General features: G+C 40.0%; 1 protein-coding gene and 1 long non-coding RNA gene across 3 annotated transcripts; one reads left to right on the top strand and one right to left on the bottom strand.

Annotated features, from left to right (window-relative positions):
* Positions 1-14,647: 14,647 nt before the first annotated feature.
* On the bottom strand, positions 14,648-24,979 carry C1H3orf85 (chromosome 1 C3orf85 homolog). Of its 2 annotated transcripts, none has more exons than XM_065856988.2 (4): positions 24,858-24,979; positions 17,569-17,705; positions 17,283-17,368; positions 14,648-15,451 (listed from the first exon to the last, which is right to left on the bottom strand). In XM_065856988.2, exons 1-4 carry the CDS (start codon positions 24,904-24,906, stop codon positions 15,394-15,396), a joined length of 330 nt encoding a protein of 109 aa, XP_065713060.1. In that variant the 5' UTR covers positions 24,907-24,979; the 3' UTR covers positions 14,648-15,393. The 2 variants fall into 2 exon arrangements, with proteins under 2 accessions (XP_065713060.1, XP_065713056.1); XM_065856984.2 differs by having other exon boundaries at positions 17,569-17,717; positions 24,858-24,975.
* Positions 24,980-40,298: 15,319 nt separating this feature from the next.
* Positions 40,299-42,420, top strand: LOC139827028 (uncharacterized). Its single transcript, XR_011737208.1, has 3 exons — positions 40,299-40,487; positions 40,900-40,968; positions 41,062-42,420. It is a non-coding gene; the product is annotated as an uncharacterized lncRNA (long non-coding RNA).
* The last annotated feature ends 18,528 nt before the right edge of the window (positions 42,421-60,948 follow it).

The following is a 60,948-nucleotide window of genomic DNA, read 5'->3' as shown; positions in this document are numbered from 1 at the left end:
TGCACCTCCCTTCATGTGAGCACGTTTCTTTACAGTCTCATCCTTTCTTTGAAGACTTTTTCTCTTTGATTTATGCACCCTTTTCCTTCCTGTTAATCAAGTGCCCCCGCAGACCTTCATGGTCATCTTTTAGTCCTTTGATAAGCACTAGAAAATGGAAAAGACTTAAAATACTATCTAAATCATCATTGATAGCAAATGAGGTAGTGCTCCTTGGCATGAGCAGAACTGCCCATGGTTGAGAACTATGGTCTCCCATCAAAACCTCAGAGAAAGCTGAAATCCTTCTTTGCCACTGAAGTAATTGCTGACAGCAAACTGCATCACAGTGGGTTATTGTGTTTTGATTTACCCTGTGTCAGCCGTGCTGAAGTAACTGTCCTTGTACTTAGACACAGCATATGCGAGGTAGTGCCACTTATTTTGAGCTTCTGTCATCTAGAGAATCCTGGGTGAATGTTTGCTAAGTTTCTTCGGTTTGTTTTTTCTTGATGGAGAGTGGTTTCCCAGAAGAAGCTTCACACCAGTCTTTTAACTCAGTGCACCACTCCATATGGACACAAGTTCCTTACTGTTTACAAAAAATTGCCACAAATGAGTTGTTGAACTCATCCATTTCCTCTGAAATGCTGTGGAAAAGAGAAGCCCTCACAGAGGTAAGTCAGCTGTGATGTGCTACTTCTGGGAAAGGGGATGGGGCAGGGGCAAAGGGTGAAAAGTAACCTTGAAAAACCAAACCACAGAATGAAACAAGCTTCTATGAAGAAAATTAACTCCATCCCAGCTAGACCCAGTACACACACCAGGGGTGTTCAGTTCATAAAGAAAACAAATAAATAACCCATTGCTGCTGACCCTGAGCCTATCTGCAGTCTGCCTTACAAACTGCCCTGTTGGCTCACCAAACCAATCTGTCAGTTTTCTCCAGCATATACAGCTGGACTTTTTCTGCATGCCAAATTCTGCCCTAATTGTTGACAGCTGTGTAAACACACTTGGCAGTGGGGTTTGGGTGAAGATTATTTCCTCACAGTGTTTCCTTAGGGTCACGGGTGGGCAAGTAGCAATAGTATCCTTCCATCTACAATGTGGCCTCAGTTAACTGGCAATCCAGAAAAAAATCAGGGAGAAACTTCTAGTCATTGCAGTCTTCTACTATGATGGTTAATGGGGTGTGGATCTGTGCGGTAAAAGTAACCATCTTAAAGCAGCTCTTCAGAGAGGCAACATACTTGGAATCATTTCTTCCCTTTTTTCTCTGTCTCCACAAGATACCATGTGGAAAAGCATAAAAGTACTAAGCACATGTAAATTTGTGAGCTGGAACTCTCTGGTTGCAGTTAGACATATAAGCCAAGCTGAAAATAAACCATTTAAAAAAAATCCTGTAGGGGAGACAAAACAAAGATAGAGCAGCCACTGTCAGAGCAAATAGTTTGCCTCTTATTCATATACTTGAATACCTGATATTTCCTGCCTTCCACATGTGCCTACTCTTCAACAGGCTTCAGTGTAAGGGACAAGAAAGATGAGCTACATAACATAAGTGCAGTTGGCTGTGTGTGGAAGGGTGCTCCATATTTTTTATTCCACAACATTTGAGAGGTAGCATGGACTAGCTAATATTCTAGAGCTTCCTTCAATATGAATTATAATTCAGCTTAAAAAAAAAAAAATGTTCCTGACTAGAGAAAAGGGTCATGAAGACCATGCTTGGGTCCAGCAGCTTACAAAGAGCTTTTTTCTTGTTGTTTGGATTTTTTAAGTTATCAGAGCAGCACCAGTAGCTTCAACACTCCTTGATTTCAAGCTGATCTCTGTTCCACTATTTTCTGTAACTCCAGAGGTGGTATCTGGAATGTTGTGTCCAGTTCTGGGCCCCTCAGTTCAAGAAGGACAGGGAACTGCTGGAGAGGGTCCAGTGCAGGGCAACAAAGATGATGAAGGGAGTGGAGCATCTACCTTATGAGGAAATGCTGAGGGAGCTGGGGCTCTTTAGCCTGGAGGAGACTGAGGGGTGACCTCATTAATGTTTATAAATATGTAAAGAGTGAGTGTCATGAGGATGGAGCCAGGCTCTTCTCGGTGACAACCAATGACAAGACAAGGGGCAATGGGTACAAACTGGAACACCAAGAGGTTCTACTTAAATATGAGAAGAAACTGCTTCACAGTGAGGGTGACAGAACACTGGAACAGGCTGCCCAGGGAGTTGTGGAGTCTCCTTCTCTGGTGACATTCAAAACCCGCCTGGACGCCTTCCTGTGTAACCTCATCTGGGTGTTCCTGGTCCAGCAGGGGGATTGGACTAGATGATCTTTTGAGGTCCCTTCCAATCCCTAACATTCTGTGATTTGCATAGAGCAGGATGAGGAATGCTACTCACAGGATTAATTCTGTTTTCACGTGCTCTAATGAGTCCATTCCAGGGGAATTAGGAAAGGCTGGAGGAATTGCAAACTGAGACCAAGTGATGATTCATCTCCATTGCCTCTTTCCTGCTTTTGTCTCAGGCTTTACAGCTCTTCAGCGGTGTCAAAGCATGTTCCTAACTTATTCAAAGCCAAGTGCAAGCCTGCATTGCTTCACTTTCTTCACCTGTAGCTTTACTACACAGGTGTGTCTAAATACACACTGCTGAAGTCAAACCCCTAAGTCATGGTTCAGAGAAATGCCTCTTCCTGCCTGCAGTGGGCTTGTGTTGTTCCTGCAAAGATCCTCAGAGCTGGGGAGCTGATGTAAGGGCTCAATGGAAGGTTAAAGGTGAAGTGACTTTCAGAAGAAACAAATCACCATGAATTAGAGTCTGGAAAGCAGAAAAATTAAGGTTTGTTTTCTGTACTTTCCTCTGCAGTTGCTCACAACCATCTTTCTGTCAGGTGTTGTGAAGAAGGCTTGCTGTTTCTCTGGAGTGGAAAAGGGGTTTGTTGGAGGAATGGTGCATCAGAAGTTTCTATTGTGGTAGCAGACAGGCAGGGTTTGGGTAAGAAGGTTTTTGTGATTTGTTTTTCTCTTTTCCCTTGGTTCAGTTTATCCCTTCAAATATAGTGTGGGCTGATTTATTTGTCTGAACTGTTATCATTGGTATTCTGTTTATCTACAGAAAAGTGCAGCTGAAGCTGCCACAGGTATAAGAAAATCTTTTCTATTTGAAGCACCTGCCCATCAAATGTCTTACCATAAATCCATTTCAAGTATAGAGATCACTAAGTGACACCTTTTCATCACTATCAAACTGAATTTGGACAAAGGATGTTGGCATAAGACTCCTTGTCTGTGCTGTCACTCCTAAATCACAGACCTTTCCTATCTCTGCACATGATTTAAGAAAATACAGTTGTGTCTTCAAATATAAAATATTTTCTGTGGCTTTTGAGGCTTGGATATCAGCTGCTCTTTCTTCTGCCTGTGAGAAACCTGCTTATGAACAGAAGGAAACAGTTAAAATGTCTTTTTCAGGACAGAGATACTGCTCTATGGTGTCTTTTATAATGATTTTTAGAAAAGGCTTATAAGCCCAACCAGGGTATCAATGAGCAATTAGTGCAGTGCAGACTCCTTTCTTCACCTCAGACAAATTTGCTTTTGACAAAGTGATGATGGAGCTGTACACAAATAATACTTGAACTGCAAAAGAAACACCATCATCTCCTAAGCAGGGCATTGGGAATGAAAATGGCACTCTAGGATAATTAATAAGTGTTAACTAATTAAATGTTACCTGTACCTTGTATATTCTAACTTTTGTTCAAGTTGTAGGTAGCAGACTAGACATGGATAAGCTGCTTAGGATCAGAATTAAAAATAGAACAAATATAGTGTAGCTCTCTTTTTCTCAAAGCAGTCACCATTTTTCAAAAAACTTTTTAAACTAAGTGAATGGCAAGATTACATTTTTGTATGTTCTTACAAGTGTCTCTCTTGGCATGCTAGCAGGTTGCCAGTCATCATAGAAAATGTTTTGGCAGTACCTTTCTGACACTTCTGTGTGGGAGGTGTAAGAAGAAATAGGGATTTTGCTCTTTGCTGTAATCATTCTCTTAAGAAGTGATTTTTGAGGTGGAGTTCTGAGAGCTAAGCAATGGGGGTTGTCAGAGGTGTACAAAGGAAGGAATCACTAGAGTTATCAAATGACCTATTGAAAAATGAAATTATTTATTATTTTTGCTACCTGAGTAACAGCCTGATTCTGGGTCTGACCCTTCTTCCATCAAACTCCAGTCTCATGGGACCCAAGTCCAAATGCCTTAGATGCCTTGGAGGTCTTTTCTGACTTGTGTGTGGGTCTTTGAACCCCTTTGGCTGGGGTACAGCAGGGAAGCTGGGAACCAGAAGGAGGATTGATGTGCCCAGCACAGATTTCTCCTCCATGACAACACCTGAAAGCCCCAGTGAATAAGTTTTCTCTGGAAATAAGACTCTGCACAAGTCCCATGGGTTCCAACAAAGGGTGGACAGTCTCTGCTTCTTCTGAAGCTGCTTGTGGGTTCCGCCAGCCACAGGTCAAGCTGCCTCCCCAGAACCCTGGCTGGCTTCTCCCTCTCCTCTTCCAGCTGGTGGTAACACCAATGGGGAAAAACAGTAAACATGCTGCTGCTTGTTTTGAAAACATACACCCTGATTTGACCCTACCCAAGTCCGCTCTGTCCAAGCTTGCCCAAGGTCTGTTTCCACCCTATTTCAGGCCTGCAAGTAAGCAAAAACCTATAACCCTGCCCCAGATTTATCAGCAGGTAAAGCTGTAGTGCAAGGTGATGCCACTTCATGTTTCTTTTTGCTTCCTTCCACCAGGAAAGTGACTGTTTAGACTTGTGTCTGTGGCCAGGTGTGTAATCCCAGAGCATGGCCTTTTTGGATAAAGGCTGGAGTTTCCTGTGTGATCTCTCTTCAGCAGGCTTGCCTCCTTCCATTAATCCTACTTAAGGTAGAAAGCAACACGGTGACACACTGTTATCATTGTTTGTGTAATGGTAAGCACTCTGCTGGGTGATTAAATTGCTCAGCCTTCCCCATTCAAGTCTTGAGCTAAAATAATAATAAAAAAAAATAATAATACACTAATGCGAGTCACAAGAGGCAGGAGGAAAGAAGGCTTTTGGAGGGGCAATGTGCAAGCTAATTTCCTAGAAAAGAGTGCTCTGTGTGCAAGATCTTTTAACTGTGAAGGTTTTAAAGGGCATGGTCACAGCCCTGTTGTCGAGGAGCTGTTGAACTGTGGCAGACTGCAGTCCAAGGCAACTTTGATTCTTGCTTCAAGCTGGTGTGAAATTAAAAGCCAAAGGCCAGAGCTGTTTCACTAACTAAAAAAAGAACAAACAAAGTGGAATTTGAATGCAAAAAAGCCTCGTATTTATGAAACAGTTAGGATGAGAAAGGGATCAGTTGAAAAACCCAGCCATTTTTTCTAGGCCTTTTATTTGGGTCATTTTCCCTATTTTAATTTCTTCTGTTTGGTCATTGTCAAATGACAATAAAATAATAGATTTTTAAGGTAGTTTGGGGGGGGGGGCACTTGCAGTTTTGTGTGTGTGTTGTTGGTTTTTTTAAATTTTACTTTGGAAGCCATGGAAGCTAAGCATTGGTCTAAGGAGATAGAAGCAGAGTTAACCTGGATCTGTCTTCCATTTACTTGGGAACCAAAGCAGAGAGTTGAAGAATAACATCTGTCCTCAGATTCTTGGACTTCAACTGAATTAACACCATGGGAAGGGTTTATCTTTGGTAGTGCGCTGCTCTCCTACTGCTGCAAAGTGTTATGAGTTTATTTAATTTACACTGTAGTACTATCCCAGACAGACAAACACCAGGGATCTGTTGTTCCCCTGCTTAGTTGAGGCTGTTATTCCTGAACTTGGTACTGCTGGTAGCTCAATAACAAATGCCATTTGTCTGGTTTTATTAGGGTGAAGACAGAGGCGAGTGAAAACAAGTGGACACATGTAGGTGTGTGAGCCCATGTCAGGGAAGGTGAAAAAAAACAGAATAAGTTCATTCTACTCAGCCTTGAACCCAGATGTTAGAGATGTTATCGGGCCTATACTCTCATGGTAGGCAGGACTTCTTTTTTTATCATTTCTTTTCCCTGAACAACAGCTGGTGAGGCCATTCCTCACTTGAGTTATAGTTTTCCAGCTTTTAGTACGTTAGAATCACCCTTGCTCCTTTAACAGCTATTTTATTTTAAGATCCTCCTCACGGCCTCATGAGTTTCCAAATCCCAAAAAACACCATTTTTTTCCTGTGACCCCCATCGTGCTCCACCTGCACATACCACATTTTATCTGTTCTCCTCCCTGCTCTCCTACTTGCCATGCACTTTGCTGTGAGGTGCCTGGACACTCACTTGCTGTCTAGCAATCTCTTTCTACAAGATCCTTGTTTGAGTGAACTCCAAATGAAAGGATTCATCTGCAGCATCCAAAAGGGAGAGCACTGGCACAGGTGCTTATAAAAAGTCAGTTCTGAGCAAATGCAAGGAAATTGCTGCAAATCTGCTGAAACTAAATCTAAAAGGTCACCCTCCACTCTCCTGTTTCCAGTTACCTTGTACAGATGCTTTTCCTCCTCAGTGGTTCTGTGCTCACAAGTACCCTGGTCTCCAGGATGCATCTGCTGGAGATGTGCTCTTCCCAGCCAAACCCACTAGTTCCCATGGCAGATTTGCTCTTCTAGAAACAGACACAGGCTTATTTTTTGATTCAGTTTTACTCACCCAAACCATACTTCTTTGCGATGTGTTCTTGCTCTTCTTTTTGGAGGGGAAGCTGGGAGAGTGTTCCTGTAGCATATTATGTCCCATATCTGGTATTTAACTACCTCATTCAACTATTTCTGGAGTCATCAAGGAGTAGCACCTTCATTTTCCTCCACTGTCTTCCCAGACACATAAGCATTAAGCTTTCAATGTGAAATGTCTCAATCTGCTGAAATTTCCACTAGATACCAGTTCAAAAATTGACCACAACACTTGTACAAACCACTAAATCAGTATAATATGTGCAGTTCATTAGTAACTCCTGAGTCTAGGCATGATGGTAATAAACTGCTTTAGGCTGACTATCAGCAAATACTTACTTTGAGGGGTAATCTTGGGCTTTGTAGAAGGCTTTAGGACTAAGACTTGGGTTTCATCAGATGTTGCATAGAAGAATGACTTTCATGACTGACATTATCTTGTAAGAAGAAACTCTTGAGTCTTCTGATGTAGTTTTCAAAACTTGAGGGTCTTCTGGGAAAGATGTTTCTCACAGCTATAATACTAGGCAGAGGAAGAAAAAGTCAGTTTTATAGTTAATACAAACAAGCTGGAGCTTTATAGGACAGAACAAAACTCTGTCTAGAAGCTGTTGTAACCTAGAGAGCCACTGGCAGCTCCTGGCCTTTTTACAGGGTTAAGTAATTTTGAAAATTGAAGTTAATATTGTTTTACTGCAACCTGCTGTTCTTTAAAGACAATAGTACTTTGTTTAGATGTTTGTAGAGATGTAATGACATGCATGGAGCTGAGCAATGCTGACTGCATGGCTGTTTGAACTGTTTTTTAGTGCAAAAATGCTGCTATGGTCCTGTTCTTGTCTACTTTTTCTGTGCTTTAAATTAAGACAAGAAGTACACAGGTGCTGTAAAGAATGTAAATTTTGCACCACTTCTCTGGACTTTTCAATTATCGTGTTCCACCACTAATAACAGTTCATAGCTTTTCGAATAACCTGATCTCCTTTGAAAATGCTTGGAGAAAGTATTACCATGTAAGAGGTGTCACAAGACTGTGGGCTACTGATAAAAAGTGGTTCTGCTAAAACACAGAAGGGAATTCAGGTAATTCAGATAGGTATTTATGCATATATAAGTAAAAATTCAAGTAGCCTGTCTCATTCTCAACTTTCAGTTCAAGTGGCTTGAGTGTCCATGCATGAATATTTGTGGGCTGAGAATTTTAATTGTTTTTCTGCTGGTCGATGAAGGGAATATCCAGTAGGAGCTTTGCTTGATCCGCTTAGGAACAAAGACAATATTATTGGCAGGAAAAATTGCAGCTAGGCACTCTACAGTAAAATATGTTTCTATAGTTTCAAAAAGCTGTACTATTAAAAAAAACTACAAATAAAAACATCAGACAAAAATCACAACTCTTATTTCCTTGAAATTATTCAAACCTATTTTCACTGACATTGAGCCCTGGAAAGAGGTGAAACTGAAAACCTGATCTTCACACACTAAGAATACACTGCTAGCCTATTAAAGTATCTGTCTATTGTAATGATCTTTCTATTCTACCTGTGTAGTCTTTGCATGGATTCATCACTCTCTAATGTTTCTACTGATGAAGTACCTGTGCCAGTACTATTCTTAATTATTTCTGGAGGCACAGTCTGGCGCTGGCATATCAGATTAGCAGGATGTCCATACATGCTGAAAAAAACCTCAGATCTCATTACTACCTTGTAATTCCATGACATTTTCCAGCCTTTTTCTGGAAAACTATGTTCTCACTGTGGACTGTTATGCCATCTTAACAGACAATGTTTCTGGGTTTGAAAAAAAATCTGTGATATATATCCACTTGTGTTAAAGCAAGTTTGAAGAACAACGAAGCCTGCTGTTTAGCTATCACTGAGCGAATCCTTCCATCTAGGACACTTGCTTGCTATGCAATCTAAGCAATAGAAGGAAAAAGGAAAATGAATCAGGTATATGTATATATGTAGCCTATCCTCACGGAGTCTTTCTACAAAGTTGTTGTATTGTCACAAGTTATTGACAATACCGTCACAAGAAGACGGAAACACTTCTAGTCCATTCTTTTCATTGGATATAATGACGGCTAATGCTGTTACACAATATAGGATCTTGTACTAGAAAGACAGTGAATTTACATCTTTGCTCTTTGGTGCTGTGGGCCATTTCCTGTATAAACATACACACTTCAAGATGTCCAATTTTAGAGGATGGTGAAATCTGCTCTTTAACTTGTTTGAGTCCTGATGGTGCAGGACTTGTAAAAGAAGACATATCACTTGCATCAGGGTCAAATACAAAGGACAGATTTGGTCCTTTGCCAACCAGCTTGTTTGGCACAGATGGGCTACTTTCAGTCTTTACTCAGAACCAAAACTGACAATTTCAAAGCATTTCTCTGAGTTTCCTATCTGGACTGACAGCAGCAGTTTCAAGCTAACAGATTTCAGCGCAGATTGGTTCAACTTGAAAAATAATCAGAGAAAACTTAGACCAGTGAACTTCTGAGATAAACGCAGTTATATGCTATGTTATATTAATTATACATACGTATATTCCTGGCCCTCCAGGGACTCGTTTCTTCTAATCAACTGGCTGCAATGCAGATGATGCAGTATTTTTGTGTGTTAATCTGTGCTTACTCATTAAGTGTTCTTCAAGAAGCTGACTTTAGGAGGGTGTGCCCAGTGTTTAGATTATGTATGCTGGCTGCCCCTTCATTTCCAGGCATGCAATTTTAAGTGTTGGTTTAGACGTAGAAAGGAAGCCTCTTCCCACCTCAAATAATTCCAGTTGCCACTGCTCCCACTAGTAACTTAGCTTCAAAGCTTTTGCTGTGGGAAAGAGGGAGCTGACAGACAAGCAATTCTCTGGAAATTCTTCAGTTTCCATTCCTACCTTCAGACTAGCATATTTTAATGACAAAGTCTGTTATTTCAAGGAAACAGACTCTTTTTGTAATGTTCTTATTTTGTAATTGCTGCTGCATATGCTGTTTCTCACACCATTGACCTGATAGATCAAGGCAGCCTGAACATTTTAGCAAGGCACAGAGTAACATGTGGTAGCTATAAACAGTACCTGTGGATGTACTTTAGCTAGATCTAATCCTCTGGCAATTATTGAGGGAATGAAAGTAGACCTTAGCCTGGGGCAGAGACAATGAGAAAGGAGTAAAGAACTGTGTAACGCTGAGTAACAAAAAGGGAGATTATTTTCTTATTTGTAGGAAAATTATTTCCGTAGTCCACAAAGTACAGTGACTCTGAATTTTTTGTGTACTTATCATTTGGGATAATTTACCTTTTGCTATAGCAGTAAAAGCATGTGGTATTTTTTTTCTCCCTTAGATTCACTGTGGTATATGTTTATAAATAGACTCTTCCTCATTTCTGTAAGCAGTCCTAAATTAAAACCAAAAAGTCAGTACAGGTAACTTTGGTATAATGTAATGGTAGATGCCTTCTCAGGAAAAATCAAGCTGCATTCTGCCTGTGGTGTAATGCAGGGAGGTATAGGTCTCAGTCCATTAGAAAGCTTGCGGTTAGATCTTTTGGTTCTGAGCCTCCTACCTGAACTCCAGAGCAAAGATAACACCATAAATACTTGACCACGGGCCCTGAGAGGAAGCAGCACTTTATAGTTCTCTGTGCAAGGTTCATCCAAACTATGTTTGAAATTGCAGACAATATCCTTTTTCACTCATTCTTCTAAATTACTACCCATTTAATTATTTTGCAGTGTTGAGTGGTCACCACCAAGATCCATGGTTCGTTTTTTTTAGCCACTTTCTTCCTGAGGTTGTTTTCTTGTCCTTAGACAGGTCTACCTGCATTTTGAGGATACCAGACCAACTTCTTTCTCACGGTACCTTGCACAACTGGGCCTTGGATTTATGATAATAATATTGACAGCAACTGTAAGGATGTTTTTTAAGACTTCCCTGAACTAGCTCCCTGCTGCCCAGCAGCTTTCAATCACAACCAAGACATAGTTGAATCATTCAGACAGGATCTCACTTGCCTATTCAGTCCTTCCAAGGAGGCACTGACTGGCATGAAATCACCTTAGCAGCAGTTGTATGACCAGGAGAAAGTAGCTGAATAAGAAGTGTCACTCCAAGCTGACTGTCTTGTGTGACAGTCCTCCGTGTGAGGAAAGAAGTTTTTATGGGTTGCTCCTAGAAGGCAAAAGTGCACCAGTCGGTTCCTTCTTCCTCACCTACCACTGCCTGGACTGGTACTGGCATAGGGAACACACGCTGCCCTAGGGAGGTGATTGTTAAATTCTGTCTGGTGCTTAGTGAGGATTTGTTGCTTCTCTAAGACAGCCTGCCTAGCACTGTGATAGGACATGACTTTGGTCAGGGCTCAAAGGGTACAAAGCATTTGATGTGTCACTGCATGTCAACCACCTTTACAGATATCCAGCTTGGTACCACTCACCTCTCATAAAAGCAGTTGTTACTCTTTTTCCAGCAAGTGGAAAGTAGACTTCATAGGTTTCATGTCCTGTTGCTTGAAATACATAAGTCTTCAATGGTCTTTGGGGCAGAACAGTAATTATTGGTGACTGTGTGGTTAAAGTAATCAGCACAAAGAAAGAATAGTTGTTTCTTTTCCTGTCTAAACTTTTCAATTTTGGATAATTTTCTTATCTTTACATTCTACTTACTGATCTCATTGCTTGCTATGGATGATGCAAAACACTAATAATTTATTTTCTACTCTACATGGAGTGGTTACAGCAATGCACTTGCCTCAGGTGGGTGGTTTGTATATTTAATCAGCCAACATAAAACTGCTTTGAACACAGCTCATTTTTGCTGGCATTGAGGATTACAGCAGCAGGTATAGATTAGATTAATATTTTGTCTCTGCTGTTTCAGTTTAAATTAAGAAAACAGAAGATCAAGAACAAAACAAGTGTATGACAATAGTGTGATGCAAGCTCAAAAGGTTTATGCATTAAAATCTTATGAGACCAGGTTCAATTGTACAAATTACCATAGTGATGAAGTATTGCGAAGATCTTGCATTGAAAACCTGCTGCCACTGTTCTGTTTGTAGAAACCATTTTAGCTCGTAAAATAAATAGTTTCTCGTTACCTCTATATTCTCAGCTGTTCTGCTGAGCTTATGGAAAACAGTGTATCTTAGTACTTATCCCACATTCAGCATTTTTAATGTGGATTATATATATAGGTCACTTGGGTTCTAGAGCTTACCATTTGTTCTGTTTGGAATGACTTGTTTTTCTCATTAAAACAAAGCCCATCGAGTATTAATCTTTTTCTCTAATTACTATTGAAGAGATGGGTTTTCTTCTGCTGTCACATCAGACCACACTTGAATCTTTCATTTGACTCTGTAACAAAGCAAGACTCCTATAATCGTGTTGTCTGGGTAGGCACATGTTTACCCTTTGTGTCTATCTGCAGTCATTTTTTAACCTGTGGGCTCTTTCAATTCAACTTGGTAGAGTAGCAGAGATCGTGAAGGTAATTTGGTTCTTCTAAGCTTTGCAAAATTATGGATCCAAGTATCTGAGGGAATAGGTAAGTGTTCTGACTGAGGAAGGGGTTGCAGCATGATTCAAATCTGACTTGGCACTTGAGAACCCCCATGGGAAGGAGACCAACCCTGTAAATGCCTTGCCTGGGGAAGAGCTTCTGCTGGAGCTAGTAATCAACCATGAGATACTTGGGCATCCCAATTTCTGTCATTCTGCTGATCTTAGTCATCCTGCTCACATCACTCAGAAACAAGTTGGAAACTTGGGACTGCCTGGCAGATGCTCTCCTGCATCCATCCATTTCGTGTCTGTAAGGAAACAAACCTCACTCCAGCTTTCTGTGACTTCTCTTCCTCTCTGTCTATTCCTCTCTCCCCCAGGACCTCTGCTCCTTCTGGTCTCAGAGAGCTTTCATGTTTGTGTGGTTTACTTTTTGTTTCGTTTTGTTTTTTCCTCAGAAAAGTTGCAGTATTCAGAAACTAGAAGAACTGCTCTCCATTTTGCTAGAAGCAAAGATTCTGTGTCCTGAAACCTGTATTTCCACACTCATGACCAGCAGACCTGTACTTGAAATTTTCTTTAGTTTAGCCCTGTTCTTTGGATTTGTCATCAATTAGGTACTGCATGTGTATCTCTGATGTGTAGAAAAAGCAAGAACATAGAGCCTATAGATGGCAACCCAAACATGTGAGGGAAAATGTCACAAAGAAGGGTCCAAAATTACTTGTGTTAAAGCCCTGAAACAGTATGTGAGCCTAAATAAGAGGAGCAAATTTGCAAGGTAAATATTTTTCATGGTTATTAACAAATGAAGAGGAAAGAGTTTAACATTCAAATTCCTGTGAAAGCCATTTGCTCGTTGTCATGAGTGGCATGTATTTTTATAGCACGAAATAAGAACCTCATCCTCCACCGCTACTCATGAGTGCACAATTCTTCCCATTTAATTCAGCAAGACTAATTATCTGAATTAGTGACACTAGCTCGAAGCTATGGCTTTGCAGATTGAGGCTCTGGCTTTCAGAACAACTTCTTTAAAGGAATTAGTCATGTCTAAGTACAATAGAACTGTCAAATTGCATCCCCTAGCTTTGTCTGATGTTTTGGTCACAAAGACAGACTTATGCCAGGCTGTCCTCATGGCAACAGACTTAAGGCAGTGGGTATTCTAATTTTATGGCTCTGACAATCATAAAATATCTCATAAAGGTTGGGCAGTTATCTCACCAGCTGATAGTAGATGAGGTAAGATGCATTTCCTTTTACCTTCCAAGGCACTGGTCGACTTTGTCATCCACACTCCATGGATGACTGTTGGCCGTTTACAAATCAACTCCTGAACTAATACCCGTTTTGGTTTCACTTACCATGCAGGCATGAAAACTGCAGGTAATTCTCAAGCAGATCCAAAATCCCTGCCTTGGCAGCAACAACATAAATTAGAGAGGTGGGGATGAAAACAGCAGCATTTCAGGAATTGATGTGCAAGTGGCTTGGGCATCGCTACCTGCAGAGCAGCAATATCTCTGGGATCAGCACTGTGCACAGTTTGAGGAGGTAGATCTTTTAATTTTTATTTTATATCTGTTTAAAATAAAAGGCAACCCTTATCCTTAGAGTCCTGGCCTGCACTGTTACTGAGGAAAATAGTGGAAAGTTTAGGACCTGGAACACTCACTTATCCAAAGTCAAGCAGCACAGGGAAGGGGGACAGAAAGGGCAGGCCATGACTGTGTTTAACTAGTGAAGTCTTTTAGTCTATACATCACTTGTTAACCCTTATCTCTGAATGACCTGTTCATAATTAAGAAGTGTGACTGAAGATGTGAAATTCTACATGGCAAATACTGAACTTGGGCCTCATTTATCTCTTTCAAGTGTTTAATGAATTTTCAGCTTCAGCTAATGAAGAATAGCAATTTCAGACCCATTGTCCTATGCAGAGAAATTAATAATAGCCTAAGGATAGTTTCATTTCTAGGAGCATGGTAGAGATTGACAAAATGACAGAATATGCTTTTCTTTTTTTTTTTTTTTTTTAGAAGATCCACCATTATCTTTGAATTCATTCATTCCAGTCAGTATATAGTCCATATTCACAAAGTACCCCAAATACACAAAAGCTACTCTTTGGTGATAAAAAGTGAGCAAAAATTGCCTGACTTCACCTACCCTGCACTTAAAGTTAGCATGCATTTTGTTTCCCCCAATAGGTCCTCTTTGTCTGTGCAGAAATTTTGACCAGGCTTGAAAGCTCTTATTACCGGTATTGTATTTATAACATATAAAAGAAATGTGGAAGCCAAATCCTTTCTTCAAAGATGTCCTGAAATAAGGTAGATTAATAGATAAGAATGGGGAAACTTCCAGAACCAAGAACTTGGCATAAAGAGCATTTTATCATCACCACTTTTATTAGAAAAGGAGCCATAAAAGAGTGTTTCCACCAGCTCCTACTTTCATGGAATAAGAAAAAGCAACTCACAGTGGTATCTGTGCCTTCAGTTGGTTTTAGCATTCAAGACTGAGTACAGAAGTTTAAACGCAGAATGCAAAGCATACACAATATGAGTGTACACTATAATACATATTAATATGACGCCAGTACTTGAAAAAATGGAAATGCACTTGAAGTACAGGAATATACTCTTCTTACTAGCCAAATCTGGAGCAAACATGCTCTGCTTCTCTTGCCCACCCAAAGTGATTGGTTTCCGTTTCATAACTGTCTCTCAAAAATGTAGATAAAGTAAAATACTGAGAAATAAAAAATGTGGTTTTCAGTCACAAAAGCAGGAATGTACATTTAAAACCGGTAGTTAAGTAAAAAAAAAAAAAAAAAGAAAAAAAAAAAATCGTTCTACCTGAAAACACAGGGGTTTTTAAACATAATCTGCTAAATAGTTATATTGTCTTCAATTTCTTATTCAATTTACCATGACCTACATGTCACTTCTACTTATGAATATAAAATATGCAGTATTGAGAGAACTGGTGTGTTAATTTTGGCTTTAGACAGCGGGATGAGATAAAGTCATCTTATCAAATACATAATGGCAAATGTATAACATGCCATAACCTAACATGGCCAAATATGAGACACGCAGGATTTAACAGGATTTAATAGCTCATCCTTGTCTTTTACTGGAGGTGAATCCCAGACTGCTGTAGCTTGTCCATATAAGATCTGATGTTGTCACTAGAAAAGATGGAATAAATTGCTTTTAGAAAACTTTTGCAAGATTAATTTAAAGATCCTGTCAGCATCTACCATCTTCAGATTTGCAAGCTTTTACACGCATTTTCTTCTGGAAGTGCAGACCCTGAACCAGATTCCTGCATGTGCTGTACAGGTTTGCTTTTCTTGACTGTCTCAGAAATATTGCTAATCATGAACAATAAGGTTGGAAATCACTGTTTTACTTTATCCTTAATGCTTTTTGTAAATTCTAGCTTGATGTCATCTATACTATATGCCTTCATAAAAGGTCTTGATGTGAATTTCTGTCATATTAGCATTGGGATGTTTATTTCAGTCTGGGAGTTAACCAGCCTCACTCTAAAATCACAAACGTGCTTCAGTGGGAGTGCCTGTAAGTGTGTTTCTGTAAACTGGCCTTAATCCTGTCATATGACAATCATAAGGATTATCATTCTGGAGGCATAACTCATCTTGCAGTACGCCTGGCAGCTGTCAGGACCACAGCCTTCAGATGCATGTGTTGGACAAATAACAGTTAGATGCAGTTAGGGCATATTCTCTCTCGATAATGTTTCTATATGGAAAAGACAGGGTGATTTCCTTCCAGAAAACTGAGTAAAGCGTCTTAATGTAACTTCAGATTCATCATAAGGCAGAATGACTACTGCTAGCCAAGAAAGCTGCTGCCTGTATCAGGATTAGAAACAGTGAGAGAATATCCTGGTGCTTCCCTTCAGTCACCCAAGGGCAGCACCTGAATTCTTGGCATGAAGGCAAGGAAATCATGACTTTTAGCTATTCTCTTCTGCTTAGATTGAGTGAAACTGGGATCACCTTTCAGGTGGAACAGTTCTAGACGTCTTAATCTGAGCTTCTCCAAATCAAATTCTTATTTTATTTTAAAAAGTGCTTTTCAAAAGCTGCATTTCAAAACGAAACTTTGTGCTCACTTTCAAAAAGAAAGCTACTTTTAAGGCAATAAAATTCAAAGCATATTCAATTAAAAATATGTTAGGAGAAGAAGTCTATCCATTTTCCTGTTGGTGGTTACAGTCAGACTGATCATATTGCTATGTCTCAGTAACTATTTAAAGCACTGAAACATGAAGCTGTATGCATTTAGTTTTACCCACTGCTGTTTGTTTCAAAGGACTGCTGTATCTTCATATGAAAAATGTTTTGCAGGAATAATGTGTGTATTCTGCATTGTGCTTGTCACAGAGAATCATTTAGCAATTGTTCCCTAAATTGGACAAAATTATGTCCCAAAAATGTGTCCATTTTAGCACAGTCCTAAACAATTTTTCTATGACAATTTCAGACACTTCATTTCATGTACTTGTGTGCTGATCTATAAATACTGGTTTTACCAACAGCTATGTCTCATCTCCATTTTGTTCTGCTGAGGTTTTATTCTGCACTGAATACAATTTTGTTACTGAAATAGATGAGGGGCTTTATCCTTTATTTTTCTCCTCAGGAATTGCTTTCTGTCTGCATTTTAAACCATGTAGGATACATTGCTGCAGCATAGCTTCTGTGGACTTATAAAAAGATATATATTCTTTAAGCTTTTAATTAATTCTTCCAAAGGATGCTTAAAAAAGAACTTGCCACAGTAAAATTACCTCATTTAAATAACTATAGAACTTGGACAGTAAAAACAGACCTTTAACTTTTCTAGACGTCTTTTATAATCGGGTTTGTTAACGTGTCGAGCTATGCAATTAGGACCCAATTGCCAGCACCCTTATATTGGCCAATTTTACTTAGAGGTTCAAGTATGCATTCTGAGTCTATGAAATGCTCTGAGAAACCCCCATCATACCTGGCAATTGAAGGATTGAAGGCAGAAGAACCCAAGTCCATGTAGTATTGTGCTGTGTCTTTCAAAGCTTTCCATGTTTCACTAACCTGATGTAGATCAAAACAGAAAATGATATTCTGAGCTTTCATACTGAACAGATACAGTGTGTGACTACTGAGCAACCTTGCCTACACTGATAAATTGGACAGATTTCCTCCCTTGCCCCAAAGATTTACTGTTACAAGTTAATGCCAGACCTTCACTTTCCTTCCTTCAACAGAAACTGCAAGATGATGGAAGAAAATACCTGCTCAGCCATAGTGTATCCCCATGTGTTCTGGCTGCTGCTTGGGTCCCAGTAGTTCAGAGAATATGGTATCTGTCGTTTAAGTCGTATAAATTGATTTGCAGATTCTTCTGTCAGAAAAGGTGCTCCAAGGACACCTGAAATGGAAGCTGTGTAATATCCATGGTATCACAAAAATATTTTAGAATACACACTTCAAAAAATGTATTTATACCCAAGGAGCATATGAGCATGTCTTTGGACCTGTAGTTGATTTTAGCAGAAATCAAAGATGGTTCCACCTTAGATCTTCAGAAATTTTTTTTTTTTTTCTTAAATCTTGACATTAATAAAACAGCTGCTATAACTCATTATTTTGCTGTTGAATCCAAAGTAAATAAAGTTGCGATCAAATTAAGGCACAAATTAATTTTTAATACAAAATTTTGTCACTGAAGAAAAAAAGCTAGACTGGAATTGAATTAGTCTCAGGTGTGCTGAGAAGCCTGAAGTTTAAAAACAAACAAACAAAAAGAAAACAACAACAACAAAAACCCAACCAAACAACAACAAAATGTAAACATCTTTTACATATAGTGAATTGCATGCATGGAGATTTTGAGCAACTTTGTTATCATGCTGCTTTATACAGCTTTTGAGGTCACCCCAGATGCAGAAGAACTTCTTGTAGATCTTGAAACAACCATCCTGTCCAACAAAAAAGGCTGAATTCCTCATTAACTTCACATGTAATGCCATGGTACAGGAGAAGTCTTTTCTTTTTAGTCTCCAGTGTTTGAGACATAAATTCATTTGGGGCTAAACAGGTCTGAAATAGTATGTCAATCCAAATCATACAAATTTTAATGAACCACTGATTAAGTTGAAACTTGGAAATAGCCAAGTTGAGGCCATGGTCTGTAAACAGTTGTCCTCCAATTTAGTGAAGTGGGTTTAAGTGGACACTCGAGGGTGACCTGCACATACTTAGTACAGACGGGCCAAGAACTCAAACCCTTTTCTATAATGTCTTAAAGTGGGAGCTCAGCAGGGCAAATTCTCGCCTCACCAACAGTTCTCCAATGCCCTGTTTCCTGAATTTCTAGGAGGAAAATCTAACTGAAAATGTCAGATGTTTGTTTTCATGTGCAATGCTCAGCTGAATCCAGTTCACCTGTTACTAGTGTTAGCTTTGTTGATCATCTGCAGTATGGTATCTCTTGAGTTTTTTAAACAGAAGAAAACATATGCTGAAAGCATACAAGTAGCAGATATGTGAGCTACTGTATTTGAGGCTCCTTTTCACTTTGTGTCTTTTCGAAGTCAAAAATAAGGCTTGAAAATAAGGTAAGAAAATTCTTGATTATACAGTAATGAGCAACAGCAACCAAAAAAAAAAAAAAAAAGATGGTTGTCATCTTAGCTCTTAACAAAGACATAAAATATTGCCTTAGAAAATTTACTTGCCAAGCAATGACAGTCCTAGTAGTTCCTTCTTGCTTCAGTTACTATAATCAGAAACTGGAGGCAGAAATTTGGGGATAGGTAGTTTTCAAGGAATACCATCTTGAAAAACGTTAACAACTCCACGGAAAAACCTAAGTTTAAACATTTGGTGTGAAGATTATTGTTGTGTGAACTGCTCTCTCCCTTAGGGAACTGAGAAATAGGTATTTCTGTACTTGAGAAAACAAGTAAGATTTTGGCCTGGGGAAGAAAAAGGAAAAAAAAAAATTATTGCATTTGTCTATTAAACTACTACACTTTTGTTCCAGAGCTGCACAAAATAAAACTACGCTCATGTCAAATTTCTTTCATTCTCTGGCAATTTACTATTATCCTGTAGAAAATATATAAGCTTTTACCTTTGCTTTAGTGAGTTTAGAAAGTTTTTTTAGTATTAAATATTTCGTAAACTGATGATCACATTTCTGGATTGAGATCAGAAATTGACTCAGTAACAGGTTTCACTTTTCGTTTAAATGTGTGTATACAGTTAGTAAGGGCCTTTAAACATTAAATTTTATTACCAATATGTGCTCTGGTCTCCCAGCTTCACAGTAAGCTAGAAAACAAGATCAGTAAACATCTCTGATTTTTGTGCTTCTTTTTCCCTGCTGCCAGTGTCTTCAAAAAATGAGCTTGCCTTTCTGCTGGTGGGACCATGAGGTGTTGTCTTGGCTGCTGTGGTGCAGAGTGCTGCATCTTAAGTGCATTAACTTTCAATTTTTAATATACAGTCTGCTCTGGCTGCACCTGTATCCTATGATAAGTGCCATTCCTAACCATACTGAATATTCACTTTGATTCAAGTGCACCTGGCTTCTCTGAGAGGAGGCAGGGGTGTCGGCTCTGCTCTTGGGTCCTTTTGTCACTGTTGGTACCCAATTCTTGCTCTTTTCTAGCTGCTCTCTCAAATTCTTCCACCTTTCACATTTCGCACCTGGAAGCCACCTCTCCAGGGCTGGTCCCTGGCTGCCGGCACACTCCAAAGATGCAGAAGTATCTGAAGAAAATCAGGTAAGTACCTTTATATTCAAGCTAATCCTTCAGACTTAGCTCATTCTCTCTTCCTCTTACTGTAAGGATCATTATATGTCTCTGAAAGGGGCAAACTTCAGCTGCAGAAGAACTGTGGTGAGATCATTTCTAGTGAAACCAGAAATAATCCTGTTGGTCTTTCACTGGGAATAAACAGATAAGCAAGGTTGCATGTTCACCTGTGCTCTGGCAGAGCTCAGAGAAAGGAAGGTCTTCAAGCTCAAACGTAGGCCTGGGGGCATCATATCAGTTGTCTCTATCTGAGTTGACCCTCTGAGTACAATGAATGGTCTTCAGCAGATAACCTATGTCTTGCCTAAATTTAATTTTCTCAGACCCGGTGTAATTTTGCCTCAGCTTTTGAACAGCTTAATAAAATACCGTGGAAGAGTTTGTTGCTCAGGTACTTGTTTTATAAACACAGACTATTCCTGAAAGACTGAAGCTCTCCACCTTGCAGAAGACTAGCAAGACCTGGATGTGAGACTAGAGGGAGTTAGAAGCAGGTGGGTAATGTTAATGAAATGGCTCACCATGCATAAAATTGAGCTGAAAAAAAGATGAAACAAAGTTAACTCATTGTGAGGAGCAGTGAGACATATTGTGCATTAATGTTTTTATTCAATACTGTTTCCTCTCTTTTCTCTTAAATAAATATGTTATTTGAAAAGTACGTTTGGGGATTAATGGCACAAAGGAATATAGGAGGAATACGTTTTGGGAGTGAATTGTTGCAGGGGCTATATCAGCTGTTACCAGTCAGAGTGTTTCCTTTCATCATCTCCTGAAGATTCACTCTGTGTTCTCATACAAAAAGCAAATTATAGGAAAAAATGGCTGGTTTTGCAAGCAGATGCATAGCTCATATAATTATTGCCTTCAGCAGGTAATTTTATCTATTCAGTACACCTGAACAGATTGTCCAGGGGGAATATTATCAGTAATCATTATTGCTATCGTGTCTTCTGAGCATCTCCTTTTGGATTAGTGCAAACTGGTACAAGACTAAACTTAAGCGAGGGAAATGGTGGTAGAACCCTGTCATTTTTTTCAAAATAGCAAAGGTGTACTTAATCCATCATGGACTTTCTTAAAAAAAAAAAAAGCAATAATAAAAAAAATTAAAGTGTAGCAGGTAAATTGCACTTTAAATATAAAATTAACCTGCATAGATCTTAAATTACTGTGCATTAAAATCTTTTCATACTAGACTCAAATGGAAGCTTAATTCTCTTGTGCAAGGATAGATTTCTAGAAAGCAAGATATTTAGTGGGTTGTGACTACAAAATGTTCCCAGGAAGACATCTTTTTCTGTCAGTTCAATGTACAATGATCCACTTTATCACACAGTCAAACATTTGAGTATGGGATTAAATTATGACACCTCTTCCTGCTTAAGAACCCATTTCATTGATATGTTTTGTTTTTTGTTTTTTTTTTTAAAAATTGGGCAGTGTGAGCCGTTATGTGCTTAGTAGTCTTTGGGGAGGGCAGGCAAGCCATCATTTGCAAGTCTAATGGTAGAGTTAAATTATAAGACGACAAACCTTTAAACCTGCTTTAATATAGGATATGCTTCCCCCAGGGAGCCTTTTTTATCTAGATCAGCAGCGTAAGTGGTGAGGAGAAAGCCCAAGGCTTGGGATCAAAATTTATCCCTGGGGTATATCTACCCCAGGGAAAAGCGGTTTATGTCTAATTTGCTGTGATATTTACAAAAAAATTGACAATTACTTAGCAACACTTCAGTCATTGTGCACATTGTCATATAAACTGGAGCTATTTGTTTCTCTCCCTAGTTTCTGAAGACTACTGCAAGTTTCTGACAATCTGGAAACCTATTGCTGAAGTTATTTATATTGAGGGAATTTAAATGTCAAAAGTTGGCAATTGCTCTGGCTCTTTTTTTTTGTCTAATAACTCTTCTTATTATCAGCTTTAGTGATTGTCTGGTCAAAATGTCAGTTCATGGGGGTGAGGCTGCCAGTCTTAGTACTTTAGGACAGAGCTTGGACAGAGGCTAAACTTGGACAGAGCTAAACTTCAACCTTGGACACTTTAACCTTGCTGAGGTGGCTGGTGCTGACGTGTTGGGAACTTTGAAAAAGTAAATCAAATGCTGCAGCTGAGGTGTGTTTCTTAAGGTTAGAAATGAGTCAGGACACCTCCTGCCCCATGTTTCATCCATGTAACTTTCTAAACTCAGAAAAAATTCACAAAGCCAGACTCCAGGACTTGGTCCGAGGATTCAGACCACCACAGCCCAACAGTGCAAGCGCTGAAATAAAAGTGTGAGAAGTAGCTGGTTTTCTCTTCACTAAAGTATTTCTCTAGGTTATGTGGCATTCCATGGAAATCAAGATATAGATATCTGTCAGTACTTTGCATACCTGGGTAGACTGCAGCAGGGATAGAATTTTGGATCTTGCAGGCTACCTCTGGGCCACGAGTCACCTTTTCTCAGTTGAAAAGTACAGTTACATTAAAGTCAAACACCTGAATATTGCTTTTTCAAATGGTGAAAAAAAAATATGTGTTTGTGCATTGGTTATGTATCCTGAAACGTTTGGATGGTAACAGACCCTATAATAAAAATAAGTCAGATTTAGTGATACCTGTTGACAGCAAAATTTAGTCACTGATTGTTAAGTTCTTCAACATTGTTCATATAATCCAGTCTTTGAAATTTTAGCATCATCTGTTTATTTTTAAAGCTTGAATCCTCTATTATTTGACAAGTCTTAATTTTACTGCACCAGACCCAAGGACTATCTGGTTCAGAAGATGAGAGCTCAGTCATTAGCAATCATCAGAGATGCAACATCAACCTCATTCCCTCATCAGCAAAGGCAGACAAGTTATAGACACTTAATGCAGAATTAGCTATTAAATGAATTGCTGGCATGATGCCAGGGGTCAAGAAGGTTGTCAGATGTGGGCAAGGCAATTTGACAAAAATCCTAAATAACCCTAGGGAAGGAACTCCTTTCCCTGCAGCAAAGTATTAAAAGAAGCATTGATCCATTGGTCCTGCTCAGGGGGTCTTGGCAAAATCTCCTTCCTAAATACATATGTGGCCATCAGTTTAACCTTGAGTGAATAGGCAAGACACCCCAGTTGGACATCTGAGAGACTTTGGTAACGATCCCAGTGCCAGGACACCACACTCTTGCAGCCCATCCCTTGCTGCTGCACCCTGAAAAGAGCCCAGAAAACCTCTTCCCAGAGGCACAAAGATGGTTTATTATGAGGAGTGATTTATAGCAGCTGAGTTAAGGGTGTAATAAAGTGTCAGGTTCTCATTAGGGAGTCTTACAGCCTCTGTTTTAATTCACCATCACCTTGATCATTGGTGAAAAGACTCACAATTAATGAAAAACTGAATTGTTTGTGATCAATGAAACTTTTAAGAGCTCATTAAAAATCAGTAAAAAACAGTTCTTCCTGCCTTTTGAAGAAAGGAAGTTGGGAAAGAGGGCAAACAAAGCTGTGGGGAAAGACAGAGACATAAGAGAGATGAAAATAAAGTATTCCAAAAGGAGGAGCAGCAGGCTGCAGTGCTCCCAGGTGACACTGTTTGTGTTGTGCTCGCCTTCAATGGAAAGGAGTTGTGAGGTTCAGGAAGACAGACAAATACCCAGAAATAGTCCAAGCTCAGCTGCATGACAGATCATGAAGTGCAAATAAAGGAAAAGGAAGGTTTCTAGGCAAGCTCTAAGTTGGGAGAAGGGCCCATTCCATCTCCTTCGCACCCTGCAGAGCCTTACTGCAGCCAAAACTTAGGATGATATGGCAAGGAAGAGAATTTGGCCCATAAGACAGACTACAACTGACTGTGGTCCCAATTCACAAAACTTTTTTATTAATTCATGATTAATCGTTGTCCAATTCTGTCTACCTCATTTTGTCTTAGCTCTTCACATCTTGTATTTACTGCATGTGTGTTGGAGCACTTGGATCTAAGAAATGCTTTTAATGCACACATGTGGGTGGAGTATCTTTCCATGATGTGGGCAATCATCTGAGAAGTCAACAGGCACTTACTGCCTGCCTGCTTTGTTCTAATTTAGTGAGGAATAAATTAATTTCACAGCATGTGCATCACTGATCATTGACTGTACCAGTCTGTGCTGCTTTGGGAAGAGCATTCTTTCAGCCTTGTTGATGCTGCAGCCCTGCCCCATCCATTTTCACTCTGGTCCAAGATTTACAGGGTGAGTCTTGATTTTAGGTGCCCTGGTTGCAGGGTGCTGTGAAGTTTCAATGATCAGACATCCTGAGAGCTTTAAAAACATCAGTCTGCTGAAGCGATTCAAATCAGACATCCCAGAAGTCACTTGTGAAATACATCGTTTTGGGTCCTTAAAAATGCATGTGAAATTGATTCTAACAAAAAATAAATGTCGAGATCAGAATAATGTTTAGGCAAGATTCCAGGGAAACAGCTTTAAGTTCTTTCTACAATTTTAACAGTCCATCCAGTAAGAATCCCCTTAGGTCAGGAATACATCCTCACTCCTCACACCAGAGGTGCTGAGCAGTAAGAGGTTCAAAAGTAGATGAGGAGCAGAATCAAGACTGTATTTCACAGAATTTGCTATACAGTCTTGGGCTCGCCCACTCTCCCATATGTCCCTGCTACAGTGATTTCCAGTTAATTCTCCTCCATCAGTACCGTTTCAGTGATAACACAGGGGTTTTTTGCCATCGCACTATTTAACAAGCCAGAAGGAAATGACATGAGTGAGATAGGGTGCTAGGCACTTACCTGTAAACAGCAGAGCAGACACCAAAATTTGAAACATTTTCAGAGACATAGAAAATTATCCAGAAAGTGTTTCCTTTGTAAAGCATGGGCAGACATACATTTATACTTTGTTATCTTCAGGTTTATAAATCATTTACCAGATAGCCTGTAAATCGTTGGTGCAGGCAGAGGGCAGGGTACAATGCTTAGTTCAGATTTGTCTTGCATGTCTATGTTTGTACACTTTGAACTTTGCAAGCTGAGCCTCTAATGAGCCATAGTGGCTCATTGTTGTGTGGATATATTAACTTCTCCATAAGCTTTATAATGCAAAATAGCACATTGGGCTTGTTCTGTGTGCACTGAACAGGCAGGTGTCTGTGAGTCACTCTTCTGCATGATTGTTTTCCCCTCATTGTGGTAATGGGCATGAGCAGTTTATAGTCTGATGTGAATATGAATGGTGGGAAACAGCATTTGAATCCACCTGCTCTGAGAGCAGCACCTAAATATACAGTATATTTTAGCTGTATAATGCTTGGGTTGAGTAAAATAAACCTATGTGGGAAAACTCACCAAGAAAGCACTAGAGCACAGAAGGAGAGAGGGAGTTGGGTTCCTGCCCTGAACCAGGCATGGGTCCCTCATCGCCTTCTGCTGGTGTTGGGGATACTATGAGTTCATGCTCTTACTTTCCTCACCTGTCCAGTTAGATATTGTCTTTTTATGTAGAACTGGCTCTTGCTACAGAACAGTTTGAGAATTTCACACCAATCACAACAGACCACAGAAAAGCTGAGCATTATCACACATTAAGGTGAGTTGATCTGCAGTTCATCAGCACAGGTGTGTGTGTGCTCAAAGGTCTTTAAGTCAGAGAATTAGACCTTGCTGACGTTACAGGTCAGGGACCAGGCTCCACACTGATGGGCAGTAGTACATCGTTCTTACGTTCACAGTGAGAACCATCCAGTCTAGATAGTGGATCGAGCAAAGGTTCATTGAGAAGTAAAGGAGAGTTTAGTTATGTAATTACAGAGTCTTATGGTTTTTGTCATTACACTTTGGTGGGCAGAGTGGGAGATTATTAAACAGCAGATCTAACAGTGGAATCCTCAGCCTTGCAGTAGGTCACTTCACAACTTTAGTATACTATTATTTTAGCATTGTTCTGAAAAAAAGAAAAAAAATCAACCTAACCTAGCAAATTATGCTTGGAGGCAGGTGCTCTGCACTCTGGTGCCAAGTTAACAACAAATATTAATTATCCAAGCTTATGATAATCTTTCCCTACCTCTGACCTATTAAATTAAATGTTAGATGTCAGCATTTTTGTGCACTAGCGTAAAAAGTGTAAATGTTGGGATATTTGCCAATGGGTGACACAAATGCCTGTGACAGACAAGCTCTCAAGAACTGTAAAACACCCAGAAATAAATTCCAGGCAAGCATACATGTTACCCTTTAATCTCACAATCTTTTGTGGGCCATCTTCTCCAGCCTCTTCCATACTTCTTTCTCACATGGACCTGCTTTTCTACTGCAGTTTCCCTCCCACGGGTTTCTTTTCTCCCCGTTCCTAGTATAATGTGTGGAAGAACATGTTGGTGTGACATTTTATATTTACTGCAGCTATCTCTTCTCTAATGTGCAGTCTGTTCGTAGAGAATAGTGCTAGTGATACGGCCTAGGCCAAAAGAGGTGATAGTAGGCAGTAAGACTTCACTACTACCTGGGAACAGATCACATGGACTCATGCTGGATCGGCAACACAGACCCAAGATACCTACTACTCCTTAACTCAGGAAGCAAGAAAATGAGATGAGAAAACTTTTCTTACGAAAGTTTTCAAAAAATGACAAAACAGTTAGACAGAAGCCACAGATCCCAATTGATCCTGAGTATCCTAAGTCCAGGCTTTCAGAATTTAAAAACTCACCCTTGGTCTTGCAATTTCCAAATAAAATCTGTGGCGTGTTGTAGAATAGGACTTGTCTGTATCCTTTACTGATGGAGCCTTTACTCTGTTACATGGAAAGTCCTCAGTGAGAGGCACAGAAAGTCCTCTGGTGGGACTACAAAACATGGTGGGGATGTTGCAATGCCTGGACCCAGGCTCTGCGTTCAGATGAATGCAAGGCTTGCTCTGCTCTAGAGTGGGATGGTGGTCAGCCAGTGTAGGCAACGGTACAATATCTAGGAAGCAGGTAAACTGCAGACAGCATGTCCCCTTAGATGTACACATCCACAACATCTGAACACCCACCCTGCTTTTCTTTGTCTCATGCCTTACCATGCCATGCTCACTTCCTTGTTGGTCTTGCTCCTGGCCCCTGCTCTTTCTTGTCTAGCCTGCCCAACTCTGCCTTCTTCCCTTGAGATTTGTCATCCCTCTTGTTGCATCCTCTGCAATTTCACATGAAATAATGTTATGCTCATAAAATCCAACTTCTTTAGATTGAAGACTATAATTCTCTCATAAAGAGACTGGCTTCCCAGTGTGATTTCCCTTTTGTCCGGTCGTATGTGTTCTTTTTCCCATATTTGTGTGGATGTACAACTGTCAGGTTCACCCCCTCCTTTTCTTCTACCCCAGTCCTGCTATTGCCCTGTCTCACCTCTGCTCAGAATAGCCAGTGTTCTTCCTGAAATCCTGTAATGTACATTTAGTCTGAGGGTTGCATATGCCCAGCTGTCTCACATACAAAAACTTTTAGGAGACAGATGTGCTCGTAGCACTTCTTTGAGGGCATTATACAAGCAATCTGGATATCACTAAAAACCCATGAAGAGCACGAATGTGCTCATCGAATATCGGATTTTAGCTGTTAATCACTAACAGATATGCAGGCTGCAATTTTTTGGAAGACGTATAACTTGGCCCAGTGGCTCAAATTTTCATATGGAGGAATGAATCATCATGTCATTTTCATATGATGCTCTCCCTCTCTTGTCAAATTTTATTCTCTACTTTAAAGCACGGAAAGCTTGTTCAAAGGAGTTGTCATCAGAATACTCAGTGCAAGTTAAACTTCCCCCTGCACATCCTTGTCTCATTTGCTGAAATAACTGAGATATTGGCTGAAATGCTTCCAAAAAAAATTCAGCCTGAGGCAGACACCTGACATATTTAAAAAGGAAAAAAAAAAAAACAACAGCAACAACAAAATACACACACACACACACACACACATGATAACCAAAAATGAAAACAAAAAGAAAAAAGCACAGATGAACTGAGTTGTGGGCAAGTTAAAGTGGGATTATACGAAGAAACGTTTCAGGCAATCTTCAGTGGTACTAGCCTTATCAATAAGGTGCAAAATCTTCAAACAGCAGATCTCTAAGCTAGGGAAAGATCCAAAAACAGTTTTAGGAAGAAAAGAGGTTGGGCTCATCTTAAAAGCATCCTGGGGAAGACAATGACAACTGGCTATACAATGAGGATTGTCTCCTTGAATATTATTTAATGTATTTTTCACTAGTGAAGTAGCTATAAAATGGCCAATTGGTAAAATATCTGAGAGACAAAGGATGAATATCCTTGAGATTGCTTGTTGCTTCAAGTTCATTGAAATCACTTGACATATTAAGTTACTGGGAAGGCACAAACAGGTAGGAAATCATATACATATCATGGGTTAGGGAAAAAAGGAAGATAAAGTTGACCAATTTGATCTAGAAAACCCACATTCTTTTTCTCCCTTGGCACCTGCCTCACACCTGCAGATGTGTCTCGCAGCAGGAAGCTTAATTCTTTTGGTCCAATTTTGCCATCTAAATATAATGCTAATCTCTCAGGCTTTGTAAACCATTATGTAACTATTGAAAAATATAGTCTTCTTGTGGATTTAGAATCAAATTCCTCATTTGTTTCAGCTTGTCTAACATTTACCAATTCTGTGTGTTTATCTCTAAGACATCTTTGACTTAAGTGGAGGTACCCACACCAGTGTTGAACCTTATTTTTTAAGTAACTGACAATGCATGTTGTCTTGCTGTGATATCTTTTTGGAGTAAAAGAGACATGTGCAAGGCAGCATTTAAAGGAACATAAAACATGTGCAGGATGTGACAAGCCTCTCTCAAAACTGAGGAAGCATGCACAAAAAGGGGGGACAATCTACTATAAGGACTCAAAACAGGATGTATATTACCAGCATAAAGAGACCACAAGCTTCTTTTACCTTGTCTTGTTGTTACATTTGATATTCACTGCCTCATTCAATCCAGTTAAACTGAGCAAGGAGTTATGCAAAGGCAGACTTGAGCCACCTAATTGAAGCAAACCTCTTCCAGTGGCTATGCCTGAGGAGCACAGAATAAAACACATCTTACTGGGTTAAACTGGAAGCCTAGCATCCCACGCCTGAACGGTGGCCAGCAGGAGAGGCCTAGGGAGAGGACTGAGAAAACAGTGACCATCACTGTTTCTACCAGTGCATTGTGGCTAAGGACTTGAAGTCAGAGGCAGTAGCTTAATGGTTAATGTTTCTTGATAGATTCTCAATACCTGAGTTCTGTAACCAGTTTTAAAATCCATAGCTGAATAAGGTGCTGTGCTGAACCCCACAACTGCCAATTATTTGGGTAAAATTTCTTCTGTTACTTTTGTCTCATGGAGAGAGCCCGACTATGTAATTGTGTATGATGTTTCTTGCCTGGTGGAAAGGCAGGAAGGCTGAAGTTGGGACTGTTTACAGCGTGGGTACTGCTGCAATTCAGAAGAAAAGACAGTCCTTAGCAGGAGTTTTGGGCAAGTTCTGGGGGATTTTCAGTGGTTTGGGTCAGTCACTGATTCCAGGTACTGTTTTCTATATTCTGCTTTGCTGCCTCCAAGTAATGCAAGTCTTGGAAGGCACCTGCCATCAGCCTGGCCCTAAGGGTGGGCATCCACATCACCCAAGGACAGCACTCTGGTCCCCGTTGCTGCAGGCAGTGCAGGGAAGGATGCCCCTCCAAAATCACTACCAGTGCCCCAGGCTGGTTAAGTGCATTCTGTTAGCTAACCTGCCTTTACAAAATTTTCCTCCTTATAGGAATTCATTATCTCCTACATTTCCAAGGTGATGGTGTAAGGGCAATTTGAGGAATTGAGCTAAGACCTACAGGGAGGTCTAATGTGAGCGAGGTAACAGGTCCCTAATTGGACACTACTTCAAATGCCTCGTGTGTTTTAAAGGAAGCCTAGTGGCATACAGTGAGGTATTTAGCACAGTAGGATTGTGCATTTTACACCTCCTTGCTTGGAGGTGCTTTAGTTCAGTTTTTTATTCCAACTATCTATAGCTCTTGATAAACCACATTTGCCTGTGCCGAACAGCACCACCAGTCCCATCCTGCTGCTCTTGTGCTCAAGCACTTGTGTTCTTTTCATCTTTAGGACTTCAGAGGGCACAATAACTCTCTCTTCACAAGGGGAGAAGGCATGAGTGCTTTAACTCACCATGTTTTCCCAGAATTGCAATGTGTAAAACTCTCAGCTTTCAATGACACTTACTCCTCAGTTTGCCAGTTCCAGGAGCAGGTGTTGGGAGTGGTCCTTACCACCCCTGGGCTGCTGTCTGCAGGAGGAACTGTTCCGGGGAAACTCCCGTGGGGCAGGAGGAACATCTTGGGAGAAGGGACAGGAGCTGTCTGTTTAACCTTCCCAATTTGTGAGTGACTTGAGGTCAGGGCCTGAGAGTATCTGGAGTCATCCACCTCCCTTTGGTGGTCAGGGCACCTCACCATGTACTTTGAGAGTTTAATTGCTTTTTGGGTGCAGTGGGAGCACCCACCCACACTGTGATGCCAACTGGGTGGGCACCTGTCCCCTGGTATTTGGGCAGCACAGCCATATCTCAGGCAATCTGGTTTGCCCTTCCTCTGGCTGGGTTTCTGGTGTCTGAATAGTCCTCTGCAGGTTTGTTCCTTCCATGCCCCTGGTCATTCACATCAAGTCCCCTACAAGCACCACCCACAGGCTTAAAACTCGTAGTTCTTTTCTTAACACATGGTGAGTGATCAGCATAACCAGTCTCTGTAGTTTCCTTCCTTTGTATTGGTACAAAGTTTAAGAAAGGCTACTAACATTCAGGCAAGTTGCCTAGAAAGTTAGATAATCATTGCTTTGAATGGTCACCTTGTTTACAAAGTCATGATCTTCATACATGACTGTGATGTCTAAGAAATACATCTCATGTTGCTGAGATGGTAGTAACTAAACTTCTAACATCTTTCTCAGTGTGTATACAAGGATTCTTACAGTGTTTTTCTACATTTTCAACAATTTCATTATCCTTTACATTATGTCTGATTTTGTACCTATTGAGTGTCCTGTTTCCATGGGATAATGGATGTCTTCAATGCACAGTGAAGATAAAGGAGCTACAAGCATCTGGATTGTCTAGATTTTCATTTTCCTTTTAACCATTGAACTCAAGTACAGGTCCAAGGCTGTGCTTGAGTAACCAGCTCAGTCAGCCTCACTGATAACTCTGACACTGGCTTTGTTCTTAGTTTACCAGAGTGCAACTGCCCCAATGTAATGAGAAAATATGGTGGCATCAGACTGCACAAGAAGCAGTGTGAAAAATCTCCAAGAGACTGTCAGTACTTTATCTTCTGGATGCTTATTTCCTATTCTGTAGAAGATCGTGCAGTTTCAGTAGCTTAAAAAAAAAAAAAAAGAAAAAAACAACAAAAAAACCACAACACCACAAACAAAAAAGCACAAAACTGTAGGTTGCTACTTTAAAATCTCCTACAGTAGCATGACCTGCAGTTCTCATGGCAGCCAGACATTGTCACAGCATTTCAGACAGGTTGCTGCTGTCTGATCTTGCTGTGGTGTAGATATTAGCTGGCAGTTCTTGGAGCCATTCTAATCCATCACTCCTGATCCACAATAGAGCAGCTGTGGCATGCAGAGAGAAAAAATACACACCATGTTCCTTTTGATGTAGTATAAGGCCACATCCAGAATCTTCTGTATGTTTTTCTTGCCTTTCTGACAGCAGTGATGTAGGAACAGTGGTGGGTGCAACTTGAAGCAATTTTAAATGAAGAAATCTTTAAGGCCCCTCTCTTCTGGAAATTAATATATATTGCTGTCCCTGCACAGATTTGGGGCAGTGTTTCTGAAGCCCAGCTGATTGAGTCAGGGTAGGACCTGACGATTCTCCTCCCTCTAAAATAAGCCCCTGGAGGGAGGGCATGTGAATACCATTTCTCAGCTAACACAACAAAGATGTTGGGAGTGTCTTGTGCTGTCACCCACTTTTTACTTGCGTAGTACAGAAAATTCTAATGTCTATAAAGAAATGTTTTAGTTTGTTGTAAAGTCAATTTTTATTGCATCTTCTTGAAAGCTGAATAACATACAGTGAAAAGAATTGACTTTGACGTATAGGACTGAGCATCAAACCGTAGCCTGTGTTCTCATAAAACTGGGAAAATTAGTGTCCCAATGAGAAATATGAAAAAGTCTATAATTAGACCAATATGGGGAGCGTTTTCAGTGCTGCCACAGACTGCAGTGGGAATTAACTACTAGTGGCGTGACTTGTGCCACAGGTGTATTTAACACAGTCAAGTTAAATCCTAGTTCTGTGAAGGCCTTCTGTTAATCTGGCTTCAATCCTCCTTGCACCTGCTGTTGCTGATTGTGGGATGAACCGATCCTTATGTGCACTTAGAAGATAAGACCTAGTTTTAAATCTCATTGTAGTGGTAAACCAGGGATAGATCTGTTAGGAATGGAGCTACACAGGTCAGAATCCTGGTTTGACCTCTCTATTTACAAAAACACCTCTGCATAGTTCCAGCTTTCATAGATCATCCCATCACACTATCACCAAAGATGTTGTGTTTGTGTTTGGGGTTTTTTTTTTACTAAATTCAAAAAACATTAGCCTTATAATTAAGTAGAGAACAGCTCTGGTAATTGCATCACCACTCAAAAATGCTGCAAATGAATGTACAGAATACAGAATAAAAAAAAAAAAAAATTAAAACAGAGTTTAAGAAAGGAGGTTCAGTGTCTTGGTCAATGTTCTATCATTTGGAAATCCTTAACAGAAACCTTTGCAATTATGTATTTGAATCACCAGACAAAACTGCTTTTACCTGATTCAATACATCTGAAACCGGAGATATTTCTCCTGATCACTGGCGAGACACAGTTACTGGATTTATGAGTGTCAATAACTTCCAATTCTTTAAAACTTTCCGATTGATTTATTTTAGCTCTACTCTTGACTTTCTTTTTAGAGTGGTTGCAGAGATATTCAATAATGCCTAGCAAATGTCATGTTTTAAGGACAAAATATTTTTCATTTTTGTGGAACCTGCAGTGACTGAGCAAGGAAGATATTCTCTGTCAATTAGTTGGTAAAAGCTTTGACAAAATCAGCCATGCTCTACTAAAGTGATACAGAAAATGGTAAATGACATGTGAGACGAATGAAGTGATGAATTTGACTATTTTGTGGTTTTTATTTTAGATTGTTTGTTAATGGGGAAAAGTATTTTATTGGGCCGAACCTACATGATCGCATTTTGCTATTGCAAAAAAGACTGCTGTCTGGGGCTACTCCATCTCAAGAAAATACTGGAAATGTTCACTGTATCTCACAGGAAAATAGAGCTTGAAAAAGTAACTGCTGCAATGCTATGATTTGTCTAATTGCTTGAAAGAAAAACGGTACTTACCAGCACTAAATCTGGTAAACTATCATCTAAATCTCTGTTGACACAACGGAGACATAGGTTGAAGCCTCTGATGTCTTGATTTCCATGTTCCTGTTCATTGTAGCTGTAGGAAATCAAAGTTTTTCTCTCAAGTTAACTAATGTACCATGTTATCTAGCCTAGATTCAACACTTCTAAATGCAAAAATTTGGGTTGAAACTGGCATGTTACTTTGGGGAAAAAAAATGACACTTTAATCTATTGCAATCAATAGTTTCACCAAAAAATTCCCACCAGTCATTTCAACTAGTGTGCACAGAAGATCCAGTTTTCAGTTGTTAGTTAATGTTGACGTAACTTGTCCTTTTAGCACACTTCCTCAAAGAAGCAGCTGTGGCTGCCTGTGTATTTACCATCCCCAATGAACAAATATTATATACCTCTAAAACTCCTTTATTGTGCATGCAGATTTATTGTCTTTCACTTGGTTATTTAATGGGATGAATACTTGAAAATAATTACCAAGAATAAAAGAGAAATCACACAGTAGGTAAGTTGCTAGCCGAAGTTGCTTCATAATACGAAACCACGAGAGCTCAGTAGTAGTACAAGGGAAACAGTAATTTTTAAATGTAACCATTTTTAATATAAGTTAAAAAATAGTTCCTAATTTAATTCTATAAATAATTTTTTTAATGAAAAGCCAAGTTACCTTTTCCAAGAAATAAAATAGCTTTTTATAAAGTCATGAGGGCTAGAAAGTTACTCTTTATAATTCAAACATTTTTAAAGTGCAAAGTGCCTGGATGCAAGACTGAAATAGCATGTCAAGATAAAAGGAAATGGCAAGCATTTTTCAGCTCTAACAGTAGAATATCTGTACTTAAGCAGGAGGTGGGAGAGAAATTTCTTACGACTGAGTGTTTCCAGAAAGTCATTAAGTAAAATGTGTCACGAAAACATGGTATAACAGAAACAGTGTATTGACAAAGTGTAAATTCATTAGTGTGCTCCATGAGCTCAAAGACATGAAGATATAAAATATATTGTCCAAGCTTCTTAATGCCTTCCTGGTAGGCTGGAGACAGGGAAGAGTTATTTCAGATATACGTGTAAGTTAAAGGATAACGCAAGCTAATGTAACACTTAAGTCCCTCCCTACTCTGCAAGAAACTGATGTTCTTTGAGTTGCCCATTGGCACGCTGTGTCTTCAAGTTTATAGGTGAGATCATTGTAGTGTAAAATGAAACAATTACAAAGAGAGATCTGCTGTGCCTTGCCTCTTCTCATTGACAGGGCTACAGAAAACACCTGAGTTTACCTCTGCCTGGTCTTTTTGCTGACAAATGCATGTAATGCTTTGTAAAATCCTTCTACTGTCTGATTTTCCCCCCTTGATAGTGGTGAGAAATAATGGAGAAAATCTGTTTAATCATGTCATTAGAGGATCAGGTGGGAAGGGGTAACTGTGATAAAGAGTCAGTCTTTGTGAAAGCACTCACCAGTTTGGATCTTACCAGACCCTCACAGTGGGAGATGTGGAACTCCATCCACATTAGTCACATTCAGGTGTTAATAATAATGAGCAATAAAGGCACAAAGTATCAGCCCTAAGAGGCACTCTCAAATGTCAGACCATTTCTGTGATGCTGTAGCTGTATTGCAGCAAATCCCCTTCGCAAGTGCTGTATGTCACTGACACACATTCAGCAAAACCTTGGTATAAAAATCAGATTGAAATACTGGGGTCCTAAAAGATGTATATCAACATCTGGAATGCCTAATGGCTATTTTATTATTTCTTAACTGTCTCTGAGGGATTTAAGCTTTTTGACCTTCCCCTTGCGTCAGTAACCCTCTCAGCTTCATTTCTCGTGAAATATTCAGTAGCTTGCCTTCTAAAGCTTTCCACCTCTTAATCCTCTGATTGTCTTTCTTGATATCTACCTTAGCTGCTGACATGACAGCTTTTTCCAATATGTATGTGAACGAAATGGTTTGGATAAAAGCCAAGAAACATCTTGCCTCTTGGAGAACTGTAGTAAACAGATATTGCATTAAGACCTTGCTACCCAAAGTGAAGAAGAAAAAAAAACTACAACAACAAAAACAAAACCTAGCAAACTATTGCCTGGAAGACAACTTAATTCTATAAGTCTTGTGAAGGACACACAGGGCTCGCTGCTCTTGGTCATTTGCTATGGGATAGTCAGCATCACTGAGCTTGCCACAGATGGATACAAATGGCTTTGAAGTTCAAATTGCATCTCTTCCATAGAGTGGTTTTATTCTGTTCCTGCAGATGAGTTGCTAAAGTGAAAACTAAAGTTTTCTGCCTTTTGTTTTGTTTTGTTCTGTTTTTTTTTATGTTGTGGTTTGGTTTTTTTTCTTCTTACCAAGACTTCTATTCAGGAATTCCTTCCCCACTGCAAGATGCAGCTACAGGGCAGTCTGGCATCACTGGTCCCAGACAGCAGCCACCACCGTGGGTGGTTTGATGTGCCAGATAGTCCTGTACATGCTGAGGCTCAGTCTGCTTCCTCCTGCCATTCCCCCTGGGCAAAGCTTGGCCAGTCCCCACTTGCATAAGTGGTGCCTCAGTTTCCTGAGGGCAGGTCCAGGATGGCATGCGTGGAAGGAAGCCTAACCCGTCCCTGCTGCTTCTTTCTTTGTCCTCAAACGAGAGTGACCTGATCATCAGTATTGGGCTTTAAATGAAGAAATAGCTTTCTTTTCCCCACTCTTTGCACCTCAGGAGAAGGGAAGGAAAGAGAGGAGGAGGTTGTTGTGATTGCTTGTGTGAAGAGGCTTTCAGTTCTGACTGCCCTTGCTAACACTTTTTTTTTTAGTGTTGCCATCCACACAACAACTCAGAGGTGATGCTTTTCATAAGTCATAAAAGGGATTTCTAAATAAAAATTATTTAAAATAGTTCTGTGGATTACTGAGAATTTTAAGGCCTTTAAGGCCATATACCAGTGCATTCATGTGTTGCAATACTAGCTAGTGACTGCTCCAAGCAGCCTGAGGTGACCCTCGGGCACTGTGGGGGCTGCGGTGAGGAAAGGACTTGTTCCTGGCATCCTGCTGGCTTGGAGCATCTCAACATTGGGTTGGTGTTTCCGTATTCATTGAGGGGGGAGAGGGGTGGTGCCAAGGCATGGTACATGTGTGTTCACAGGAAGGGTAGAGCTTCTACACCTGCAGCATAAATCCAGCAGTGCAAACAGGAAAGGAGGGAGGAGAAAAACTAGATTCAGGCAGCCCAAAAGCTGGCTTGAGACAGGTTTTTGGTTGCATGTTTTGCTTCTTTTCTCTGGGATTTCACAAAGCAGTGTAAGAGTCTTCTCTTTCAAAGGACTGTTCAACTAAACTTTCTTTTTTGAAATTGTATCGGTTAGGAAGATCCATTTTTCAACCTAAAGGCCCTGTCAGTGACTTCGTAGTGTTTATTTTCAGAGACTCATGAGCAACCAGACTTGACATATTCACTGGTAAGTACAGTGAGCCCCTTGATAGGGGAAGTGATGTTAATTGCCCCAGGGAAACATATGGAGTGTACTGGTCTGTGACCAGCTCTTCTGTTTAACACTCCTGCCTGCACTCTGTCTCGGGAGTTGAAAGCTCAGCTTCAGAAATGTCAGGTGATGACATTTTCATTTCTCTTTGAAAACTCTCCCACAATCAAATGGATCTTGTCTTTTAGGTTGCCTTTTCTTTCTTTCCTTTCTCCTTCCTTTCTTTCTTTCTTTCTTTCTTTATTTTCTTTCTTTCTTTCTCTTTCTTTCTCTTTCTCTTTCTTTCTTTCTTTCTTTCTTTCTTTCTTTCTTTCTTTCTTTCTTTCTTTCTTTCTTTCTTTCTTTCTTTCTTTCTTTCTTTCTTTCTTTCTTTCTTTCTTTCTTTCTCTTTCTTTCTTTCTTTCTTTTTCTTTCTTTCTTTCTTCCTTCCTTCCTTTCTTTTCTTTCTTTCTTTCTTTCAGCTCTCTTCTGTAGGAGTGAAGGAAAACTTACAACCAAAAGGCCCTTAATTTCCAAACACATTTTTTTTTTCCAGCAGGTGGAGCTAAAAGGAAAATTTCTGCTGTACTTTTTGGACAATAGATGTGGCATGACCTCAAGTAATGTAGTTATATAAGTGCTGAACTGCATGGCTAAAGGAATTTTCTTTAAACTAATGGAATACTGTACACATAGAGCCATTTACTATAATAGGTAAAATATGCCTAGATCAATAAAGAACATTTGTACACTATTTATGAAAAGAAAAAATTAATATGAGGATGGGGTGTTGCTTTTTACTGTTTCTAAGATGACTGCGCATTTTTTTTTTTAAATGAATAAAATGTGAAATTGATCTTTAGAGAAGTCTATCTGACTTCCTTTAAGCAGTAGCACCACCACATGTCAGGAATCAGCCAGAGGTGCAAAACACAGTATTAACGCTGAGAAAAACTCACTAAAACCTGCTTTAAGGAAAATATCCTGTAGGTTGCTTTTTCAAAATTCTAAAAAAGTAGGATATTAGTCACAGTTTGCAAGTCAGATTCAGTTTCTAGTTAAATCTCCTTCCTACAATTCTCCTTCCATCTTTGCTCTGTTTTAGGGCATTTCTTACACCATGCCTAAATTGTGTAAGGTCAAGAGAGTCCTCCCTGACTGCTGCATTGCCCCCTCTCCAGAATTCACATTTCATTACTCGTTTGCTGCAGCCTTTTGCTGCGTTGTCCTTTAGATTTATCAGCGCATGTTGGGATCCTGTGGCAGGAGAAGTAAGGTGAAAATCTAGCAAAAGAAATCACTGTCTTGCTGATGTCCTGAAAACTGCTTTTCTCTTTGAATGCCACATGTGTAAGAATTAAGCCTGGGACTCCCAGGCTCTCTTAGATAGCCACATTGAGAAATCAAAAGAGAACTTGAGAGGATTTTTTGCTCTGAATTCTCCAACTCCTTTGTGCTGTGTACTTAGTGCCATGGAAAGCTGACCTACAGCAATGCAGTTAGAAGATGAAAAATAATAGTGACACAAATGAGTGCAAATGGCCTTTTGCTTTGAAACTAATGAGAGAAGAAGCTTGCAAGGGATACTCATTAATTTTCTTCAAATATGTAGAATTTTGATTCATGTGCACTAATTGTTACTGAGATGTAGCTGGCACCTGAATTCCCAGCCCCTGTATTCTGCTTAAGTCATGTAAAGAATAGCCATTGAAGGTCAGTTATCTGAACAAGGCTGTTTACCCTCTAAATCAAATATTTTAAAGAAAACTCATATCAATGCCATCTGCTTGTGAGAAAAGAGTCAACATAAGCTCACATCACTGCATATCATATTTTTCTTCATGGTCCCACACTGACAGTTTCCTAAAAATTCTTTCTTACAAATGACTGTCATGGTGGTAACTTTCATTGGTTTGGAGAATCTGTGGTAAAAATTTGCATAATTTTGCTGGTGTGTTTTGCAAGCTGACATGCAGATAGCATTAAAGTATTCCAGTACGACAACGTTCTCATTCACAGCTCATTTTTCTATGGGGAAGAAGCTGTACACTCTTGTAATGGGGAGTCCTTAACTGTCTAAAAAGTGTTTTCTGGCTTTCTCTTGCTGTATCTTTATTTACATATTTCTTTTTAAGACACCATTTGCCCTTTTTCAAGCTGCCAAATAGCCTTGTAATCAAAAAGGTGTCTTTGTCATTTGATATCTCAGTTGTTTTGTGCCCCTGCCAAGTAGATAATGCAAAGTCTGTGTCCTGCTATCTTGAAGTTTGAAACAGGTTGAAAATAGGCTGTTCCCAAAGTGAGGTTGCCAGGTATTCTTGCAAGCCAGCTCTTTGTATTTAACCCTTTGAAATACACCAACCATGTGGATTTTCCCAAGAAACAGAGCTCTTCATTAGCTTCAGCAGTACCTACCAAATCTGCTGACTCTGCAAGTTTGCATGCATTTTATGATGAAGTAGTGGATCATAGTCTGGCATCCAATGTCATTAGTCAGCTGATTGATCCAAGTTAGGAAAAGCCACTTGATATTAATGGCGTTTCTCCTTATGTTAGAAATAAGAAAACTGCCTTTACCTCTTCTGAATACTGAAGATCAATATTATCATGCTTCTGAGGTATCCAGAGCATTGTATCAAATGTGATGTAAACATCAGGTAAATGGCAAATAAAGCTGATTATTTATAGTTTATATGAGTAGAGAGTGGATCAGGCCATTGGTGTTTGGTCTCTGGTCTCTGAAACCCATCTCTGGCTTCTGCTGGTGACTCAAGCCTGGTTTCGGGACAGGGAGAGGCCTGCGTATGTTAGCTGTAACGAATTTGCTGAGCAGGTGGAAAATGTGTTAATGCCTACCAAGCTGAAGAGATAATAACATGCACTTGAGTTCTGATAACTGCTTTGTTCTGAAGTATCATAAATTATAATAGCACTAAGAAAAATACTGGATTTTTTTTGAAACTACGTATGGCACAATTTAGGGTGTTATCTAATAAACGCCTCATAGGCAGTATTCAGTAAATGAAAAGCCTGCTTGTCTTTCAGAGAAAGCAAATGAATTCATTTATTCTGGAAGGTTTTCTAAATGGACTTGAAACTCCAAGATTATTAGGTACTGACAAAAGATGAAGTTCGAGGATTTGCTTTTGAATCATAGGCTTATAACCACTTGTCTCTGATTTTAAATAGTTGTCCATTTAATGACAAGTTCCATAGACCAGGTGGTATATGAAGTTACATGGCCATGAGTAGTGACAAGCTAACGGGTTATCTAACTTACTGTTTAGATTACAGTTGTTGTTAATGATGCTAATAACAACCACAGCCAGATCTGACCAGGCTACAAAATGATGCCCCTGATGAACACTCCCTTGGAGTCTTCTTCTTGGAGCAGAGGGACTATGATCAGAGCCTTCCCCTTAGATCAGGGGCTCCACCTAAGAAGACTTCCTGGGGCTGAGAGCCCTCACCTCCTCTTTGGTGAGTGATTATTTCTCCTGGATACATCCTTTTTTCCCCCTGGGCAAGCGATTGTTTCTTCTGGGTACCCTTGAGTCAGAGATGCTTCTCTTTGAGTCAGTGCATGCACACTGGGTATCATCATTCTTGTGTGGTCATATGGTAATAATATCCCCAACCGGAATATCAAACCTACAGTTTATTAAATGTTTTCAGGTTGCTGATTGATTTTATATTACCCCCCACTTGCACTGGTTTCTGTCCTTTTGTTTGAGTCTGTCATTTGGTTTTGGTTTCATTTCTGAATTAAAGTTGATTTAAGCTTACATTTATTTGGAGTTGGTTTGGGGTGCCCCCGTGACAACTGTTTTGAATAGTATATGTGTAAAAACATACTCAGGAAAAGTGAAAATTGTCTTTTTTCTTTCTTTAGAAAGGATGCCTATGATCTTGATTCAGAAATCAACACCTGTGTTTCCAAAGTCCAGTTTGTTACAGAAAGGTAAGTTTGTTATGTGGAGGGACTTGCTAACAGCTGTAAAGCAAGAAGATACCTCACTGTTAGCCAAACTTCATGCTGCTTGATATCCTGCAGTGATCCTCCCTGAGCCTCCCATTTCACCTGCTCCTCCTGTCCCTCCGACCAGCCTGGATGGTTCCAAGGAGACCGTCATGTGCAGTCCTCATTTATGAGGTGAAAAAAGAGGTTCATGGACACCAGGGACTAAATAATCAATTTGTTATGCAACCCAACTTGACTTTCCTCAAGAAATGGCCCACTGTTTTCGCTCACTAAGGTTTGTAAAGCTGATTCACTACAGCAAGCCTTGTACAGTTGGCAGGGTAAGCAACAACATGAAAGCTGAAAATTGTGGAAAAAACTGTGGAATTGAAAGAATGAGTAAGAAAAGGAGGGGGAACAGGGAATGACACAGTAAAAACTGATATAATGAAGCATTTAACTCACAAACCTTCATTAGAGAACCTAAACAGTTAGTAATGCAGCAAGTAACAGAGTGACCAGAAAAAGACCACATGGTCTTTCAGCATCAGGGCCAGTGGTCTCACTAATAACCCTTCTTGCTCTAGGGTGGTCTGATCCTCTCTTGTTTGAGGACAGAGAGATACATGCAGTAAACAGGCTGTGCCTGACCTTTGTGCACAAGAAAAGAGAGAGGAAAAGGTAGATGTAAACTACAGTAGTGTTGCGCTTTTACACTTTCACAAGAAGTTTTTTGTGCCCCTGGCAAGCACAGGAGAGAGTGGGTCTCTGTGGTTAAAGAAAAATGTCACAGTGACAACACCAGGGGAGCAGAAGTCCAACAAAGAATTTAATCTCTCCATAAGACTCTGTAAGACTCAACAATTATTTAAATCCTAGCAATTCATAAGCTACTCTGCTTAAAGGCCTGTGAATAAATAGTGGTGACCATCAACAACTGGTGGATATTTTCTCATACCCAGGTCTCAAGTAGGAAACCCCAAGAAATTTTCAGTATATGCTCTCTGTGCTGTAAATGTAGCTTTGCATTTGCAGAGGAGAGATGCGATTCCAGCACGACAGTAAAAAACAAGGGCAAGTGTCTTCATGCCCTAAGTATAAAAGAAAAATAAAAATTCAAAACATTCCAGGTGTCTTAGGGTACAATCACACTAGGCAGAAACCCCAAAATAAACATCATACTTCTGTAGAGCAGCTACCAAGAATAGGAAACTGACTGCAGGGGAACAGTTTCTCTTTAGAGGTTCTGTTTCTGCCCTGCTGCATTTCACATGTTGCAATAAACTGAAGCACAGACCTAAATTTCAAATGTGCTTATGTTTTTCCGTGTTGCCTCTGGTGACTTTGCCCCTCCAAATATATAACTCGATAATAAGGTTATTGATATAATAAACTCTCACGGTAGAGGACTATGGACAGCAGCAAGTCTGATCTGGGGTGTTCTGTGAAATTTTGTTTTATTAATAATTGTAATAACAGCTCATGATGATAGCACTGAGTGCCAAATAAAGATAAGGAACGTTGTACGAGTTCCATTTGTGATTGTCTTTTTCTGGAAGCATGCTGTAGTTTTCTTCATTTCTCAAAAGAGGAAAAGGTTGCTTTTGTTGGAAAAGTAAATTATCTTTCTCAGCTGTTTAGTCATTTCTCCTTGAGGTTATGAAGCAGTGCAGCCATTTCAAGCATTCCAGATCTCCTCATCTTAGATAATGATATACTTATTTTGAGAAGTTGGCAGTGAAGGCCAAATAGCACTTGAGTACGTCACAAATTTTAGTATAACCTTCCAAGACAGCATCCCTGTGAGAAGTACATTGTTGTCAGCTGATCTTTAGTCATACACTTGATTTCTTTCTGGCAATCATTCAATGAGAATGGATCTAAACCCAATGCTTTAGGTTGCAAGATTGCTATAACAAACCAGTTAGGGAATCCCACTACAGGTTAGTAGCTGATTTCCATAGATTGTTAACTGGGTAATCAGCCACTTTTGCTACCTTTTTCAGCTGTAGTCCTTGAAAAGATCTCTGCAGAAACAGTCGCCATAATATACATTTCAGAACTATTGATTCCAGGTCTTGAAAATAAAATTAAAACTAACCGTTAGCAGATTACTTCTGTGGGTTTAATTTCGCTAAAACTTAGCATAATTGTCACTGTTCTCATCCTTTCTTTTGTGAGGCTAATTATCTTGAGGATAATTCTTTAATTTATGATTTCTCAAAAATTCAAAAGTCCAAGAGTAAGAACATTTATTTCCTATTTTTGATAAAATAGTGCAGGGATTATACTTTTTATTATTTTAGATAGTTGTCCTAATGCTTTTGGTACGATCAAGTACCAAAGAACCCATCATGGGTTATAATGTTTCTCTGTGTTGTGGAAGTGTGACTCACTTCAAAATACCCCCTTTTAAATACTTAACCTGAATTGATGCAATGGTTTGGTGCATTCTGTGGCGTAAACAGGAAGTACACAAAGCTACCATTTTAATGGTGATAGTTTTATAATGAACTTCAAATATCATTTATGTGCAGCCATTGTAATGTGCAGTAACAATGAAGTAGTATTTGGGATTCTGTGTCGTCATTGCTATTTACAGAGTCCAGTTGCTTATTTTTCTGTTCTTCACCTGCCTTTGGGGGTGGGCATTTTTAGTGTCTTTATTCTAACACATGACAGAGGTGCTTGATTTTTTTTCTCCCCACCTCCCTCATCCCCTCCCCCACCCCGGCCCCCATCTTTATAGTTCTGATTTTACAAATACTTTGAAGTTCTCCATCATTTCCCTCAACTCCTCTTCTCATCTTGGCCTGAATGAGCATAGGGCATTATCCCAGTCACAATGGTCCAGGCATCTAAAAGAGGCAAGATTTGGAAAGAGAGATCAGAGTGTGTGTCCCCCAAAATCTACTTCCTGCAGCAAGTCCAGTGAACGTGCATTTGTACCATTGCTGGTATTTCCTAGTAGGACAGGGACCTAAAGCTACAAACTTTACTTCTGTCATTTCTGCCCCAGAAAATAACACCCTTTTTTGTGTGAGTTTGAAAAATGAATATTCTTCTCTAGGAATTTTAATTTTTACTTATTACTTAAAACTAAAGGACAATGGAGAGCCCAGCTATATACAGAAACACTTTGAATGCTGGGCTGCTGGACAAGTGCCATGGCTTCATTGGGCTACTAGAATAATTTCTTTAGCAGACACAGCAGGAGAACAGTGTGTTATTATGGCAGGCTAATAACACATTTGGAGGTGAAAAATAGCATGGAAATCATTGTGGTATTTAAAAAAAAAAAAAGGCAGTGATGAGGTTTGGTTGTGGAAATGAAATGAGATGGTATTATGGTGATACATGGTGCCTTTTCAATGACATTAGACGAACAATACAGAAAATGTTTTAAAAATAATAAAACCAAAAAATCTACTACATGTGTTAGCTAGAAATTTTTAACAAGAACAACCTGGGGGAGTGGTGGGGGAAGGCAAGTTCAGCTCTTAGAAAGGAGGAAGCCCCACTGGAAATAGTGGACGGTTTTTTTTAGTGAGTGGTCTTTGTATTTATTTTGGATTTTGACTCAGCAGTATTTATGTGTCTTCAGTACAGCCCCATAAGAACTTTAGTGTCAGTTAGTTTTTGTAAAGCATCATTAAAACATTACCACACGCATCATCCAGCAATGCTTTTAGAAGAAAGTTCAAAGTTGTTGGGATTTTTTTTTTTCTTTTTCTTGACATTTAGCTAGGGAGAATGTCAGATATGACAATAAATCCTGATTCTGAATTTTTAGAAGGAACGTCTTCTAAATCTTGATCCTAAAGGGAGCAGAAGTGGACTAAATAGAAAAGAGGCACCTGGTGGCTGAGGGAAGGTGTGAGAAAAGAAAAAATAATAGGTGCTATGAAAGATGAATCCTATAGACAAGCTGTGGCAGCTGGTGGTTTTCCCTGAGCACATTGTCTCCATCTCTAATCTCCCACGTCTTGGTGCAAGATTTCAGCAGGGAGTGCTGGTAAGCTCAGAGCACAGGGATAAAAGGAGGGCTGGATCTTTGGTCCTGGGGCAGAGCTCCCTGCAAATGGGAGAAGAACAGGCTGCAGAGGTACTCTCAGTGGGTGAGAAACACAACAGACATTGTCTTGCATTGTCTTGCAAAGGCTTTGCCTAAAAACTTTAACAGGGAATGAAAAGGGGAAGGGAAGGGAAGGGAAGGGAAGGGAAGGGAAGGGAAGGGAAGGGAAGGGAAGGGAAGGGAAGGGAAGGGAAGGGAAGGGAAGGGAAGGGAAGGGAAGGGAAGGGAAGGGAAGGGAAGGGAAGGGAAGGGAAGGGAAGGGAAGGGGAGGGAAGGGGAGGGAAGGGGAGGGAAGGGGAGGGAAGGGGAGGGAAGGGGAGGGAAGGGGAGGGAAGGGGAGGGAAGGGGAGGGAAGGGGAGGGAAGGGGAGGGAAGGGGAGGGAAGGGGAGGGAAGGGGAGGGAAGGGGAGGGAAGGGGAGGGAAGGGGAGGGGAGGGGAGGGGAGGGGAGGGGAGGGGAGGGGAGGGGAGGGGAGGGGAGGGGAGGGGAGGGAAGGGGAGGGGAGGGGAGGGGAGGGGAGGGGAGGGGAGGGGAGGGGAGGGGAGGGGAGGGGAGGGGAGGGGAGGGAAGGGAAGGGAAGGGAAGGGAAGGGAAGGGAAGGGAAGGGAAGGGAAGGGAAGGGAAGGGAAGGGGAGGGAAGGGGAGGGAAGGGGAGGGAAGGGGAGGGAAGGGGAGGGAAGGGGAGGGAAGGGGAGGGAAGGGGAGGGAAGGGGAGGGAAGGGGAGGGAAGGGGAGGGAAGGGGAGGGAAGGGGAGGGAAGGGGAGGGAAGGGGAGGGAAGGGGAGGGGAGGGGAGGGGAGGGGAGGGGAGGGGAGGGGAGGGGAGGGGAGGGGAGGGGAGGGGAGGGGAGGGGAAGGGGAGGGGAGGGGAGGGGAAGGGGAGGGGAGGGGAGGGGAGGGGAAGGGGAGGGGAGGGGAGGGGAGGGGAGGGGAGGGGAGGGGAGGGGAGGGGAGGGGAGGGGAGGGGAGGGGAGGGGAGGGGAGGGGAGGGGAGGGGAAGGGGAGGGGAAGGGGAGGGGAAGGGGAGGGGAAGGGGAGGGGAGGGGAGGGGAGGGGAGGGGAGGGGAGGGGAGGGAAGGGGAGGGAAGGGAAGGGAAGGGAAGGGAAGGGAAGGGAAGGGAAGGGAAGGGAAGGGAAGGGAAGGGAAGGGAAGGGAAGGGAAGGGAAGGGAAGGGAAGGGAAGGGAAGGACATAAGCAGTGCAGAGGGGCAGGAATACCTCTGTCCCTCCCAGCAATTCAGGCTGGATTCCACCTTGCTCTTCACTATGACTCTTTTCACACAGGACAGTGGTTGCTCGTCCATGATTTAGTAACTCCACAGGACAGCCATGCCTTAGGCCTACCCCATGTGTCATTAAATCCCACCAACTGGAAAATTTTCATCCTGCATGGCCCCAGTATTCTATTATAAATCTTTTTTCTAGCTAACTATAGTGCATGTTTAGTTCTGTTAGATTCAAGTTGAGTGAAAATGCTCAAACTGAAGCTTCCTTGCAAGGATCTGACAAACTTACTCTAAAGAAAATTCACAAAATCATCTAATTTTCCACAAAGTGTGCAGAGGGCATCCAGTACACTTTAGTCTAATAACTCTGGGATGTTTGTGTGTTCTTTGCTTATTATGCACCTAATATTCTCCATATAATAGGTTTTTCACTTTGTGATCTGCAAACAAACTTATTTATGTGTCAAATATTTCAGCCATCCAGGATGGCAATCACTGGAAGACTATGTAGCTTTCTTGTGTTTTGACCCACAGATGTGAATACTCCTTCAAGCTGAGAAGGCAGAGGCAAACCATGTGCCTTTTTGTTTCCTCTAGACTCAGGTGAGCAGATTTGCATTATTGTTACACTCTTAGATATTTTAATTTTCAAACCAATGCACTTGAAAACTTAAGTAACCTTTTTTTCATGGTGGGAAATTGACTTAGATGGCAGGGTGACTTATAATTTAAGTAAAGTTCAAATCGCACTGGCAAGCAAGTCTTTTTAAGTGTAACCATCTGTAACCATCTGTGACAAAAAAAATTTGGCAGTGACTGCAACAAACTGAAGCAAACATAGTACAAAATATAATCACCTTAAGAGGTACTTTTGTGGAGTTTTGGTTTTTTTTGTTTGTTGGTTTGGTTTGGTTTGGTTTTTAATTTGGTTTGGTTTGGTTTTTCGTTTGGTTGGTTTTTTTCTCGGGTGTTTCCAAAGTGTATAAAAGTTGCGATATAGGACTACAGATAATTTATGCAGCTCTTTTATAAGGGACCCTTCATCTTTTTAACATGTCATTTACACAGAATTGCTCCCCAAGTAAATCTTTCCATCACTAATTAGTAAACAGATTCCCTTTCCTGCTGGGACCTGCTCCAGTTCTCAGATATCAAAATAGAGAGACTCCAACTAAATGTACAAGCTGAATCAATCCATTATTCATCAACTAAGTTGTTAACACAGGTTCTTTATGGAACAATTGGTCATTGGCCCTATCAGTCTGTAGCACCCGGGATGATACATAAAATGATATATGAGTCATGTTGTAGATGAGGTACGGGTGCAAGGGCTCTCCTAAAGCATACTTCCAGTTTGTGAAATGCAGCTCATCTGAATACTGAATAAAAATTTTGGAATTTCAAAATGCAGATGTCCGGCATAGAAGGATCCTGGGTTTCCTGGTGTTCAGCCTATATCATATAGTTTGAGGTCTGACACACAGAAAAAGTTATCTGGGTTCATCTTGCTTTACCACTTGTGGCTGTGGCAGATAGACGCTGGTGCCACAGCTTCTGTAAGAGCTTTAAGCAAGTTCTTAGGAAGACTTGTTTCAGGTCCTCTTAAGCTGTTGACACTGATGAATTATTATACAAGTTTTTGCATGTTTTTCCCTGGTTGATGCTCCCTATATGACAAGACTTGATTTTTATTTTGATATGGTCTGTCATTTTTATCAAGTTTAAGCTTACTGCTGTTTAGGTGCATGTTTTCTTGTATGCTTTGTAGCTGTGGAGTCCAAAAGTAGATTTTTCAGAAGTGCTTAACCTTGACCTTATTTCTGTCTTCTCAACTTAATAGTTTTTGGCCAGTGGAGTGCTATTTCCCTACCCGTTGCTTGTAATCTGCTTGTTTGCTGCAGGGTGAAGTGCAGATTGTACCTGTCATACACACAGTTGGATGTCATAAATGATTCACACCTATTTTCAAACAAGTGTACTTTTTATAAAAGTCCTTGTAGTAGGTGTTTTATAAACTCAGCAAGACAACGAGTCCAACAATGTAAATAGGAAAGAACCAAGGGTCTGCTCTGTGTTTTGGATTATGACCTTACCCAGCTTTAAAACAAAACTTTAATCACAGAATCAGCTGCTTCAGCTCAAACTTCTGAAACTAGATGACAAACTTGTGGCTTTCCTCTTTTTTGTCTCAGGCTTGCCCAGTGACTGTCTTATCCTGTCATGAGTAATTCTTGCTCTGTGCCTTTATTTTTATATCCTGCTGAACTTGACTGACGGCTCTTTTAAGGAATTCTCTTGCTTTATGTATCTGTATTAAAATGTATGGGTTCATGATCATTATTTTCTTTCCAGCATTGATAGCATGTCTCCCATTTCTTTTTCTGATTGTCATAACTGCTCATTTGTGATAACTGCTCAATAATAATAAAGTAGCTGTTTCTGCTAGGCAAAGTTTTCCAATTTGAGCTATAAACAATTTGTTTAGTTGCTACAGTTGTTCGGGCAAATTCATCACCTATTCAAGTATTTGTGAGAATTTTGTAAACATTTAAGCTGACATAGTTATCTAAAGGTCCACGGCTGAGCCAAATAGAAAGGAGCAAACGTAACACTTGAAACGTACACTTGGTAGGGGGAGAGATATAAAAGTATGGGTGACATCTTGTAAAATGCTGAGCACAAAGTTAAGAGCAATAAAGAGATAACACAAAAGAGTGCTGGTTTGAAGAGAGTGAATGTTGTATAGTTGCGATATTAATCTAGTGAAATCTTTAGCTTCTGCCCTGAGGAGTTGCTTTGCATTGCTTGAAGTCTCAAGGTGGCTGCCTGTTAAGTAGTGTCAAGAAATGAGTCACTGCAGGTTTCCTGCTTTGAATTGGAAAGCACTCTGGAGCAGAGAGGATGGCAGGAGCCTAAGCATTTCAGTTTCTCCAGCAAAAGAGCAAGTTAACTGCTATCTTCTAAATGACCTCTGAAAGTCACTTGTAATTCTTCAGTATTCAGGCTGGAGAGCCTGAGAGCACGGTGCTGCTGCAATGCCACTGCAGCTTCTACTGCTCTGCAATTAGCATCTCCTGTAACAATAACCATCTAGTGCCACCCTTGCTTCAGATGCTAGCTAGTTAAACACTAGAACAATTTCTGAGGGACCAAAAAAAATTATTCCTTCTGAAAATAAGCTGACTATTCTTTTGTTCTAAACACGTGGTTTAGTGACAATATTCACTTCTTCCATCGTTTTCGGAGTCTCATCTCTTTTTAGTGTATATTATCATTTGCATGTCGCCTCTTTGTTCAATCACTTTTAAATATTAGGCCCATTATCTTGGTTCTCAGTCATATTTAATGGACTTTTCTGTGATTTGTTCTATTTTAAGTACCAATTGCCAGTTCTCTTTGTTAATGTATTGTATTTGCCCTTCGCCATTTTTCCTATGAAATCAGAATCTCTTCAGATCTTATAATGTGCTGCCACATTCTTACATATGTTAGATATTGAGAAAGTGATATTAGAATGAAATGAAGTCTAATCAACTCCATGTATTATGTCTCTCGCCCAAGAGATCGGAGCTCGGTTCTCTTCATGTTTACTTGCTCCTTCTTTTTCCCTGCACCAATGCATGCCACTTCAAAATGTTTTTATTTTGTTGCAGGACGTGGCTGCAAGGCAAAGAAAGATCAATCTGATTGATTCTTGACACTGTTACCTTTAATTAATAAATTGTTTTCATAACTTTTTCAGTAGTGGAAATGTCGTGAAGAGTCATGTTTGTTGTTCATGTCAGAGAAAACATGTCTGCTCTCCATGTCCTTCAGCTCCTCCATGAGACATGTCAGTTCAGAAGAGTTCTTTCTGAACACTATCATTATCACTGTTCAACAACACTAATACAGACGTTTGGTTTCCTTGCTTTTATATCTCTCATTCTTCATTCGCTTAGCCTGTAAGAATCAAAGATGAAAAGGGGTGGTTGATACTATAAATGTGCAATTTATAAGTCTTGTCTATCTATGTTGATGGAAACCACCATCTTCACCCATTCTTTGCTATTTCAGTATTGGCTCCTTATCAGTAACCTTCCTTCCATGCCTGCCTTTCCTGATGGCTTGGGATCCAAGTCTGCACTTCAGACTGTTTGTCAAGAAAATTCCTTTACACAGACAAGTGGCAAGCAAAACACACTATATGCAGGACCAAGATGAGCAAAATTGAATCTACCTTTGAAGGAGTCTGACTACACATTCCCTACCCACTGATTTCAATGTTTTCTTTTTAGCTGTCTTCTCTCTAACATTTGTTTAATTACAGCATGCAAATATTAGGCATATGTTGAAGTTCCAGTTATTATCAGTGTCATTTCTTATTTAGTTTATGCTCCATACAGGTTCTTTTTTATTATTATAATTTTGTTTTGACATTCCAGGTTCTATATGTTTTGTATTACGTTGTTGCCAATGCTCTGTGGGTGTTTGGACTCCAGTAATCCTCTGGACAAATGCTTCATGATTCGCCTATTATATCTGTCACATTGTTGAACACTCTGTTGCTTCAGGTGCAACATTTAGATATGCTGGCTTTTGGACTCAGAGAGCACCGTTTCAGCTCATTGTAAGGCTCTTTCGGGTGGTAGGAAAGATGTATGTTACCTGTACTCCTACAGTTCAGCTGTGTTGCCACATTCCTTTGTGCATTTCTTAGTAAGTATTAAACACTAGTTATTGATTAAGAAGTCTTGTTTCAGCATCTTTCAGCTATTTCTCCCTCGTCAACGTGGTCCCAGTGTGTAGGAAATAGAATCATAGAATTATAGAACAGTTTGACTTGGAAGGGACAGCAGGACAAGTGTCTGTGAGTGCGATGCCTCCTGTAGCTGGAGTAAGAAGGCTTCATCAATAGCCTCCCCCTGATTGGGCAGCCTATAGTAGACACCAACCACCAGGTTTCCATTGTTGCCTTCATCTCTGATTCTTACCCATAAATTTTCTACCTGTTTGTGGCTATTCTTCAGAGACAGCTCTTCACCCTCTCTTGATCTAGCAGGCAACCCTTCCACCCTTCCTTCCTTGTCTGGCCCTTCTGAATAGCCTGTAGCCACTGATCACTGCACTCTAGTAACGGGGTCTGTCCCACCAAGTTCCAGTAATGACCACTACATTGTAGCCTTCTAGCAGCACGGTTGCTTCCAACTTCTCCTGATTGTTACCCATGCTGCATGCATTGGTGTAGAGGCACTTCAGCTGGGCTGCTGGTTGCATCCCCTTCTTAGAGAAACACCCCTTAGTTCCACCCAAGTATTTCACTGGTGTTTTCCTGTTGGCCTCTATTACCTCAGGAGGCCCTGCCCCATCCCCATAAGGCTTCAAGTGTGCTACAGGGAGGCCAACACATCTCAAGGCCACTGGCTGAGGGTCCTCACGAGCACCCCACCCCTCTAGCCTTGGCATCTCATCCCACAGCTTGTCACAGGTGAGCCTGCTATCATCCCCCTTCCCCATCATGTCTAATTTAAACCTCTGTCAATCAGCCCCGCTAGCTCATGTGCAAAGACCCTCTTCCTCCTTGGAGAAAGGCAATCTCCATTGATGCCAGCAAACCCAGTGCTATGTAGGCACTCTCATTATCAAAAAACCCAAAATTGTGGTGGTGACACCAGCCATGGAGCCATGTATTAGTTGACTGCAACTGTCTATTTCTTCTAATGTCACTGACTGCAACTGGAAGGAGAAAGGAGAAAATAATTTGTGTTCCCGTTTCCCTTACCAACCATCCCAAAGCCCTGAAGTCTCTTTTGATTGCCCTGGGCTGATCTGCAGTTGTCTTAAAGGTTTCTACAATAGCCAGAATTTCTAACTCTGGGTCATTCTTTGAACCTATGAAGTATATATATGAGACCAGCATTCATTGAAGTACTGTATTTGACTCACACTTACTGCCATCAGATTAAAGAGTCTGTTTGCTAAAACTGAAGCTACATGGTTATATTTCTTTAAAAGATTTTTTTTTAACCTCCCAGATATTCCTCCAGTTTAAAATGAACTTCACATTGACCAATTTTTTTAGTTTTTGTCATATACCAAAAGAAATGGGACAAAAGGGCTGCCAAAAAAAAATGCTTGTTCACTTTATGGTCCTTGAATAGACAGAGCATCTGTTGCTTCATCAAAACCACTGGCATGGTGAAGAAGGTTGTGCATACAAAACTTGACTTTTGTGCTAGCCAATAGCTGTAGGTAAATGAAGAAATGAACTGGTTTCAAAAAACAGGCTGCTGCTTCTAACAGGGCAAGTTGATTGCCTCCCACTTCTCTAGTATGGTTTACTGAATCTGACACTACCTGATCTGGAGCAGGAGTGCAAATGCTGATCAGATGGCTGTGTCAAAAACAAACAAAAAAAATCTGTTTTGGGGTCTGCATAGATACTCAGTTGCTCCACTTCATTACAGTGACTAATTATACCCCTTCCGATCCTTTCTTCTTGGTTCAGTAGGTGGAGCTGTAACATCTGTTTAAATTTTCCCTTGGCCAAGATGTACAATTCTGGGTACACTGACGAGTATAACTTTGAGTTCCCAGCACTCCATATATTTATTCATTTTATACAAGTTGGCATTTGGCATCATTTTGAAATTGCACATGAAAAGGAACCTCAAGGTCTGTGTTCAATCTGCTAGTTGGGAAAAGCCATTAGTTTCTGTTTCTAATATGCTGTCTTCAGCTCTTGGATGGTTGTTTTCAGAAGAACACAAAACAAGTTTAGGTTCAATTTTAAAATTTTGCCTTTGGAAATAAATAATCTCTAATTAATACATTTTGTTTATTTTGCTGTTTTCCATTTTGAAACAGGCTCTTTGGAGCAATAAAGAATTCATTAAAGCATCTTATTAATTGTTTTCAACTTCAGAATCATATCAAATCCACTGGCAATTGCTAGTTTTCATGTTCACGAGTAGTTTACACTGCATAGTGTCAATGAAAGCTTTTAAATAACAGGACACCATCACATAAATGGACATTTCTGATAATTTTTGCAAAACTGCTCTTAAAAATCCAACGTTAGTGAAGAAGAATAAAACAAAACAAAACAAAAAGCCTGGTAATGAGACTAATTCACTTTTCAAATGTTACAGCATCATTTGAGCATTGTCTTATCATCTCAGATCATTCTGAAGTCTAAGAACCCATTCCCATTTCAATTTTCTGTAAAAGCAATGTGAGTATCCAAATTAATTTTAAAGATCAGAAAATTGCTACTTCTTTTTAGAGGAAGAGCTGTCTAGTACTGATCTCCTGTATGCAAAATTATCTTAATGATATCTTCTTTCATCTCAGTATTTTCCCTTGAGCGGTTTGAGTGCTTTGTGGTTTTCTTTGGTTGCAGCTAAATATTTAAAGCAGATTCTGGAAATAGTGAAGATTTTGGCTTGTCTCCTTTTAGTTCCAAGGGCTGTTTTGATGGGGGTTGGTGACATCTTTTCATGGTGCAAGGTATAAACTGGCAATTACCAACCTTTTTCTTTACAATTTATTTTTCATAGGAGTTTCTAATGACCATGACTTTGCCCTTTTCTGCTGCTTTGCTGCCGCTGTGTTCTCCCATCCCTGGATGCAGAGCCAGGCTGCTGCAGTGAGTGTCTCCAGCCTCAGTCCTTCATCCTCACCTGGTCCCTCGGGCACACTGTGCTTCCCAGAAGCAGAAGGGATTTAAGAGGGCAGGTCAGAGGTATGGCGAAAGGACCCATTTGTAGCATTAGTGTCTCTCTTGACTAGCCTGTGTTGCCACCTCCACAGATAATACACCCAGCAGAGCTCAGCAGCTTCCATCCTTCTCAGCAGTTTACTTTATACATTGATGAGTTTCTTGTCTAAGTTGTTTATCAGCTAGAAATCACTACTATATACAGGATGAGAAAAGAGCCAATGTTTTATAAAATACCTGAATCTTCTTGTTAGGTGTTGTACAAGCATTTCCATGATCTCTAACAATCTGAAATTGTATATTCACTTTCAGCTTGAAATACAGTTGTCCCATTTGGAAAATGTTATTATCAACACTGGTGTTATCCAAGAGACTTTATTTCTCTAATCAATTGAGTTGCCAGGTTGAGTTAGCAAATTTATTTGTATTAATCAAAGAGCAGCCTGTGGCTGCGATGTATTTGTTTATGATATTTGTTAGGTATGCAAGCTGGATAGCTTGGATGCAGACATTACAATTCCTTTGCCATAGTCCCATGCAATTTAAACCTGAATAAGTCTTTCTTTTGAAAACAGTAATGCAAAGATGAGAAGAAACTTGTGTAGTCTATATAGGTTTGGGGTGGCAGATCATTTTTTGAGAAACTTGTTTAAAATTATAGCTAGTGAGTGCTGTGCATTGTAGAGCCAGGTGTTACTGCTTCGTTAGAAGGTAAATTAATCAAAACTGTAGTAATCCATTACACAGCCCTTAATGTATTATGAAACATTTTATGTGCTTGTAACTGTCTTGAGGGGTGTGTAAAATCCACCCTTCAATGAAAAGCTTATAACAATTTGCTGTATTCCTTCATAGCATGTATCCTTTCATCTCACTCATCATTAAAAAAATACTACAGTGAGTGAAGTTAAAAGGCAAAAGTGCAGCTGAAGATTACTATGCAGTATCAACCTGTTTACACTATTTTGCTGTGTTGCGTGCAGGCTCACATTGCTGTTTAGTGCATACTTGTGGTTTACAAAGGCTGGCTAAGCTTATTTGCCAATAAAAATAGTAGTATTTTATTGTGTAACCTTACACTTTGTTCATAAACTTTCTCTATACTTGCAGGCTCTTAAGACTGTTTAAAAAAGGTATCAATAGTGATGAGTGATCATTATCTAGAGATACCTTATTTTAAAGAAGACTTTTGCCTAGCAAGTGCGACTGTAGTGTTTGCTCTTGGGACTGGTAAGCATGAGAGGAGAAGGAAGAGAGTGGTTCAGGGTAAAGTGTAAACAGGAGAATGAAAATTTATTAAATATATTAGTTTGTTAATACATACATTCCCTCTGCATATCTTCAGTTTAAAAAAAAAATAAGCACACTTTCTAATTTGGTCAACTTCTTTCTCCATGGCAATGGACCTGAATTTTTTACAGCAGCAGTGAAAAACTGCTTTAAAGGCGGGAACTTTTTTTTCTGTGAAATGTTTATTTTTTTTCTTTCCTTCTCTCTTTCCCCATCACTTTTCTCAATCCTTTAAAAAAATAGCAAAAAGAAACCTCTCTCCTCCAAATGCAATTTACTAATTGTGAATATGTTATTACTGCAAAATTATAGCAAATAATTGAATTCCAAGTTTCTTAGAAGAGATAATTGTAAAGCAATTATTCTAAAGTGAACCAAATTATATTTTAGTTTTTCCCCAGCCGTCTGGAAGCTATGAAATCCTGTCTCTGGGAGGCAGCCATCTTTTCTTCTCTACATCTTCAAGCCTGCCATCCTATCCCTCTGAACTTCCCGTCTTGCTTTTGTCAGAAAGATTCAGCAGGCAGCATGCTCCCAAGGAATATTCTGGGTTTGTTGAACAAGTATTTTCTGATTGTTGCAGGTTGCATTATTTGCTACTCTTCCTGCATGTCTGGGTTTGCAACCAAACTGCATTTTCTCAGTCAAAGTGGGCTTATTGTGAACCATCTCGTAACAGGAGTGGGTGAACATACTGCTCAGTCCAACAAAACTCTGAATAATTTTTTTTAGGCTGGTGCATATGACTGTGGCTCTGAGGGCAAGCTCTCCTGGGTGATGATGCCCCTGCTTCCCCCAGCCCCTGCACCATCCACAGTGGCTGCAGCCACCTTTGTCCCCAGGGCAACTCACATGGAAAAGGTACCTCCAAGTGGTTTAGCAAGCACTCCTAGCTGCTGTGAATGCCTGCAGGTGGAAAAGCACTCAGCATCTCACAAATACAGAACTAACGATTCTTATATCTAACATGGCCAAGTTGTCATGGCAATTATCAAATGAATGTTCTTATTTCCTGCAAAGATGTGTTTTATAATACTCTAAGCTACACTTTGACTGACTACTTCGTGCAGGCTACCTAGGCAAACAAGCTGTAAAAGAAGCTAAGTGCCAATTAAGGCATTGAGAAGAAGCTCTCTTGCATGAACTTGGCAAGGCACTGTAGCATACATAATATCTCTTATACAAATTCTGAAATGTTGCCTTTCATTTCCAATATGCTACAGCAACACCTGGTTTATAGGACCCAGGATATTCCTGTGGAAAATCAACAATGGCATGCTTTTGGAAAACTACCCAGTTTATTTTTAATGTAATTGTTCCAAATCATGTTAAGAACAAACTGAATGAAAGGTTTTTGAAATTTATCCCACTGGTAGCATGACACGAAAGGGAAGATCAACAGATCAGTTTGATGTTAATTACACATTTACTGTTACCAAGGAGGAAGTATTTAGTAGCTTTGGGATCAAATTCTATCCCTCCTCTAAGATAAGGTTTTAAGCAATTTGGCTGATTATACTTCCCTAAGTTTGCATGTACTGAATTTTTTATATCTTCTTATGTTTGAATCAGTTGTATTGTGTGAGACAACAAATAAATGTGGTTTTTTGCATTTATTTCTTTCCACAGTCTTCTGTCTCTATGCATGCACACGGACTTGAATTCTCTCTGTAGTTTCTCCAGGGTGTGATAACAGCAAGGCTTCTGCCCTCTGGAAAAATATACGACTTCGCTGAATTAATAACAACATGGAAGAGGAGAACAATCGGCAGATGCAGGTAGGTAAATCACTGCTAACCATCGAACCTAAATTACTTTCTAAATTATTATTTTGGTAGTGTTCATCCTTTGTAGTATTTGAAAGGAGACTGCTATTTCTGTGTTACACTGTTTATTTTATTTCTACTTGTCAAAGATATTGGTTTTATTTCTTTGTTTTTTTTCTTCTCACAGGACTGATTTTGTTTTTTATTTTGTGTCTGTGGAAAGTCGATTCCTTCAAGAGGCTGGCACTGGGGCATCCTGCTGTTGCCTTCAGCTCTATCTCCTCTACTGAACAGTGGGAGCAAAGGCTTAACAGTCTTTTAAACTTACTCAGATTCAGTTCCCAGTGTGCAAACATTAAGTAGAAGCACCAAGTCAGCTTTCAAAATAAGGGATACCTTTGCAAGCAGCATGACATCTAGACCATTTTCTCTTTTTAGAAGGATGTAACTTGCTCTCTTTTACCTGATGCAAAATTAAGTTTATTTTCCTCTTCCTTCTACTGGTAAAATTGCTTGCTCAAGCTCTATTACTGTATGCTCAGGAAAATGAAGAATGTGTGTGTCAGGAGCTTGAAGAGAAACAAAGGCAAGATGCAAAATATGAAAAGAATGGTTCTTCATTTTAAGGGTCAGGGAAAAAATGCTGGAGGGCAGTTGTAATGAATAAATGAAAGCAATATCTATAATGCTGGTTCCATTTGCTAGAAATGTTGGAGAAAAATTTCCTCAGTTCCTGAGAGATTAAATCGTAACTATGTAAAAGTATGTGTTTTGGAGCCCCTGCGTGCAGCTGAGCCACACAGGACAGCAGGTGTGCAGCACACAAGGCTGCTGATAGTCCATAAAATGTGTTTTTTTGAGAGGGATATTCTGCTGTTAGATGCCAACTAGTATTTTCCTGCACTGGTTTCTGAGTGCAGCCTGTACTTGCTTCTTTGCAATTTTCTATTTAAAAAAAAAAAAAAGTTTGGATCATAACCCCTGCTCTTAGGAATACTTTTATCCACTTGGTGTATTATTTTAGAAAGTGAGAAGGAAATAGAGAACCTGGATTGGCTTCCTTGGCCAGATAGTCTTCAGACTAGACCTAGCATATCCTTGGGAACACTTCCTGAGGACAGTATCCTGCAATATTTTGTAGGTATCCTGAACTCTTTTATCTCCTCCTCAGCAAAGCTGTGGTTTTGTGTTCTCTGGAAGAACACCTGAAATCTAAAGCTACTTCCCTTATCTGCTAAAAAGTTTACCTATTTTCTGTTTAAGAACAGTGCTTTGACTTTTAATCTTTGTGATTGCAGTTGGAAATTATTTGTGGTCCATATGCACTATATCAGCTGCCAGTATTTGGAAGTCCCTGAATTTCTTTGTTCACAGAGAGGGTAAGTTTGTGATTTTTTTCCTTGGTTTTGCTATTATTTTGTCTTTCATATTTACAGCCATTCAATGTCAGTGTCTTTCCAAACACAGCTTGGTAATGGCCATTAAACTGGAAGTATCTTAAGTATGTAAAAAATAGAAAAGTAACAGCCTGTTCATTTTCACTATTCAGAAAATTGAGAAAGTCAAAGAAGTGCTATCAAATAGTTAGAATAAACGCATAGAAAAGAAGTCAGAGTGGATATTTCATTTATAACAACACTCATGTGGTCAGAATGAGTGAAAAATTACAACCCAAAAAGGAGCCACAATCTTAGTAAGTATTCTTTGGCTTTTTTTAAAACAACATCTGGATAAAAACTTTATATGTGCTTTTACAGGGAACAGTAATTTTGGTTAGTAACAAGACATTTACCAGCATCTGGGATATCTAAAATTTAAGGCCAGAATGAACTCTATTGTGGGAGAGCTGAAAAAGAACTGATTTGGTCTTGCTTTTTTTCCAAATCGTCCTGTCTACAAAGTTGTTACTCTTGATTTTGTTATTTCAAGTTGGAGTCTTTGCCTGGGCAAGCTAAGAGCAAAGGTAATGTCTTTGTTTCTCTTTCAGACTCTGAAGGCTCTTCCTTTCTCTCATCTACAACACATTTTCAGGTTCTTGCCTTACCCACTACTCCAAGGACTTTGGGTCCCAGCTGATTTTCCTCAGCGCTGGAGCTGGTGCAGTAGGTATGGCATGTGAAGGCAACTCACAATAAACAGACTTTTACTGGGAATTAACCTCTAGTGGCAACCACACAGTACAGACTGATTGAGCACTGGAAGTGCACAACAATAAGCAAGTCTTAAGCACTTGGCCCAGCCAAGTGGGATTTCCTCGGTTCTTGTTTTTCACGGCTTTTTTTCTTTCTGAATGTCATTGCTAATCCATTATATATACTTGGTGAATAAGAAGGGGAGCACAAGGAGAGGGCACAGGTCAAAAATGGTACCAGTGGCAATTTTAAGAGATTTTTTGCATGCTGAGCATAAACGGCAACCAGATAACTGACGTACTTGCTGTGCAGCTGTCACTGTATCTGGGAATATGTGTGGGAACAAAGATCAGTAAATGCCCTGACACCTCTTAAGAGGCATATTTTGTGCAGATGGATATTGGTGATTCAAACGCTAAACTGGGATCTAAGCAAGGTCATTGGCTAGTCAGCCAGTTTATTTTTGACCTAAGCAGTGGTTAATTTAAGAAGCAGAAGAACTGTGATAAGCAAGTATAAACCTAAATGGGCAGCTGGCTGCTGAGTGATATTGAAACAGAGTCATCCTGAAGGGCAACCCATTTGTATCCTCACTCAAGAGAAAAGAAAGGCAAAGACCATAATGACAGAAAGGACCTCCCCTTGCCCCCACTATACTTCAGTAGTGGTGAACTCAAACTATTTCTATTCCACTAGCAAGGGGGAAATAAAAAAAATAAAAAAAATAAAAAAAAAAAGGAAAGAGGAAAGGCAAATGCACAAAAAAAGTAAATTTTCTTTAAAATATACCTATATATGCATGCAAATTAGGTAAGACTCTTGGTGTGTCCAAATATAAAGCAATGTTTTAAAAACTGTAATGTGGTTTTTGTAGAATTTCTTCATTCCAGTGTGTATTACAAATACATGCAGCATGAATAAAACCTGAGTTTTTCCATAACAACTCAGGAGTGAAAGTAATAAACAATCTTAGTATGGCTTTCTTATAAATAAAACATGCTACTCTGTTTTGTTTAGGATCTTTAAGTCCTCAGTTCTGTGCTGGTGGCTGAAATAATTAGGTTGTGATTTGAAGGCAGTGACTTTTTTCAATATAAACATGAATTTGTCACTTTGAAAAAGAATTTGTCACTTTGAAAAAGGAACTTTCTTCTATTTCAGAGAATTTTTTTGGGTAGTTGGAGCTTCTTGCATCACCCAGCTCTGCTTCTTGCCAAGACTAGTTTCCTCATCCTACACTACCATCCTAGTGTGCTGCTGTGGAGGCGCTTCTGGCTGCCTCAGAAGACTAGCTGTCTTTTGCACTTGAGCTTAGATTTGCCTGACAGCACTCCCTTTTCTGTCTTGAGCATGAAGGTGCTGTTGCAATACTTAAAAGCAGTTTCAAATAGATCAGGTGTGACAGAACTCCCCTAACTCTCTCCAAAAAGCTTTTTGCCCAATTCCCTTCTGTAATACCACTGAAGTGGTGTTTGACAGATTTGTGTAGCTATAAAAGCTCTCAATTGCTATTATTACACACGTCTCTCAAAATATATTGATAGGCTTAAGTCTCCATATTTCTGATTCCACCCACTAAATGCAGCCCTGGTCTATATTTCTGGCTAACTACCTTTCTCCTCTTGATCAGATTCATGTGCTAGTGTAAGAAACGAAAAGGAAAGGGAAAGGGACAACTGTTATTGCCGTGGCCTCAACACTACCTGGTAGGAAGAATGGAAGGAATAAAACACTTGCAGTGCTCCAGTGTATGAATAGCTACTTGTAAAAGTTGAAGTGGGGTACCAGCTTAC

Source organism: Patagioenas fasciata, chromosome 1 (genome assembly GCF_037038585.1).
Source record: "Patagioenas fasciata isolate bPatFas1 chromosome 1, bPatFas1.hap1, whole genome shotgun sequence".
Lineage (NCBI taxonomy): Eukaryota > Metazoa > Chordata > Aves > Columbiformes > Columbidae > Patagioenas > Patagioenas fasciata.
The sequence above is the reverse complement of the archived record's forward strand: the minus strand, read 5'-3'. Positions and strand labels throughout refer to the sequence as shown.

Bases quoted from the DNA above. Each gene is read 5' to 3' on its own strand.
- C1H3orf85 (XM_065856984.2), bottom strand. From the start codon at position 24,906: ATGTCTCTGAAAATGTTTCAAATTTTGGTGTCTGCTCTGCTGTTTACA. The intron at 17,718-24,857 runs GTAAGTGCCTAG...GATATTACACAG, and splicing joins GTCTGCTCTGCTGTTTACAG to CTTCCATTTCAGGTGTCCTT. The intron at 17,369-17,568 runs GTATTTTCTTCC...GATCTACATCAG, and splicing joins GATACACTATGGCTGAGCAG to GTTAGTGAAACATGGAAAGC.